The 72,089-nt window shown below is 46.1% G+C and overlaps 1 protein-coding gene across 1 annotated transcript; it reads right to left on the bottom strand.

Annotated features, from left to right (window-relative positions):
- Positions 1-29,078: 29,078 nt before the first annotated feature.
- On the bottom strand, positions 29,079-63,505 carry LOC146177079 (uncharacterized). Its single transcript, XM_084581458.1, has 6 exons — positions 63,455-63,505; positions 63,302-63,344; positions 57,093-57,190; positions 43,510-43,599; positions 29,956-30,006; positions 29,079-29,144 (listed from the first exon to the last, which is right to left on the bottom strand). Exons 1-6 carry the CDS (start codon positions 63,503-63,505, stop codon positions 29,079-29,081), a joined length of 399 nt encoding a protein of 132 aa, XP_084437584.1.
- Positions 63,506-72,089: the final 8,584 nt, after the last annotated feature.

Below are 72,089 nucleotides of genomic sequence, written 5' to 3'. Positions count from 1 at the left end.
TTGGCAGTGGTGCGAGAAGGAGCCCTCGTGCTAGGCAAGGCATTGAATCATCCTTCACCCTGTCGCCATGTTCCGCCGTGTTCTTGCTCGTCGCCACGTAACATTTTGGTTAGGGTGCGGGATACATGATCCCCATCTCCACCTTGGAGCCTCGACGCCATTCGTACGCCGGGACTGTCGGCCGCGAGCCCGTGGATATATCCGTGCAGCTTCGCCCCAGCCCTTCCTGCCTAGACCATGACCAGTCGCAACTACCACCGCCCAAGCCACCAGACGCGACTTCGATCCATCAGTGCCATCGATGCTTTAGTGGCGGATGGCTGAAGAGCTCCAGGGGAGCCTGATCACACAAGCATCATCGTGGTCATCGCCTACGTGGTGGCAAGCAATTCATTCTCTTCTATCTTTCCTTTTACATCCTAACCGTGACGTCACCATCGCTTCAGTGAACCGATCAGGACGATCGCTCGGTGAGCCAGGGAAATGTTGCAAAGATCGGCAGTGGCGCGAGAGGAGCCCTCGCGCCAGGCCAGTCTTTAAATCATCCTTCACTCTGTAGCCCTGTTGTGCCGTCTTGTGGCTTGTTGCCAGGTAACGATTTATACATATAGCAACCGCGTGCGCGTCGGGGAATCCTGTTGTGGCGCCACACCCTAATAATTACGGTGGAGCTTTACCTGATAGTTTTAGGGAGCAGGAAGGTGGTGAAGGGTGGTTGTTCTTGGCCCTACGAGGCTAGGACTGGTAGGTCAACGGCGCTTGCGGCGGGGACTAGCCTGCCACCGAAATTTTATCTGTTGTAGGCTGTCATTGCACCCGTAACCACTTAGGTGATAGACGGCGGCTGTTGCGGCGCGCATCTTTCTCTCCCTCTTCTTTTTCTTTCTTCTCTACTTTCTCTCCTGTCCGCACGAGGCAGGGAGGTGGCTCAGCTACAGAGCCAGTAGCGGGACTGTGCATTTTCTTTTCCTTCTGCCCATAGCCGCAACAACCTGATAGTTTTGTTTGGTGGTCATGTTATGTGATGTTGTCATAGACATGTTTGTGCCCCGATTTGGCTTACAGAGGGTATTGATAATGACACGGCGTCCGGTTGACCTGATAGTCACTTGTGAATGACAGCATACCTGTCATGCGCGTCACCTTGACCACCATATGGACTCGTCTTGGCAAACCTTACCTTACGTGAGGGTGGCCACTGCAATGCTACAGAAATTGATCATATACTCGGCCGTCATTTTAAATATGCGGCGGATACGAAATGCACAATTTTAAGAAGTACCTACCGATCTTAAAAATTCGTAATAAGCTATATTCATTCAAAATTTTGATAACCTCTTTAAATGCAAAAATTCACATATTCTTTCTTCAGGTGGCATCAGAAACCAATTCAAGTAATTGAAGAATATTCCGAGGCATTGTTTGTCCTGTATAAAAATTTTACATCCCTATTAGATTAAGCCGCTTAAGCAAAGCCGAGCCTCAGAACACCAGACACCGAGCACTTAGTCTCCAGGTTCTCGCGCGTGAATGCTTTTGTGGACGCAACCCACGTAGGTCGCAATGTCATGAGTCCCTCTCTTGCCAGCCTTTTTTGTTGCCAAATGTAAAGAAAATATATAAAGGGTGAGAAAATCAGTTATCGTCATTATAATATGACAAAAATTCAGATGGAAAGCCAGAGGCTGCGAAAATCTGAGATTGTTCCCGCATTGTGGAGACAGAATACTTACGTGTTGCTTTTGTGCAACAGGCATGTTATTCGAAATTTTGCAGTACAGTCGAAACTTTTTATAACGAAATAGTACGGAGCACGAAAATATGTTCGTTATATCCATATTTGTTACAAAACTGCGCTCCAAAATTCTTGTAAATAAGTTTTCTAATAAAAAAAAAACAAAATGTACACCAAAGTGGGCGACACATTGGTGCGAAAACGCACAATTTTTAAAATAAAATCTTGGCATAAAATGAAATGTTCGTCTTTGCTCCGTGTTGGAGAGCAAAAATAAATATTAAGAAGGGATGTGACCTCCGCGCAGAGTTTGTGAGACAGAACCTACGGACTTGGGGAGTTTAGCCTGCGTGCAAGGGTCAGTCGCAGTGGCAGTGGCACGGCAAGTGCTCATGCCATGACAAAGCAATGGTTTTGGCATGCCAGTCGCATACCTGTCAGCCGTTGCATGGACGGACTCGAGCGGCGGCGACGTGGTAGTTTTTGTTGCCGCCGCTAAATTATGTGGCACATGAACGCGAGGCTAATTCGACTGATTGAAAACTTGCGTTTCTGAAAGTTGTTTCCGCCTTCTTTACGCAATTTTGCTGTCAATTGCAAAAGAACTGCTTCGTTATCACCGACCCAGCGTCAAATTTAGAAATTCTTTTTTTTGTTTGTAGAACGAACTCCCATATAAATAACGGCAGACCAATCAAACTTTGATATTAGTTCGTTAAATCGAATAATTCAGCGATAATACCAAGGTGGCTGTGTTCATTATAGCGAGGTGGCCGAGTAGTTTGGGCGCCCGTCTCGACTGCGGGAGGTGGCCAGTTCGAAACCCACCGCCGGACACCCACCGGTAAAATGGGTACAAGCGTCCCCCGGCCAGGCGCCCGGCTCTCTCAGGGGTGTGCGTTTGGAAGAGGCTCTGCTAACCCTGCTGTGCTCCTTAGAGGGCTTAAAGTTTCGAACAACTAATGACCTGCAAAGGTCTGGTTCTCACAGGTCGGGTAGGACTCCTTCATATACGTCGAATGACGTATATGAAGGAGAAATTTGAGCTAGAAGCATTGTTTTTACAGTCCTTGAGGAATCATTGTTTTCACAGTCCTTGAGAAATCATTGCCTAAATTAATGAGCGCAATTCGATATTTTGCTTTCGAAAATTGTCAGCTTTTCAAATTGCACGTGAATACTCTATTGTGCACCATCCGGGTTATTGAAATCTCATGCGTGCCACAAGTGATCTATAGTATAAAGCAAAACAGAGATATATGCCTTATGTCATAATTCATTCGGGAATAAAGACGGGAAAATATGAAAAAATAAGCATGTGGTTATCAGAACTGTGAATATTTGTATGACAAACAGCAAGGCAAGTAAATAATTTAGCAGAATCTTTAGAATGGTTTCAGTTAGAAGCACACCTCCCGGCTAATGATTCGTAAATTATGCTATAATTTGAAGAACACAAAGTGATTTTGTTTAGAATTCCAGTTATTCAGGGACCTTGTATAAAGATTAGTTTCAATTCGAATGCTTCGTATTAGGAACTGGAGAGATATCCCAATAACACCAACGTTTATTTGGGCATATTTTATCGTTTTGGTTTAATTTCCGTTGGGAGATATGAAGGGGCAAGTCTGTGTAACGTTTAGGTGTATATCTATGCTTAATTGGGACCATATGGTAACTTCTTTCCATCCCACGATTTTTACTACACTTTGTCTTTTCTCTGTAAAGAAAGGCCTACTGTTTGTTTTTTGCGAAGGTCATTTGTACCAATCTAGAGGTCAAGGTCACTCAAACCATGGAAAATAAATCCGCAGTTTGAGCCAAAGTATTAGAACTTACGCTCTGAGAACTTGTTCGTTAGAATGCGGGACTCACTGGCGACGCTACCCGCCTACGTGCTTAACAGGAATATTTATTTATTTATTTGAAATACCCTAAAGGCCCAATAGGGCATTACATAGGGGGGGAATCGGAAGCAAATCAGGGTAGAACAAAAACAGGATGACAGATGATATTATGGTGGTATGTAAATGGAAGTATATAACTAGTCATAGTAATCTCTAAACAAAACTAGAAAAAAATAGTCGGGCAAGCAATATTTCAACATATTAAGAGAACTGTAAAAAGATAAAAATATGCAGCGATTTCAGCAAAAGGGAAAAACATGCACATCGCGCATGACAGACACTACAAAGCTGACCATGAATACAGAAACTAAAACCAGAAAAAAGATAGTAAATGAAACATTTGAGATCTCACAGATTACACCGAAAGAATCAAGGAAAGGAAGCTCTATACAGGGAACGACCAAACCGCGCAAATTGACTACGATGCCTCTGAAGAAGCTAGCAATGCTGCTTGAAACTCTGATAAATCAGTCAAAACAGCGATATTTGACGCCAACTGATTCCATTCATTTATTGCTAAAGAGAGTGGTGAATATTGGTATTTTTTGTTGGTGCGAAAAGTGGGAGGATTTTGTTTGCATTGTCAAGCCGGGATGAGACGTGAGGAGCAGGAAGAAGATGGGATCGAGCAAATTCCGAATTGCTATAGTATAATGTGTGAAGAAATGATAATCGCGCAAACTTCCTTCTGAAAGCGAGCGATGGTAGGTTTAAAACTTCTTCAATTAATGATACGCTCTGAAATCTTGAGTAAGATGATATAATGAATTTTGCTGCTTTAATCTGGACGGATTCAAGAAGATTAGAAAGGGAGTCCTGGTGATGATGCCATATGACGGAAACATATTCTACGGTTGGCCTTATCAGTGTAGTGTAAGCTTGATGCCTTGTTAGAATTTGCGAGGTGTAAACGGCGCCTTAGCATGCCACGTTTTCTAAAAGCTTTGCCGATGATGAGGTCTATATGAGCATTTCAAGGAGATTAAAATGCAAATGAACATCCAGATATTTTAAACAATAAACAGATTCAACAGCTTTGCCGTTGATTGTGTACACGCTAAGTAACGGTCCTGGAAAAGACTAAAATCTTATATGTTTAGTTTTTTCTTCAATAATTTCCATTTGCCAAGTACGGCACCATTCAGTTAGGCTGTTTAGATCGGATTGGAGCGTATGTGCATCTTCCGCGTTAGATATTGTTTTATAGATTACGCAGTCGTCTGCAAAAAGGCGAATTGATGAGTTGATGTTACTTGCTATGTCATTTATATAAACTAAAAAGAGCAAAGGCCCGAGAACTGTCCCTTGTGGGACACCTGATTTTACACGTGCAGGGTTAGAGATGCAATCATTTATCTTAACTGATTGGAAACGATTAGTCAAGAATTAAGCGATCCACCTGGCCGTGTTATCATCAAGCTGCAGAGTTTTAGTTTTTAACAGTAAACGTTTGTGAGGAACACGATCAAATACTTTTGAAAAATCGACAAAAATTACGTCTGTGTCAAGGGACATATGTAGCGCATGATGTAGGTCAGTAACTAATTCAAATAACTGCGTTTGACATGATCTTTTGTACCGGAAACCATGCTGGTTTTCTAGAAGCAGATTATTTAAGTTTAAATGGTTCATAATGTGAGAAAACAAGATGTGTTCTAATAGTTTGGAGCATAGAGATGTCAGGGAAATGGGTCTGTAGTTAGTAAGATCAGAACAAGCTCCCGCCTTATGTATAGGAATCATGTCAGCAATCTTCCAGTCATCCGGGACGCATCCTGAGTCAAGTAACTGCTGAAATAGCAGCGACAAAAGGAATACTGATTTATGGCACGTTAGTTTGATAAGTTTGGAGGTGATGCCATCGGGGCCAGGACTGGTGGAAAGCGGAAGTCTGTCAATCGCCTTCGCTACACCGCTTTCAGATATTATAATTGGGGCAACTTAAACTGTGTACACGAAGGAGTGAGTACATGGGAACTGGTAAGTGGCATCTCGTCTGTGAACACTTGACGAAAGAGTTCACTAAACGTTTCAACGATAAATGGAGAAGAATAGGCACAACCATTCTCGTCCGTTAAGATAGGCGCAGTCTGGTCGGGTTTGGGATTAAATGAGCGCCAGAATGTTTTAAGGGTTGGTTTTAAGCATTTGGAAAGAGTCCGGCTAAAATAGTTTTCCTTAGCTTCCAAGATTGCAGCTGTAGTTATATTCGAAAGGTTATGGTATCTTTACTGGCAAGGTTATAGAGCAAAAGATCTGTACTAAATCAAAACATATAATCCTATATTTCACAAAACATTATTGGTGAGGCACCTTGTGTAGGGCGACACACGCTTCAAAAACCAAGGACTGCATTTTAACAGTATTATAAAACGCGTTTAAATTAATCTCTTCAATGAGTATGTTGTTTTGATTGTATTTATTTGTAAAATAATTTTCCCTTTCGTACGTCCACAAAAAAGCTTATCATTCAGAGTGGTGTACATGTCATGTTCGAATTTCTTTTTGGTTTCTTCTACACCTCGTCCCTTTGAGGTGCTGATTAACTCGGCGGGCGACGTTTAATCACGGAGATTAAAGTCGAAGCACTCGGAGCAACAGACGCAACTAACCTTTATATAACGGTAAAACCAAACAGTACAGAAGAACAGAAGGCTAATAACAAAGCCTGGTTTGAACCTAAGCACAGCTCCAGAGCTGGCACGCTACACAACACTAAGGATCACTGCTCTCTCACATCATGACTTCTCTGAAGCAAGTACCCGCCTACGTTCACTGTCCGCAAGGCTAACCGAGAACAAAACCTGGTGCGCAACGCGCACTTGAATAAAGATTAACTATCCCCGAAATTACAGAAAGACGAGAGCTGCTGAGAGCGAGCGCGAACCCTGCATCCCACTCGACGCTGTGCTGGTTTTCCTGCCAGTCAGCTATAATGTGCACAAACTTTCCAGACCCGGCGGTACGCACGCTCCCTCCGTTTTGATCCCGATAAACGAGGAGGGTCCGGACCCTACTAACTACAGCGGACACGGTAGACCGTTGCCGTCTCGTGCATTCTGAAGGTTTTCCGTATCATCTGTCGTACTCAGTCGATGAGAGCTAGGAGGTGCGACGCCGTGCTTCCCATGTGAACACTTTCAAGTTTCTATTTGCGTCTGCTTCAACGGCTGCGCCAAAAATATTTTAAAGTAGCCACCGCGGCATTAAAGCTCTGTAGCTTGTTAAACCGGAGAATTGTTCTCAGATAACATCAGCATCAAGCAACAAAATCACTGAGATCAATGGTGCTATGTCAGTGCGTGGTAAAAAAGCCCAGGTGTTCGAAATTTCCGGCGCCCTCCAATGCGGTCTCTATCATAGACTGAGTCACTTTCTGATGCTACATCCCATAAACCAAATCAAACCAACCTAAAACCAATAGAAAACGTAACTTGCACAACACATCGACAATAAAGCACAACACGAATGTTAACTCCTGAAATCCTATTGGGGACCACGTTACAGTAAATTTCGACAATTTCCTTACTGTTTCGTGTGAGCACGGCACTCAGACGTTCCATAACGCCCCCTTAATCTGTTCCCGCACCGAAATAGGCGACTTAATGGTTCCGGCACCCCTGCTCCTGATCTCGATAAAGGCACACTACCATAAGCCATTTTCCAATTCTTAAAATCTTTCCCTCTAACGGCAACACTATTTTACTTGTCCATATATCCCACCCAATGAGCGGAAGTTGAAAGGAACGTTGTTTGCAAACAGTTAAGTTTAGCAACTTAAAGAGCGATTCATAAACGTAAATTGGAATTGTACGTGATACCACCCTGCCGTTAAATATTATTTCCTTGAAATAACAGTAGATGTCAAAAATATTGCAGGGATCGACCCTGTAAGCTAGCCTCCAGATATATGGAGGTATTACTCCTGTTTTAGAAAGCGCAAGCCACCACCTCATGTTTTCTACACTTCTATGTATCAAATAACCGGGTAAAATAATTACCCCTCAACCAAACGCCGCTGTTGTTAGGTTGAGAATAACTTGTCAGGGTATTGCTGCCAAACACCCGCGGCGGTGGAGCAGTGGTTGGAGCACTCGACATCTATTCAATTTCAATTCAATTCAATTTATTTGCCATCCTGGTTCAAATGATGGCGGCAGCCCGCGGTAAAAGCTGCCGTTTGACAGCTTGACTGAGCCACGGGCCCCCACTTTGGCAGCACCACAGTAGTCAGGCATATATAAAAAGCACATGTCATGTGAATTTAAACACAAGGTAAGGGAACATTGAAATAATAAATACAGCTAATAATAAATACCCAAAGATGCGAGATCGCATCCTTGCCGTGACGGCCGCTTTTCGATAGACGTGAAAACAAAGGCGCCCGTACGCTGTGCAGTACCAGTGCACATTAGGGACCGCAGACGGTCGAAATTTCCAGAGTCCTCCTTAACGCGATCTCTCATAACCTGTCCCACATTAGGAAGTTAAGCGCCATCAACCAAACCAAACTATTATTGGAAGTTTTTATTCTCATTAAATATTGTTACATGACATAGTTGTGCGCACGTGAAAACATAATTTGTGATTATTTTACCATTCACAGATTTGTACTTACAAAAGCATGAGTTTTAACATATTAGCGACTTGTGCAGGCGGGCGTTGCAGCAAATTGGACTTCATGTACGTGATCCTGTTATAAAATTGCGAGATATTGCAAAAAATAGGTTATTTTATGATCTCATTCATTTGCATGTCTCGTATTTTCACTCTTTCGTACTTCGCTGATAATACCCAGAGAGAATTCTCAAAATAATTTCGTCCGGTGTGTTGACTGTACTTATATTTAGGGTAAACACTCCAACTATGGTTGCTTTTGCTTTTCTGATTTTCAGACGCCTTAATCAGCTTGTGAACATTTGACGACTGCTTTATCCATTTTAATAGCCGGGTTTTGCATCGCTCTTTGAGTTGCACTCCTTATTATGACCATTTTCTTATAGAAACAAGTGGTCGCTTTGAGAAGTCGCATGCGTGCTCTGGTGCTGTGCCGAAAGATGTCGGCTGGAGTTCAGGCAAAATGTGTTTCAATCTGCTCTTTATCAGTTAATGTCGCCTTTCTTTTAATGTTGCGATTTTACTTCAACGCTCTGACCATTTTTTAGAGCTCAGAAGCTCCTTGGTCTTTACAGACCAAGGCCGCGGATTTATAGCGGGAAATATGAAAAGACGACTCCGCCCAGTGCATATGCCAGTGTACCATGTGCACTAAACCGATGTATTGAATATCGTTTGAAATTCATACCAGAATTTATTAGCCGGTCTTTCCCGTTTTTCACTCCGTTTCCTTGTTTAATTATCAACCCAGCTTGCCAATATTCTTCCATTTTCTGGTCTTGTCAATTAGATCCTCGCTGTGGGCACCACTATTGGCTCTCTGTCAAACTGTCCCTTTCCCTGTGTTCGTATAAAATATGTTCAATCTCCTCCTTTCCAAAATCAATACAGAGGGACCTCCATCAGGATGCGGTTACTTTGGGCTAGGTTGTAGTACTTGCTACCTTTTGCTTAGCGCAGGTGTTTGTTAAATCTCCTAAAAGAGACGGCAATTAATTTGTAGGCTTTTCTTCTCTTGAAATTGTTCTTGAAAGTACACGTCAATCTAGTGAAGAGTATATAATATAAGTAACAGGTACGATTGCGATGGATGATTAAATAGGCAAAAACATGGTAATTAGTTATTTGAAAAGAAGTTGACTTCACTGCTTCACTTTCAGCGAACAAAGCTTAAATTTAATCCTCAGATAAAACACTGGTGTGCATACATCTCGAACTCACTGCTCACTCGACATTGCCTCTGTGAAATCCGAGGCCTTTGTACTTCTTTAGAAATTATAGATAGATAGACGCATTTTTGAGTGGAAGGGCAAGGCTGGAGAGTTGGCCATATGGCCTGCTACTTTGCACCAGGTAAGAAAACGAAGACGAAAGAGTGCCTTGATCGAAGGCTGGAGAGTTGGCCATATGGCCTGCTACTTTGCACCAGGTAAGAAAACGAAGACGAAAGAGTGCCTTGATCGGTAACAATGTGATGAGAAGAGGTTTGAAATTAATATACTGGTATACTAATTTGTCTCAAATGCTTGATTCCAGTACCGTGCTATAGAAAGTGCAAAAAGCCCTCATTGCCTACACAGCTTTCCACTTGTTCGACCTTGCGCCCAGTAATAAATCCTTCGAAGGAGGCCTGCTGTCTAAACACATCAAGGAACTCTTGGAAGAAGGCAGCAGAGGAGGTAACAACACAAAACATAAGAAGCACACACAATTACAAGGACAACGCTGCACTGAGAACTACACTGACCAAAACCAGCACATCTCCTCCCTTCAAGGAAGTAGCTAGCAATATGATTTCATGAGCATGCACTACGCACACTACTAAAGTATGTTCCACAGTATCCATAATTCCACATGTTGAACACTCCTGGAAGTCCTCCTGTCCATCATCATCATCTTCATCAGCTACTTTACACCCACTAGACGGCGAAGGGCTCTCCCTTATTTCTTCAATAACCCCGGTCGTGCGCTACCTGTATCCAGTTTACCCCTGCAAACTTCCTAACCTCACACGCCCATCTAACTTTCTGCCATCCTCTCCTATGTTTTCCTTCCCTTGGAATCCGATCTGTTACTCTTACCGGCCATCGGTTATTGTTTCTTGGCACTACGTCATTGTCATTACCTCGAGTTATTCCTCTGACAACTCTGCACACTTTTTGTCTTTTAATATTGCACCCACTATCTTTCATTTCATAGTTATCTGCATTATTATCAACTTAAGTGGATCTTTTTTTGCCTCCACGCTTCATCCCGTAGATCAGGGCCGGAACATGCACGTTATATACTTTCCTTATGAGCGATACCGGAAAGCTGCTAATAATAACCCCCGAGCACATGCGAAAGGCAATCCATCCTAATCTTATTCTCCTCGTTATTTGCATTTCATGGTCCGTATCTGCGGGTATTACACGTCCTATGTAGACCTGTTCACCTGCCACTTCCAGTGCAGCGCTATCTATTGTAAACTTCTGTTCTTTCTTTCGCGGGGCTTTTAATTTTTAGGAGTACCTTCTTGCTTTGCCTGTCTAGGTCATCAATAATTGTTTGCGATTCATTCCCTCAGTGACTTATCATGGCAGTGTCATCAGCCAGTTGCAGATACTCAGGTAATCTCCATCAACCCTTGTACCTAACTGCACTCTTTCAAACCCTCTGAAAAGATCTTCAAAGGAAGCTCTGAATAGTACTGGGGTAATCGTATCTGTCTAACACCTTTTTTTATGAAAATTTTGTTACTTTCTTTATGCAGAACTATGGCTGCAGTGCAGCCACTATAGGAAGACTTTCACATACGGCTAATCTACACCCCGATTTCGCAAGGTCTGTAAGGCGACCGAGGTTTCGACTGAGTCAAATGATTTTTCCTAATCAATAAGCGTTATGTATAGTGAATTGTTATATTCCGAGAATTTTTCTATCACATGGTTGATAGTATGGATAGTATAGTTGTCCTGCTCAATTATGTGCAAGTATTTTCTTCATAGAAGACCTGCAACGAAAGCTCTAGGCTCTTACATAGTCATGTTTGAAATTTCAAAAACTTTGCGGGACGTTATGAAACAATAAGGCGGAAACTTACGCACGAATGCAGGCGGAAAGATCGTGTCTTGTATTAACATCATTTATTATTATTTCGGTGGCCAGCACGATGGAGACACTAGACAGTAATGAACCCGGTCTTACACCTTGTACGCACGCATGAAGAAATTGAGATTTCTAATCCCGCGGCTAGCAAAAGTTTATGTACAGTATCCATCACACTTAGAGTGAACATGGCATCGTGTTTCCGCGCTGGTGTTTTTCGTCATTGCACATAACCCGGTGCCAAATCAATGCAGCATGGCGCACCTGCTTTGGAACTTCGTAGTGGTACTTCGTGTAGTCTGCTTATTGGCGCGAATTTACAACTGGTTTGGATACAATAATGCTCCGCACGCGCTCTGCCCTTCTCCTGCTAAATATAAATGACCCTGTGTGTGAACAAGGTTACGCAAGGAGAGTTGGTATGCGGAAGACATTACCGCTATATTCATCTCACCGTTCAATGCAAAGTTCAAGTATCCTTGCAAATCTTTAATCTATCTTATATGCGCAGACCACCCCGGGGGACCAAATCATAGATGCGCTGTGACGGGGCTGATTTTAAGCAAAAACATTTGAAGCATAAATACTTTCTACCTCGATCAGGTAAAAACTTGGATGAGCATTGGATCTCTTTGTGAATCCTACGGGGAGAAATGAAGATAAAAATATACGGTTGTGACATTGCCATTCAACATACCTCTTTGAACAATTATAGGGCGCATATAGAATTCCAAACAAAATATTAAGCTTTGGTTATCATACTCTAGTGTCTCTCCTAAATATATTCAAGATTACCTACGTTACTCCAATTCTAAAATACAGACAGCTTATTTCACTTGTTGCCTTTTTTTTTTTTTTAACACACCTGGTGGTGCATATGTGGACTCCGAAGTGGCGCCCCCGTTACAAAGAAGCCGTCTTTATTTATCCAGGTCGCGTTTTCGGTTCGTAAAAAGCTACTTTACGCAAGAGCCATCTGAATAGAAACATCGTAGCTAGCTTTTTTTCAAGATAGCCTTGCTACATCAAGCCAATATTTAGATAGTTGGCTAATTATTCTTTATATTTATTGTATTTTGAATAATGAAATAAATTCCTCACATTTGGATAGGCGTCTCTAAACAGCTGTTGGTTTGACAGGGCTAGAGCGCACCACATTTGATAAACCCTTGGTGATATTTGGCCGCGACACTCGGTATATGTCAGTGGGCGTTGAACAACTGATGTGTGAAGATTACTGTACTGCCCCCTCATAGCAGATGTACCTTTTGGATGTTAAACCACATATCTAATCTGAACTTCAACGCTACTGCCTATGTGCAGCAGGGCCGGTAAGCATCTCATATGTCACAGAACAGCGAAAACATTTGAGGTATAATACATGTAGCCTACATTTTAAAGGTCGCATCTACTATTCTACAATAAAGGTAAGGAAATGTGCGGCACCGTTAGGCTACTCAAGCCGCTATTTGGTTATGTATTACATCTACTACGGAAACCCATTCTTTCTGTCGCCCCACCGGGGTGCTGAAGACCTAAGACACCCGCCTACTGTGCTGGAGTACCCGGGTTCGAACCCGATCATCGACATCGGCGTTTCAAAGGAGGCGAAACGGAGTGGCGTCCGTGTGCTTTGCGATGTCAGTGCACGTTAAAGAACCCCGGGTGGTCGAAATGTCCGGAGGCCTCCTCTACAGCGTCTCTCATAGCCCGAGTTTCTTTGAGACTTTAAATCTTAAAAACCAACCAACCATTCTTTCTATGAAGCGCAGTAAGTTATCGGCAAATCTGTTGCGGACTTCACTTTCTTCGTTCCCTCCTGGCTTGGCAGAGTTTCAAGTATAGAAAGACCACGATATCGCTGCATTTCTAAGAAGTTAATTTCTTGCGAAGTAGTTTTACATCCAACAGGTTGCTTCCAAAGAACCCAAAAATTTAGCTTTTCATTCGACTGAGTCCCTGCCCGATAATTCCAACACGAATAAATCTTCATTCCCTTAAACCTTTATGTGCTGGTGTGATCGCGCTGACGCATGGTTACTTCTCAGTGGCATTGACGCGCCTTTTTCTAGCTTCCACTGAAACGTAGTAAACATTATTGTGCACAATATCCTAAATTTTGTTCAGTATATAATGCTCCCGTCAAATGGCAGAACATTGCCGCATCTTCAAAAATCAATTGCACGTTAACCGTTTACCGACCCAACAAAGTAGGAAAAATTGATATATTTGCCTCAACTTTGGGAAAAAATCTGCCAGCTCCTCTCATCCAAAAAGAGAAAAAAACACTGCCAAGAACTTAGTGCGACACACAGAAAATATCAGGCTTATGACAGGGGTGCAACACAAAATGCAAACAAAATGGCGTCGGCAAATCAAATTTTTTTAATTGCCGAAGCCGATCTTGTAAAATCTGCTATTGTTTTCTTTACCATCGCCCAAATCTGCGCCTTGTGTTTTCCAAAAAGGAAGCCCCTAAATAGTAAATCACGCATCTATTGCAGAGGATATGTTTTCATGGTCAAAAAGCGCCAATAAACATGGAAACAAGCAGGTGTCACGTCCCTTTAAACGAATGCCTCCGGCGACGATCAACACTGAAATATTATATATAATATAATATAATATGCCATTCCTCATGTAATACCCCATTCCTGCGGCATTTGAGGTATTGATAATAAAAAAAATAGCAACCCCGCACCACTTATAGGCGACGTCGGGGCAAATAAAATACAGTGCTGAGATTCAGTGCTGAGATTTTTCTCTATACCTCAATTTAATGTGCTCAAACCCCCCAATAAAATACTGATAATTGCCTAAATTATACCCTCGAAAGATCGTGCAGAATGCAGACCGGCATATTCTAAACTCGAATCGTGCGTCAGATAATTCATAACGCGATCTAATGAGCTACAAGGCACACGATGCGATATAAGCTCAGAATATGTATTTACCTCTGAAAAGAGCAACAAAGGGTATTTATAGTTTAATATTTTTACCAGACGAATGCCGGGACACAGATTCTGCGCGAAGTGGGACTAACCACAACAAGAGAAGAGGACTTTTCTAAATTGCTCCCCGACAACAAGAGTGGGAGCCTGCTCCGGTTCCTTAACGAAAATAATTTACATGAATTTCTATATGTCCTATGGCAAGCTTGCGGAAAAAAAAAGAATGCCGGGCTGGTAGTGCGTCCTTTCGGAACCGTGTTTTCCGTATTTCCTCTTATGATTCGCTTTTAGCTACGTAGGTTCGTTATCATTGTATAACTTATTGTAATGCACCCAGCTATTCGGATGTGGACAACAGCTCTGTATTAAATACAGCGCACCACTGACATTAAAAAGTACAAAAAGGAAGGATAGCACTTCATATATTTTCCGATTAAATCACTCATTCTGTGCCAGTTTCTCTTTCCACTTTACACTCGGAGGTAATGCAGCAAAATGTCTGTGCTATGAAACGTGTTTACAAAAATATTTTAAGTGTGTTAACATGGGCGCGTAAATGGTGAACACAATATGAACGCATTATCTTATCTTACTCTTTGCAGTTACTGCGTTCTGGTACGACCTGCGAGTACACAATTCAAGTGTTGAAGAAAGACCTACAGAGGATTGCCAAGGGATGTATGATGAGTTGATCAAATCATATGGTCAAACGTCGCAGACACTTTACAAGAGCAACTGTCAGCATATATTGGACCCGCCTGATGGACGCCATCTTCGTCTCTCGTCTCTGGTATCACAGTCACTGAATGCAATACCAATGAGCTAATTTCATGAGCATTGCACTTCAATGAGTGCTTTCTTTTTCTTCCCTGGGCAATAAAAGAGAAATGTATTTTGTCTACGACGTTTTTACCCAAAATAGAATTTCTGTTAGATCGGCATAAAATAGGTGTGTTTTGTTGAAGACGGTTCGAGTATATTAAAGCTCTACGTAACCATTTGTTCGTGTTCAAATCCCGATTCTTACACTCATTTTCAGTATGATGTGATGTCATTAAATATCCATGCCACCTCTTTGAACAAGTACTGCCATCTGCGCTCCAAAAAATGGCCTTCTATAAATTTAGTGCCCTCCCCTTGGTAGTTCCTTTATGAAACTGCTATAGTTTCCGTATAAAACAAAAATGGTTTAATAATTTGCAAATATAGCCATACTACTTTTAAACCCTTTAATTACCTTTGCATATATTACAAACAAAACGAGAGGATTGAGCTTGCGACCATGGAAAGAAAAAAAAAGAAGAAAATGCGAAGTTGGAGTGCAGTGCACTATGTCTTGGAAATGCATTCCAATACTGACACTGAACAATATAATTCAGCGCAACTAGAAACACGAAAACGAAGACCACAGCGCTAAGTAAAACAAATAAGCTGTGGTTTAGCTTCGGTGAAACATGGTGAGAAGCGGTAGTTTAACATGGCTACGCCTGGCAAAGCACTGCTGACCCCCTGACTTCATGACTCTGACTGCAAGGTGTATCCGCACTCCACCCCCCCCCCCTTTTTTATACATGATGATGATGATGATAACAACTTTAGTTTTCCACCAGATAAGGAGGCCCCCAATTCCCGCCCCGGCACACAGGCCTAATGGATGGGAACAGAGACCTCCGCGATCAGAAGCAGGCAAAGAGGTCTTGGCTCTTCGCGGCTTCTTCCGGCAGACGGATGGCTTGTAGATGTGGAGCAGGGACCTCGCTCCTCAGCAGGGCTTCCCAGGCTTCTCTACAATTTATATTTGTTTTAGCCCCTGGGGAGCTAGTACATTCACAGATTATATGCTCAAGGGTCCCTCTCTCCCCACAGTGCTTGCATTTATCGTTTCTCCTATCGTCCATTTGGACATAATATGCCCAGACCGGGTTTACAAAGTTCCCAGCTTGCAGGCGCCGCCATGCGACTGCCTCCCTATTGTTTAGACTTTTATCCGGTGGTGGCACCAGTCTCCTGCTTAACCTGTAATTTTGAAGAATCTCTGTATAATTTTGTAGACGCACGTCCATGTTCCGGCAATCGGACGGCTCCAGAGTAACCCGGAAGTAGAGAGCTCGGGCTAACGCGTGGGCCGCTTCGTTGCCAGGTACGGACGTGTGTGCAGGGGTCCAAATTAGGCGAATTTTCCTGTTTGGTCGTCTACTGGCCAGAATCCTTGCCGCTTCCGGCGAGACCCTACCCTTTCCAAAATTCCAAATAGCCGTTTTGCTATCGCTGATTGTGAAATTGGCTTGAGTTCTTACGCAAGCGAGCGCTATTGCAACTTCTTCAGCCGTTTCGGCGTTGCGGCTTCTAATGGTGGCGGCTGATACCCGGGCACCTCGGCCGTCGACCACCGAGGCGACCGCCGCCCCCATTGTGCCACTTGCCGCATCCACGTACGCAACCGACTTGTTGTCCATCGAATCGAAGCGTCTGATTAGTTCTTCTGCTCTCTTCTTCCTCCTCTCTGTGTTGAATATGGGATGCATGTTACGAGGAAGGGGGGAATGATTAGATTTTCTCGGCAGTCCTGTGGGATACTTGATTTCTCTCGTAGTCCCCTATCTGTCTGCAGGCCTACCATTTCGAGTATAATTCTGCCCGTAGTCGTTCGACTTAATCTTTCCAGCTGCGAAACTCTGACAGCCTCTGCTATTTCGTCCCAGCTATTGTGTTTTTATACATGGCTGGTGGAGTGACGTCACGGCCCAGAGCACCCTCATTGTGATCGCGTGCTTCTTTCGTACAGCAGTCGAAGCTGCTTCCAATGCTCTGCTCGGTTCCCTCGTCACTCATACGGCTGGCAGCGTAGCTTCACGGATACAGTACCTCCACGGAGTCATGCTCAATTGCTGTGCACGTGACCTTTGACCTTGACAGCTGAAATTTTACTACTCCTCCGGAGCTAAACTTCAAAGTTCATTGTGACACACGACTATCTCCTCCTGGCTTACCCTTCGTAGTGAAGCTACCGCTTTAAAAAAACAATTGCAGGGATGCAGACGATGCGAACATTGGCGGGCTACTACAACATCTACCCCGGCGACTTCTTGAGTGAACGAGCTGTATAAGCTAACGCTTGACGCGGCGTTTGCAATAGGATCGTTGACTTCCGAAGCGCACATAGCGCCCAGCATTTATCGTAGTCATCAACTCTCTAATTCAGAGAGCAAATATTGTCATCTAGCTCGATTTCCGGAAAATAAAAGTCAAGCAAGCAGATTTTTCTCAAGCCGCGCCCATGATGGTACACTGCAACCGCCGTAAATTCAGCGCGAGAGCTCTGCACCTGCTCAGAAGGGTGCAATAATGTGGCAGTGGAAGCAGAACACAAGGCTTCACGGCCCCCATATTCCCAGTTTCAATTTTTTCTGCCATAGATGGTGCTTCCTGTCAGGAACAGCCGCACAGCCGCGCGTTGCTCTGGGAGCTTATAGTTATGAAGATGCCAGCTTCTAATCCTGTCCCTGACTGAGCAAGATAGAAAATTGCATACGTCACCTTCGTAGGGTCTCTTAATTCTTTATTACAACTTATTAACTACTGTATTAGCATTCCAGGATAACTTCGGATTGGGCACAAGCCAAAGTGATCCACTTACTTAAACACAATGGATATAAACAATATTAATTAATACTATTTGCACCAAGAGGAAGAAATATAGTGGGTGGAAAGGAGAAGACAAAGAAAATGAGAAGAAAGGCGTAGAGAAACGTGCGAGGCAGAACCGAAAGGTGAAAAACCACGCACCACTCACCGGTCAGCCAATTTTACGCGGAAAGGGGGAAGAAGGGACGGAAGGGTCACACACACAAACAGAAACACTCGCATATCAGTCCAAGCATTTGGCCAGCGCACCGTTCTACTTCCGTAACTCAGCACGGTCAGTGGGAAGAGGTGTCCGCTCGGTCTGCTGGGATAGAGAGAACGTCCACTAGTGCTGCCAGAGGAACAGGATGTTCGCTTGTTGCATCTGATGGCGGAATGAAGGTCATCCCAATCGAGCGAGCCGTCGAGGGCTGAGCAGAGGACCCCAAGGTGGGCCACTCGACGGCGGTGCTCAAGTGTCCGTAACCCTAGTTGTTTTAGCCTAGATGCATAGTTTGACTGGAGATCGCGCCGCTGGCCAAGCCGAGCTCACAACATAATCGTGGCACTTCACTGTATGGTTCTTAGTTGCTCTATGAGGTTTCCTTGATAAGGACGCCATATGAAGGCACAAACCTCCAGACGAGGGAGGACGACGGCAGTGTATAAAAATCGGAAGGCATCTGGACCACACTGATTCGCCACTCGTGACACAAAGCCAAGCTATCGCCTCGGAGCTATCGTTTGGCTATCGCCTCGACCTTGGAGATGTTAAGCGAAACGTTTAATTTTCGGGTGAAGATGACGCCGACGATGGTAATTCTGACTGGACAATTTGAATTACAATCCTGGACGAATAGTAGGCATGCATAAAGGTACGCTTGTTGACGTGGAAACGCATCATACCGCACTTAGTGTGACCCATCGGGTGATTTTTTGAAGTTTGGCCTGGAGCCGGCAGAGCAACGAGGAGTGGCAATGCTATAAATGATGGACGTTTCATCTGCATTTTAGGCCCAAACTTCTCACTCTCTTCTTGTACGCGCATCAGAAGTCTCTTGAGTTCAACTTCACTTTCTGTCATTAAAGTGGTATCATCCGCATATCTAAGGTTGTTGATATGTTTTCCAGCAATCTTCACTCCAGAAGAAGACTCGCCCATTCTGGCCTTACTCATGACGCACTCAGCATATAGGTTAAATAGGCAAGGCGACAGTATGCAGCGTTGTCTCACTCCTTTCTCAGTCGGAAACCAATCAGTAAGGCCATGCCCCGTTCTGACTTTGGCCTCTTGCCCTTCATACAGGTTCTTGAGGAGACAGATGAGGTGAACTGAAACTCGCATCTCTTAGAGCGCTTGCCACAATCTACTGTGATCTACGCAGTCAAACGCTTTTGCACAATCAATAAAGCAGAAGTAGGTGGGTTTCTGGAACTCTGTTGCTTTTTCCATGATCCAGCGAAAGTTGGCAATCTGGTCTCCAGTTCCTCTGCCCTTGCGAAACCCAGCGTGCACGTCTGGAAGCTCCCGATCCACATACTGCTGCAGCATAACTTGGAGGATTTTCAACACCTTGCTAGCATGCGAAATAAGCGCGATCGTGCGGTAGTTGGAACAATCTTTGGCACTGCCTTACTTTGGAATGGGGATGTAAACTGACCTCCTCTAATCCTGTGGCCACTGTAGGGTTATCCAAATTTTCTGACATAATGTATACAGAACGTTAACAGCGTCTTCATGGTTGAGGTTTTGAAGCAAATCAGCTGGAATGCCATCAATTCCGCTAACTTTGTTCTTAGTAAGGCTAGCTAAGGCCCATTCAACTTCACTCTTCAGGATGCCCGGCTAGAGATCAGTAATCACAACCGTCTTATGTTGGGTTTGCACATTCGGGTCCTTCTTGTACAGCTCTTCTGTGTATTCCTGCCACCTCTTCTTTATCTCTGAGGCTTCAGTGAGGTCCTTGCCTCGTTTGTCCTTTATCACGCCCAGCTTAGCACAGAAGCTTCCTTTGATATCTTTGATTGTCTTATACAGAGCTCTTGTGTACCTTAATTGGCTGTTGTCCTCAACTGCTTGACACTGTATGTTCAGGAAGGCATTCTTATCTCTCCTTGCTTTTCTGAAAATCCGCATTGAGAACCTTGTATTCTTCTCTTTCCCTCATAACTTTTGCCATCCTCCTTTCCTCAGCTATTTGCAAAACCTCTTCAGATAACCAGTTTGCTTTCTTGCATTTCTTTTGCTTTGGAATTACCTTAGTAGCAACTTCTTGTATTATATCACGAACATCAGTCCACCTCTCTTCAGGCTCTTGGTCTTCTAGATATAATTCTTGAAATCGATTCTTCACTTCCACAGCATATTCTGATGGAATTTGATCTAGATCATACCTGAAAGGCCTTCTAGTTTTCTTCGTTTTCCTCAATTGAAGCTTAAATTTGGCACCAAGAAGCTGATGATCTGTGCCACAATCGACCCCAGGCTTTGTTTTTACTACTTGTATAGCGCTTGTCCATCTTTGCCGGCAAAGAATATAATCAATCTGATTCTTGTACAGACCGTCCGGTGCAGTCCATGTGTACAGGCGCCTCTTGTGCTGTTGAAAAAGTGTATTCGTTATGGTCAGGCTGTTTTCTTGACAAAACTCTAATAGCCTCTGCCCAGCTTCATTTGGCTCACCAAGACCGAACTTGCCTGTAATTCCGGATATTTCTTCACTCCCCACCTTAGCAGTTCAGTCTCCTACGAGAAAAAAGACATCTGATGGTGGAGTGCGGTCTAAAAGGCATTGCAGGTGAGCATAAAATTTCTCAACGTCACCTTCAGCAGTACTGGTTTGGCGCATAGACTTGGATAACTGTTATGTTGGAAGGGTGACCTTGGATCCGAAGTGAAATCATTCGGTCGTTTTTGGGGTTGTACCCTAGCACTGTTTTCCCTGTTCTTCTGTTTACTATCAGAGCGACCCCATTCCTTCTCCTGGATTCGTGCTCACAATAAAAGACATAATGGTCACCGGAATTAAATTCTTCCATTCCGGTCGACTTGAGCAGCTGATACCCAAGATATTGATACGTGGCAAGGTAAGGCCAAGCGATTAGTCGAAGATGACTCCGCACACAGCACACAGAAACACAGCAGCGTTAACCGGGCACCAACCGACACTGCTCGCAGTTCCTCTTCACTAAAACGCACGAGCTTCTTCTTCCGACCTTATGCAGATGCCAGTGCATGCACCGCCTAATGTAGCACTACCCCGCCGGCTGAAAAGCACCGCCCCGGTGAGTACTAGCGTCCAAACCAGGGTCCGTGTAGTAGGGCTTGAGGCTTGCAACATGGGCCGTCTCGGTGCGTGGTGTGGAGGTATACGTTGCGGGGTGCAAGGGCTCAATTTCATATGTCACTGGTCACTTGTCGTAGAATGCGGTAGGGTCCTGTATAACAGGGCAAACGTTTTCCGAGAGGCCAACGCGGTGAGGTGGGGTCCAAAGCAGCACGAGAGAGCCGCAAAAATACTGTGTGGTGCAATGACAGGAATCATAGCGACGTTTCTGTGAGTGCTGGGAGGCTGCGAGTCGGTTGCGAGCAACAACGCGGGCAGCATCAGCTCGGGCTATGGCGTCACGAGCATATGAGCTGGCAGTGGCGGCCGAAGGGAGCAGGCTGTCAAAAGGAAGCAGAGGTTCACGGCCGTATAGAAGATAGAAAGGGGAGCAGCCGGTAGTGTCGTGACGTGACGAATTGTATGCGAATGTCACAAATGGCAGCGTTATGTCCCAGTCGCGGTGGTCATCACAAACGTACATAGACAGCATGTCAGTTAATTTCCGGTTAAGGCGTTCAGTAAGCCCGTTCGTCTGTGGATGGTAGGCAGTCGTGAAAGAATGGCGAACGTTGCACAATCGTAGGATCTCGTCGACTATACGGGCAAGAAAACAACGGCCACGGTCGGTGAGCAGTTGGCGGGGAGCTCCGTGGATGAGCATAACGTCGTTGAGGAGGAAAGCAGTGACATAAGTTGCAGAACTGGTTGGTATTGCTCATGTGACCGCGTAGCGTGTGGTGCAATCAGTGGCCACCGCAATCCATTTGTTCCCCGATGCGGACAGTGGAAAAGGCCCTAGAAGATCCAGACCCACTCGAGAAAATGGGTCTATGGGGAGTTCGATCGGCTGCAGTAGTCCAGCTGGTAAAACTGATGGCTTTTTCCGGCGTTGACAGTGGTCACAAGCAGCCACGTAGCGGCGGACTGCGCGGTATAGGCCTGGCCAAAAGAACCGACAGCGCACGCTGTCGTATGTGCGAGAAACGCCTAGATGACTTGCTGTGGGAACGTCGTGAAGCTGTTCAAGGACGGTTGTGCGTAGGTGCCGAGGGACTACTAGTAGAAGATCGGGGCCATCAGGTCGCATATTGTGCCGGTATAAGGTGCCGTCGTGAGCACAAACAAACGAAGGGAAGGATCATGGCGATCGGCGCTGAGGCGATTTTTAGTTTCGCGAAGCTGAGGGTCCTGGCGTTGCTCCCGGCGAATGTTAGAAAAGTCAGAAATGGAGAGCACGCAAGCGTCATTGTCAATTCGAGTTGGCTTGGCGGGTTGACTGGATGACGGGACAGGCAATCGGCATCTCGATACAACTGGCCAGACTTAAAAGTACTGAAAAATTGTACTCCTGAAAGCGCAAGGCCCAACGTCCAAGGCGACCAGTAGGGTCTTTGAGTGTGGAAAGCCAGCACAATGCGTGGTGGTCAGTGACTACTGTGAATAGCCGCCCATAGAAGTAAGGGCAGAACTTCGTAATGGCCCAAACTAGGGCTAAGCACTCACGTTCAGTGATGGAATAATTCTGTTCAGTAGCAGAGAGGAGTAGGCTGGCATAGGCGATGACGAGAGGGGAACCGAGCTGACATTGTGCGAGAACGGCACCAATTCCATGACCACTTGCGTCGGTGCGTACTTCTATGGGCGCTGACGGATTGAAGTGAGCCAACACTGGCGTAACGGTGAGGTGGGCAATAGGAGCGACGAAGGCGGCCGATTGTTCGTGGCCCCAGGAAAAGGAGACCCCTTTTTTCAGAAGCTGCGTGAGTGGATGGGCGATTTCCGCGAAGTTTGGTACAAATCGCCGGAAATATGAGCAAAATCCGAGGAAGCTACGCACGTCGCTGCTAGATTTCGGTATAGGAAAATCCCTCGCAGCGCGAATTTTGTCGGGGTCCGGCTGGATGCCATGGGTGTTGACCAAGTGTCCTAGGACCTTGAGTTCCCGGCGACCAAGGCTGCACTTCGTGGAGTTCAACTGAAGGCCAGCTCGTCGGCAGACGCCAAGAATAGCCGAAAGGTGATGGCGGTGGCCCTCAAAGGTTGACAAAAATACGATGACGTCATCGAGGTAGCACAGACATGTGGTCCATTTAAACCCGCGTAGTAAAGAGTCCATCATGCGCTCGAAGGTCGCAGGGGCATTATATAATCCGAAAGGCATCACCTTGAATTGATAGAGGCCATCTGGGGAGACAAAAGCCGTCTTTTCAGGATCTCTTTCGTCAACAGAGATCTGCCAATATACAGAACGGAGATCGATGGAGGAGACGTAGTTGGCACCATGCAGGCAGTCGAGGGCGTCATCGATCCTTGGAAGAGGGTACATGTCTTTTTTGGTTATCTTGTTTAGGTGTCGATAATCTGCGCAAAACCTCCAGCTGTTGTCTTTCTTTTTAACGAGTACTACGGAGACACCCAGGAGCTGCTCGAAGGCTCAATAATGTTGCTGGCCAACATTTTCTCCACTTCTTCCTGAATGACCCGGCGTTCGAAAAGAGCAACTCTGTAAGGCCGTCTGTGAATAGGGCGGGCGTCTCAAGTATCGATGCGATGTGTGACGACGGACGTTTGGCCCAAGGATCCGTGACCGAAATCAAAAATGTCGCTGTATGACCGCAAAAGGCCGGCAAGGGCGCTTGCATATTCGGGACGCAGGTCAGAGGCAACCATGGCTGAGATGCGGTCCTCCGGACTATGTGACGGGACAGGTTGCGCAGGTACCTCGGCGTGACGGTCGTACAGCACTGCAGAAATAGTAAAGCTGGACAAAGGTGACAGCTCGGCCAAGGAAAATGCCGTCCGGGAGAACTTGCGAAGACATGTTGAAGTTGAGTACGGGAATGCAGGTGAGGTTATTCTCGACGTGTACAATGTTATGAGGTAGGACGATGTTGCGCTGTAGAGTGACGTCGGTGATGGGGTTGACAACGTAGTCGCCGTCAGAAAAGGAGGGAAAAGGCAACATGGGCACGTATACTGCCGCCTCGGGAGGTAGGCGCGTAAATGTACTGGAGCGGGGGCGCGGCTGGGATTGGTCAGCACTAGGGTCGTGAACACAATGGGGCAGGGCTAGGACCAAAAGTCCGGAGGCGCAGTCAATGAGCGCGGAATGGGCTGTTAAAAAGTCTAGGCCTAAAATCACGTCTTGAGGACAAGTGGTAAGGACGGCGAAGAGCACAGGGACGGGATGGCCGGCGATGCTGACACGCGTAGTGCACATTCCGATAATGGTAGCCGTGTTTCCATCGGCAACACGAACTGTAGAGGTGTTAGCGGGCGTAAGACCTTTTTGAGGCGCTGGCGGAACGAAGAACTAAGGACTGAAATATGGGCTCCAGTGTCATAAGGGCAGAAACGGAGACTCCGTCCACAAGAATGTCAATGAGGTTACGCTTGGGTGTGGGGTTCGGTTCCGAGTTTACAGATCGGGTCGGTAATGCAGCGTCACTCCCGGGCGCTGCACTCGCTAGTTTCCCGAGTAGGTGCCGGCGTATGGTGGGGAGGAGCTGCGAGAAGGGACCGGTGAGCGGTATCGACGAGCCAGTGGGGATGGAAATCGGCTGGTGCGACGGGCAGTGGGGACGGTTTCGTTGCGAGGCTGATCTGTTTGAGGACGATAATGTCCAGGTCCATCATAGGTGGGGCGGGGCTCCTCTGGTTGGGCATGGAAGCGTCGAGGTCCATTGTAGTATTGACGGTCGGCGTTGTAATAAGAGCGAGGGGCGAAAAAAGTACGGCTATGGCAATAACGAGATTTTTGACCGGCGCGACAGCAAATGAAGCAAATTGGCCTGTGGTCTGCGGTGCGCCACTCTGCAGGATTGCGGCTAAGGTAGCGACGTGGGGAAGCCTGGCTCGCGGTAGCAGCAGCCACTACAAGAACAGGGTGTGTTTGTGACGGTGGCGGCACGGGGCTGGAGGAGATTCCGACGTTGGCGAGTTCTTGGCGAACAACGGCCTGTGTCATGGCCATAGTGTCGGGCGGCGGAGACGTGAGTGGTGCAGGAGCCAAGGCCTCGAGTTCTCTCCGGATGATCCGAGTGATGTTCGCTGGATGAGAAGGCTGTTCCAAAGGCGGCAGGTTAGCGCAGGATGATGTAGCCGCCGTGTTTGGAAGGCGGTCAAAGTGATGCACGATTCGGCGTTGTTTATCCTGCTCGAATTTTCGACAGAATTGAAGTACCGAGTCTACGGTAGCGCAATCCGTACAGAAGAGGATGTTGAACGCATCATCCGCTACACCCTTGAAGATATGCCCTATCTTGTAACCTTCTGGCATGGAGCTGTTCACCTTCCGGCACAACGAAAGGACGTCTTGAATATAGGCAAGCTAGGACTCTGTGGGGGATTTGGCGCGAGTGGAAAGTTCCATTTTTGCTGAGCGAGCCCGCCCAATCGGCTTTCCCAACAAGTCCTGTATCTTTTGTTTACAGATTTCCCAGGTCACTAGCTCTTGCCCGTGATTTTGGAACGACGCCCGAGCTCTTCCCGCCAAATAGAAGATTATGTTCGCCAGCATAATGGTCGCGTCCCAGTGGTTGTTTCTGCTGCATCGCTCGTACTCATCTAGCCAGTCGTGGACGTCCGGCTTGTTTTTGCCATTAAAGATGGGAGGGTGGCGGATCTTCATGAGTACCACTGGCTGAGCCGTGTTGCTGCGATGGTAGGGGATGCCTCGGAGGTCATAGTGATCGTTGCTGACTTCGTTGTGAGCCCAGATAGGTGGTGGCCACTGCGCAAATCCAGCTTTTATCTACTATTTTGCTCTTATATTCTGTTCTGAGCGCACGGGGATCTTGAGTCCCCTCCCACAAAATGATACGTGGCAAGGTAAGGCCAAGAGATTAGTCCAAGATGTCTCCGCACACAGCACACAGAAACACAGCAGCGTTAACCGGGCACCAACCGACACTGCTCGCACGTCGTCTTCACCAAAACTCACGAGCTTCTTCTTCCGTCCTTATGCAGATGCCAGTGCATGCACCGCCTAATGTAGCAATATTAATGTTCAATCGCTCCATTTCACGCTTGACGACATCCAGTTTACCTTGCGTCATAGATCTCACATTGCATGTTGCTATGTGATATATCTCCTTGCAACATCGGACTTTCCGGTGTCTTCCCGACACATCCACAACTGAGCGTCCTTTTGGCTTCAGCCCAGCCGCTTCATTCGTCCTGGAGCAACTAGGAATCGCCCTTTGTTCATCCCCAGTAACATGTGGGACGCCTTCCAACCTGGGGGGCTCATCTTCAGGCGCCATATCATTTATGATATTGTAACTGGCCGTAGGGTTTTCTATTAGTAAGGACTATGAGTAAGGAATCAGGTCCGGCTGCGATGCCTTGAAGAAAGCTTGAAGCCACCTGGTTCAACGCAGGTACATCAAGATTTTATAATGTTCCTTAGAACATGTGCCTTCCTTAGGCTGTAGCACATGCAGTGAAATCGGCATAAAGGACGAGATAAATCGTGACTTTTTCACAGCATAAGAACTTTTTTTCTCGTAGGGTTCAACATCAAGCATTGACGCCTCATATAAACAAAGTGTGTTCGAGGATTGCGACAATTTGGACAAATTGTGGCCCTCTAAAGTTATCTGATATCGCACACTACAAGCGCGATTTCTTTTCTCGGGCCAAGGAAATCTTGATAAGGTGATAATCAGCCATTGGAAAACGAAGCAAACTTTAGAGGAAGACAATCTCCGCTGTAATGGAAAGAATCGAAAGCAGCCTTTATTCTGTATCTAGTCGCATATACCTCCGTTATAATGCAGTCATAGGATACCACAGTATGTCAATGATCAGGCAACATAGTTACAATAAACACCCACACTTGCCGATGCCTTACAAGTGGCTCTTGCAGGGCACAGTGGATATCCTGTTCGGTTCGCAACCAAACAGCTGTGGATTCAAATTCTGTGTGACACCCAATATTGTTGACGAATTTATCTATACTGTTAATTATTAAAAATGTGGCAAGATATTTTTCCGTCACATATAATCATTGAACATCATGCGTTCAGTGCCGGAAATTAGGTTTTACGCGAGCCTTGTGAGATTTGAAACCAGCGGGCCAATTCAAAGGTGGTACGCTGCTCTCATATTTGTTGGCCCACTGCAGATCAATGTTTTAAAATTAATTTCAATGGTGTTCGGTTTATGTGATCCAACGAGCGAACGATGCCTGTGAGTTTAAATTTGATGTAGATTGACAAGGTGTTGAACATACAGCGATATCTAGCGGCTACTTAGTCTTTCAACACATTACAACGTAGAACTCAGTCTATCTCAAATACGCACATGAGAGCAAATGACAAAGCAGCGATTATGATTGAAGTATGCTTGAATGCCTCGGGTGATAAGACTAATCTTTGTTCCCACGAACCTTTCGAATCCGAAGATTGAATTGCAAGGCAGAAAACTTCAATTATACATGATTTAGCGCGCATTCGCAACATTCATGCGATTATCGATGCATACAGACATCTGAGCTTCAATGAAAATAAATCACGCAAGCACAATTACCAGTCTGTTCTCCGTTAGCCAACTTATTGACTGAGAGCGGAAGCGTTGACGTGTGTGACAGTTCAGCGCGCGTGTACGATGGAACATGAGAGTGGAGGGTGCTACAGCTCTCTTCCCTAAAGTTCGTTGGAAGGCCGAAGAAGCACACAGTTTTCAGTCTTCGTCCGATTCCTCTGTGAGCTGCCTACAGCCTACACCTATAATTCAGTGGCTAATGGCGCAGAAACATTCACACCTTTCTCACCAAAACTATAATGACACGTAGAATTATCGTAGTGCAATGTGTAGCCTATTTCTACTTCAGTTAAGGTGCAGAGGGATTTTTTCGACTCAAAACGAAAGTCGTACAGCAACCCTGAGCTGAAAATTAAATCTCAACGATTAAGCGACAACTCGCTCAATTGTTCAAGGGTGACTGAGAGGTCTGCATACTGCAGAACTTACTGCTCTCTGGTCATGTTACATAGATCAATAAATTATGCGAAGGCAGAGGCATTGGTAGCATGTTTACGTCTCCTGAATCTGCAATAATCATCAGGTGAATTTGAGAACGCAATTTGGGCAAAAATGCTCACGTTCGCGACAAGGATGCGTGTTGTACGTACCGCGATATCCTTTCTACATTTTTCTGTCGAGAGTCTGTTCGAAAAACGTGCTTCCAAAATTAAGGTCAGACCAACCCCAATCTTGGGTATTTAAAAATAAATACCCCGCAACAGAAAGAACTTAAACTCATGAAACCAGCAAAATACAATACATGCGTTTAAAGGTATGTTTTACGACTTTTGTTTGTTACTGTAATATAACCAATATAATCATTACTGTAAGCACATTACAAACCACTTTTATTTAAGACAAGAAACATTGAAATACACATAATTTAATTCTCAGGAGTATCTCGCCTGGTTTCTGTGGGTTTAAATTGAGGTTGCATGTAGGTCTGCAGTTTCGTTTATCCTCGTTTAAAAAAAGTTTGAACTGAGGCCCGTTATACCTATAGTTGGGTTTTCGCGAACAAGTGTTCTGCATTTCGGGTAAATGAAAGGTGTATGTGTACAGATGCCGCGGCTTTTCGATCAATACACAGTATACAGGTAGTTTCTATGTTTCTCTGATTCCAGCGGCATGCACACAAACCCACGTAATCCGGGGTAACACGAAATGCGTGCTTCAAAATGAGTCCAAGTTCTGAGACATGTCTTTTCTCGTGCCTCCGATCACCACTGGCGTATGCGATTTCAAGTGTGCGCTTCGATAAGTTGGTGTGGAAGAGAAGGGTGCCGAGGAATTTCGGGTCTCAGAAGAAGAGCCGTTGATAGAGCACCTTGTCGATGTAGAGGTCAATACGCCAAGTTGCGTACACCTGTCAGAGAAATGAATAGATAAAGCAAGGAATGAGCCATTGAAAACTGAGCAGTACAGCCACGCACCTTCTGAGTACGACGGAGGATTAGCGCGTTCTTGTTCACCAAAATAACAAATAATGATACCAAGCATGTCTAGTATTGATAGCGCACCAACATTGATTTAACACTTTATCTCCAGCTGGTGAAGGACAGGATATATTTTTTGATAACGGGAGATCTACTTTGCATCAAATTATGTCATTCGACTTCAAATTTTAGTTACGTTGCCCAAGCTGACGTGTAGTCCGAGGGTAGCTGTTCTGCTGAAGAAGAGGTTTTATAAGAATCATTGTGCCAGATGAAAACGCGAAATTCTATGCAAGCAATGTTTGTAATGGGGAATGAGATATTTGGTCAAACAACATTTTGGAACCTATGCTTTCGTGATTCCATTATACACAAGTATGACTCATGTTTTGCTGCGTTGGGTATAAGAAAAATGCCATCTAGCTCTGCCTAACCGTACGTGACACACTGTTACCATCCCCACACACGCATACATATCCACATTATGGAAACGTTACACTCACCCATCTGCCATCAACCTCCAAATACCTACACCATCCTGAAAACATATAGTCTGCACTGCAATAAATTACGCGCCAACATCACCCTCGACGAGAGTCGATATCCTCCCAGAAGGAGGTGAAAGAACAACCCCTATCAACCCGCCTGCCATTTTTCCCGGTTGGAGATGGTATTTACGCAGTAAAAGAAGAAAAGGCCTTGAAGGTGGCTTAAATGTAACCAAGCTCTGAGCACACTTACGTCCACACTCAGAATGGTAATCTCCAAGAAGATGTAGGACAAGTGGTAGAACTGTGGAAAGAAGAGATGCAGAAGAGGTACGACATAAGGAAAGGAGGAGGGAGAAAAACAATGCGACTGCGTCCGGTTAAACCTGGTTCTCCAAGGTTAAGCCTGGTCAAGCATCTCTACACGGTCATACTGGCGTTTCATTCTCTACATGAGCTGCTAGCTATTCGTAGTTCTCTACCCAGAGCGGTTCCACCTTCTCTTTGCTGCGGCTTCATGGCGAGCTATATCGGCTGGGCGACCATACTTGCACCGATACTTACGCAGAAGCGTCGACGCACTCTGATCGGCTCGCACCTCAGTCATGGCGAGACAAGCGTCGGCGAACCACTTAACACCTCTATACTAACAAGATATCACTGAGGAGAGTCTCCGTGTCCATTACCGCGAGAATGGATTTTTGACACCGTTTAGTGGTAGGGACGAGAAGCACGAACAAGCAGACAGTGGCGTGGACAGGTGCGCTCGCGCCGGGCCCGTTCAAGCGGCTCAAGAACAATAGCGCATGCAGTTGACCTTGAGACTTACAGTGGGAAGTTCAGACCTATGGTCTGAAAGGAATACGCTGGTGCCCCATACGGAGAACCGTGGCGGCGGCAATACTCGCTGCATATTGTATAGTTGTTCCTGGGCCTTTGAGAGCACATATAATTTAATGATTTGTTCGATTTCCTTTTAGACTGCTTAGTTTCATAGCATCTATGACGTGTCACAATTTGTACCATCTTCTTTATAGTTTATTAACGACGAATAGAAGAGACAGGAATAATTAAACAACGTTAATAAAAAGTCATCGCAAGATAGAAACCCATGTGGTCTTCATAGGGCCAACAATGGGGAGATAGCGCTCTTTTTAATTGCAGAGTATCAACGAAGCATGTGCTTTCAAGTATAGGTAAGCTTCTGCTATTTCCTTTGTGTGCATAAATGCGTCCTCCACTAAAGATTGTCTTGCAACAATGTGCAACATATTGCGCTTTATCCATCAATGATTGTAGGAGCCATATAGGGTTTCTTGGCGGCAAACTAGAAATGAAGACTACTGGTCTAATTAGTATTTGGCAGCAGAAATTAAATACACAGATGTAAAACCAAAAATTATTTATGAAACCCCGGCATTCGTTTAGCTGACAAGATATCTGTACACCGCCAATCGGGATTCAGTTAGTCGGAGCCTACTAGAGAGTAAGAAAGCGAGCGCTTGGGATGACTCTTGTGTAGTAAATAATAAAAGTGACTATATTCCTTTAGGAATCGGCCAAACCCCGAGTTACTATGAACGTACCTCGAGAGTGCATTGACGCACCTAACGTTCAAATACTCAGGCAGAAGTAAAAAGGCACACAAAGTTGCTACTTGGCAATTTCGCGCTCTTGCTACAACGAGCAGGCATAGACCACAGCCATCTGACACCCCATTGTTGCATTCTTATTCATTCACAGTGGCGAATTTTCTAAACCCGACTTATATGCGTATACAGCATCCGTGCTGACGAAAACCACAACACAATATAGAGGTTTAACCTTGAACACGTTGGTACGCATTGTATAGCACCTTCTAGATGTTTTAGACTGATATTTCATTGACGCAGAAATAATGTTTCTAAACGTGAAGACGCATATAGGACCTAAGGACTGGGTCCAGAAGGCCCTGCTTTAGTCTCTGGTACGGGGCGTCGCCCAAGCGTCCAGCGATAATGTCCGCCACCTCTTGAGCCACGGAGGCAGGTTGGAAAGTAAATGACGAAACCGAGATGCCTCTGAGCTGATGTGGTGCAGATTGAAGATAGCTTCCACTTGAGCGAACCAGATCTGCGGACACTTGGGTCAGAATTTTGGTAGGCGGAGCTGGAGAGCTACGACGTCCCGTTGGCGCAAGGTAGCGTCAGATGGAAGGTCACCTGAGGGCGGCAGGTTGCTGGGGTCTGTCATTTCTTATGTCGGGGTCACCATTGTTGCGAATTTGCAGGGTCGCAGCGGAGCACCAAAGCAAGATCTCCAGCGTGGCAGGCTTGTCATTTTGAACAGCCCGGGCCGTGCTTGCAATCCGAGCACGTGCTGTACATATTTATTTTCCTGTGACGCGGGCTGGTAACGCTGATCTCAGCGCCTCCGCTTTATAGCGTCGGCGGGCGCTATAGTACTTTTCGTTCTGTGGCGCACTCTGGTATGTGCAACAGGATATTTGCAGAGGACACCACAGAAACCACGAAGACAAAATACGGACAACTGCTATTTAATCTGACAAAGACGTGCTTCTACACAATTCACTTACTGAATCAGATCATTACTAATGACCACAAAAAGCAATTTCATGCACTGCTACCACATGTACAAGGTCCTCCCCTTTTATATGAGCATGCTAGAAGGAGGTGGTCGCTCTTTTCAAACCGCTGCTGTGTCCGACACGGCCACATATCGTAGCAACGTTGCGCAGGTATAGAACGATCTAAAGGTAGTGCTTCACTTATACAGTAACTTTACTTCTAAGTGCAATCACGTCGAACGCACCGGTGTTACTAAGAGAGCGGGTGTCCATTCGCGTGTTCACCTATGCGTGAAAACTCACTTCAGAATGTGGAGTAGAACGTCCCTAGCAGACAGATGGAACAGTTGTATAAAGGGCGCCGCTTTGGAATATTTATACCAGCTCGGTCAGTTTGCAATACGCGAAATTCTTGCAGTACATGAGTGTTTTTCTATTTCGCCTTCATTGAAACATGGTCGTGGAGAAAGGCCGGGAATCATGTGGTCAGCAGTCAAAGCCATGATCGGCCCGCCGCGACTGCACAGTGGTTAGTGCACTCCATTATTTAACACAAGGATGCGCAGTACCAGCCATGGGAGCCGTTTTTAGTAGAGATGAAGTACAAAAACGCCCGCGTACAGTGCGGTGTCAGTTCATATTCTCAGGCATTTTCGGACGTAGACCAAGCCGAACTGAAATACGAGTCAGTTCGGTGGTTTCAGAGGCGTATACTGTTATTCAATTTGTGCGCCACCCTTCTGTCATATTCGTCGTAGATAAATAACTACAGCATTGCACATCTACCCCCTGCTGCTGGCTTTCTTCTACGCACCTTTCTCCAGTCCCGTTCAGTGTGAGGACTCCTGGACAGTCCACGCTGTACCATCCACGCGTAAGGCTGCCGTGTAGAACAAGAACGCGTTAAGGTTGCAGGAATACATAATCAGGGGCAAATCAACCGCAAAAATGAAAACCGCTGAACATGCGCCGTGTCCACGAACGAATACATTTTTGGCCAATATATCAAGCAGCTATTTAGCACTCGAATCACTTACCATCGTGGTGTTGCCGTCCCTTCTTTTGAAGAACTGCGGATAGAAAAGAGTGGACAGTAGATTGTCGCCGTCATGGAACTACCACAGAATGAGAAAGCATATTTTATTGGATAAGAGTTATCCGTATCGAAAACAAGAAATTGAGAAAACGTTTCCAACGTATGATACGAGAGTACCGCGAAAAATTAGAGTCTATACCTCTATGCTAGTTGTGGCTCATGCGCACAAAGCAGACTACGCAACAAAGGTACAGGTGAGCAAAGTATTTCAAACCCATGATGTTCCGACGCTGTTAAATAAGAATGAGAATATATTTACTGTGTTTAGAATCGAGCCCCAAGATGTAATGTTCTGTTTGCGTTTAGTGAATGCTTATGGAATCAAGCATCCGTCGATCAGATCCCTCCTTGTATTGTTTTGTAGTTTGCTTTGGCTTGGCAACGTATTAGAACGTCAGCATTAAAATATGCCTGTGTTGCAATTTCAAACCTTACTGCTTACAGCTTGTATTAGTAGGTGCAGGGTAGTGCCGACTTAAGCGTTTAGTGAACGTCTCTCTGTTTAGCGATGTGAGACTAGTTGGCCGACTGAGCACAGAACGAATATAGGAAACGCAATGCTGAGTTCGTCAACGGAATCAAACTGGAAACAAAAATTATTTTGTTGAGCTTATTTGGAGAAAACTGATTATATTTTACCGATCGTGCCTAAGGCGAAAATCTCACTATCTTCATTACACGAACGTCCCTCTGTCGGCGCTGTGAGTACTCTAGGGGGACCGGAAAGGACGTCTTAACACAGTCGGCCGGCGCAGTGAGGTGAAGATTAGAGCAGTACAGTAGTGATAAATGATGATATCATACAGTTTAATATTCAGTCTTATGACGTAATAACACGCCATGAAATGAAGATGAATTATGTGATCTCATTTAACATGAGAAGCAAAAAATAAATGTGGAGCATGGTTTATGCAGCGTTATGTAAGCTATATGTAACTTCATATTAATTGGGTATCGCCATGACTAAATCATACGAGATTCACGATGACCTGCAAGTCAGTGATGACGCCTCACCGGAGTCGCATCAGCGCTCTTCAATATTTTTTTTTTCGAAACGTTTGCCACAAGGCATACGTTGAGAAAGGGGAAATGTGATGCAGAAGATAGAAAGTTAAAAGAAGGAGTGAAGTCCAGTTGCACTTAGGTATTCGCATAGGTTGGCAGTGTAGCGATTGTCCAAAAAACGCGATTTGATTTCTCAGATTTGTGGAGTTTTAAAAATAGTGGCGGCGCTCGCGGCTATTTAAGGCAACTGTGTCTAAGTTGAAAATTTCAGGTTATTGATAAATGCACAACAGCTGGGCAGATGAAATGATCTGAAGAGTTGCAGTAGCAAACGTTTTTAGACATAGCAGCCGCCGAGGCAATTAAAGGAGCAAAAAGAAAGAGAAATGTGATTTTCAAATGACGGCACTAGTAAAATTATTTGACTGCTTCTTGATGACGAGAAAATTTACAGGCACCCGAAAGGTACTTATTAAAATGCGCCCTTTTTTTTATGCTGAGTTTCCCAGTTTCCCAGGTGGTTTATTTTCAAAATATGACATCGCATCGAAGACGCCAAACTAGTAGGTGTCACGAGATTCACGATAAGTTGCAAAGGTTATTAGGCGACCCTGGAGTTACATAGCTACAAAATATCCAGGGAATAGTATAATCAGCGGCAACAAGCGCTAATACTTTCGCATTTCCCCACTGAAGCACTTTTGAGCGCCTTCTTGGGTTTTTAACTGTTTACACAGTGTTATTTTAAATCCTGCTAAAACTTTGTCGACAAGGTCTATGCAGATGAATTGCGCAGAACAGCAGGCGTTATGTAAGTCACAAAGCTCAGTGACGAAATAATTAATTAGCTAAACCAAATTACCAACTTATATGCTTTTCATTTCAAGGGCCAGAATTTTATCATGAAATAGAAGACTGCCAATATGGAAGAAGGTTTTGAAATTCTCTTTATTTGCGACACCTTAAGCATTCAGTCAATAACTTCGCATATTTTAGTTCGTGAAATCGGCTTCTTGAAATGCACGCTTTAAAGTGACATCGCTGGGCGCCCATAGACCCCTTCAAAAATGTTAAGTCTGCTTCAACTCAATGCTGCTCGCGCGACAAATGGCGGACCAGACATTTTTGGTACTTATTATTGCAGCCGTGATTCGAGTGATTACGGCAGCAGAGTATGCCCACACGGTTCCCCAATAGGATTACATGTATCTGTGGGGCATTACCATGCTAGTTCGGCACCTTATCCTTGTTTGTTGTTTACTAGCAATTAACGCCAAATTTTGGAGAGGCGCGCATTCTGGGAACGCTAACTTAGAGAATTTCACGTTAGCTGCTTGTAGTACAGCATGAAATAGACAAATGGCTTCCTTATTCACTTTGTTAAAAAAGAGAGCGACGATAAATTCTGTAATGCGGTAAGCCAAATTTAGGAGCTACGAATTGCGTATTTTAAACGCTAATAGTTTGAGCTGCATTGTTGATAAACGTAAATACTGGACTGAGCCGATAGTTGCCGGCCTTCCTTAATATAATGTAGGCCGTACTAAAAAATGGTGTGAAAAACTCCTGCAAGAAAAACTCGAGCGTTTATCTTTATCTCACGACTTTAAAACTACGGTTTGTAAACGTTTAAAACGTATTTGCGATAAGTACCGCAGGAAGACTTCGGTGCACAAAGTGGAAGTAATAGCTTTCTGTCATGATTAACTTGGAGCTACCATCGCAACAAAATGGTTTATTTACCCTGCTAACCCTAGTTAAATGACGTGAAAGCGGCGTCTTGCTTGGTATTGTTTTGGTTTGGTTTAGGTTTAGACTAGGGCAGATAGTTTTGCAGCGAATAATTATCGGAACTGTAGAGTCGGCGACGCAGTCAACGACAAGAGAGAACACATGAAGTTGTGTCTATGTCAAAGTCGAGATCAAAGGTCAAGTTTCAAGGGATGATAACATGGTTACGCGGTATGGCCACAATGTGCCCTCTGGTTGATTGAAGGTCAACTGGTGTGCCAGGTTGATTTTGGCTGTTACATGGCGTAGTGAAGCTGTCGCTTCATTATCATAAAAAAGCACCTTTGGGTTGCATAGAGAACACCGTACGTGGGAGCAGATCACGCCAGCGAGAAATATCCAAAGAACCGTTTATGCAGGAAGCAGTGCGCTACTCGCCAATTTCTGCCGTACTATATCTCAAACTGTCGCCACTGAAAAGCAAGGGTTTCGTCAAAAAAAAACAGCGTCTTTTAAAACATCTCTAAAGAAAATCTTATTAGTAGGAGTATTAGTCATTATTAGTTGTTTTAGTCATTACTAAGCCTATTTAGTCATTTGTAATCAATTGTTACAAGTCATCGTGAAAGCTATTTTTCATTACAAGTCATCTGTATTTGTTTCAAGACACAAGTGGTAACTACAAGTCATTAGTCGGTCACCTTATTCACGACTGCTCATTACAAAGCATTTTTAGTTCTGCAACTGGTTAAGGAAAGAAAAGATACAGTATCTGTCACTCGCGGAATTTGCAGACTTATCTCGAGGGCAAATCTTGCCTATGCGGTATTTTCACCATAAGGGCTTTCGCCTTAAAACTGGCGAAGGCATACAATGAAACTAGGATTACTTTCAAATTGTGTGCCACCATTTTGATACATCTTTTCATGTAAAAGTGGATTTAAACGTAAAATGAAAAAAAAAACTCATGTAGTCGCGAGATGTATAATGTTATCACACTAGACTAATGACAGGCGAGGAGCAGAAATATATCTAAGGGCAAGTGTAAATGATGACGGCAACACCTAACCGCACTACCTTATTTTGCGTAATCCCACTGACCACAACTATAGGAATAAAGCGCTTTTATTCCTTACGTGCAACGGCAAATCATAGTAGCCCCTGGCGACCTGGAAAGGAAGAAAGTTAGAAGCGACGTGAGAAAATAGGAAAAAGAAGAATACGAGGGAGATAAGTTAAAAAGACATCAACAAAAAAGGGAAAAGGAAAAGGCCAGAAAAAAAAAGGAAGGAAATATAAACATGTTTGCGAAGCAATTAAAGCTCACTACCGTTTTCCTCTATTTAATCGAACATAGGCCGCCTATTCTAAGCTGATCACCAAAACTTGCAAAGCAAGTCGACACATGTCTCAATTTCTGCGGATGAGGCAACAAGCCGCTGCAGCACCTGTGCTGGCGAACTACCACCCGCTCCCAGGCCCTGACCAGACTTGCCCCAGTGTACCTCAAAATTCATTGTTTAAGGGGTGCTCTTGCAACAGAAAGCAACAATAACAAGTACCGCTACGCGAATCATATCAAAATGTCAGCGCCGAATAAGCCGATTTCAAAGGCGGGACAACAGCTTGAATTAAGACCAAGAAGACGTCAAAACAAGATGAGCGGACAACATCAGTAGTACACTATCCGTGACCGCTCCATCACATTTCCTCCTCTCCGTCAGTGTCTGCACCATGAGGAAGAACAGCAAGGAACGGGAAGGCCCCTGCAAGTTGGATAGCAAGTGGGCTGGCACAAAGGAACTGCCAGGATAAATCATGGAAGCAGGACAAAGAAATCATGACTCCCCTTTTGATAAAATTCTTCAGGATATTGAAAACATAAAGTGACTAACCAGGTAACCACTAGCAATTTTTTCACGAATACGACAAACTTCTCAGCTGGTAACCCACGCTCTAGGACCACGGACAAACAAACAATGGGCACCGCGGACAGCAGCATTGAGCTCTAACGACCATTAACATGTGGTAAGGAACCCCAAACGAAAAATATGGCGGAAACCACTTCAGACAGGGACCACTCATCTAATTCTTTAACAAGAAAAAACTCGATGTCAACTGCACATTCTACATAAAAGAGCTTGAGGAGGAAAGCTGAAATGATGTTTCCCATCTTCCAGTCGCTATTCATTTAACAACTAGAATCTATTGCTCCTCTTCACATCCCGCCCCCTGCGCAGGGTATTCACACCCCCGTTTAGTATTCTCCCCTTCTACCCAACAAGGCTCCGTGCATTGTGGCAATTGAGGTGTGGTAGTTGAGCTACAGAGGCAATAAATATCGATTAAAAAAAACTAGAGGGTAACATAACAAAAACTTCAACGTGCAGTTCCATATTCAAAACCTACAGTAACCACCTGACTTGACTACCTTGCAAGACATCAACATAATCGCAATATTACCAGATTATAGGGCGTTCCATTCTACAGTTGACGAACGCTCAAGGCAGCTTTCTGCTAGTGCAACTCACATTCAGAAAAATACGATTGCGATATAACACAACATAGGCGTAACAACAGCGCCTCATACACTCATTAACAGCATTCCGCAAGATAATGAGAAGAAGCTTTCTCCTCAATGTATATAGCTTGCCTAAGGACAAAGGGACGGAAGTTACAGGTCTTCCTCATAAGGTCATTAGAGCAGCAGGGAAATGCAAATTTTCAATCGCCGACGTCTTTAATGCACAATATACCACATGAGGCAAAAAAAAAATATGAAATACCAAAAGAACCAAGTTTTCTGTATTTCAGCACACAATATTCGCCTCTCTTTTCTGAATGACGCGAGAAGTACCATCAGAATAGGACATAGTGTTAGGGTCGATACATTTCCAGACCTCACGCTAAAACTATAGGTGATATTCGGCGGTCCAATAGCAGTATCCCACTTAGCAGTGATCACTATATATATCTCAACAACTGTCCAAGTCTAAGCCAGAAACCATTTATTACCACCACCAAAATTAGATTGCAACACATTTCGCACAATTTAGAATCAAACCACTGCCATCTTCATCTATAACCTGGAAAAAAGGATCTCCGACCTTGCATCGATGGAGCACATGCTGATCAACGAGAGCTAGGTCTCAAGAGCAATATACTACGGACAATAAATCACTACACATGTGGGAATTGCATGTCGGCCTTCTTAAACGCTTGAGAACTCAGCGCCTCAAAATAATACTCCGCGTGAAAACTGCTCATTTAGAAAGAGACATACATCAATATTCTCTTTCTCGGAAAAAGCAACAGTGGGGCAAAATTGGCGGTAGCACGACTGGACACTTGGGCGGCAAAAAGACGGGGCTCCTACTTAAGCATTTTCTAGACCCCTGTATCACTAAATCGATCGAAAAAGATCAATTTATTCGACTTATACACTAGTATCTAGGTGCACAGGACACAACAATGGGCTCCAACAGCGACACGTAAATATCACAGAAAATGGAGCGCTGCCAGGCTACACTGTGTCGGACAATTTGCATTATTCTACAGGGGTCTCGAGACGCGGAGGCACGTACTGAGCCAGCTGCGCTCAGGCACATCACCAGGAGCGGACGGAATAACCAATGACATTCTCCAAAATATGTACCATAAATTGAGCCGCGCTGTAACTCAATTACTGAATCGCCATTGGCAATCAGGCACTCTTCCACAAAGCTGGAAACATGCCAAAATTACTTTCTTTCCTAAACATGGCAAAAAGCAAGCGGTAGAAAATGTCAGGCCCATCTCCCTGACCTCTTCCCCTGACTAGACATCAGAACAACGTTGAGAACAATGCACTTATCCTGGACATAATTAATGGTTGCAGGGCAAAGTTATCTACCCAGATTTTTATGATACGCCGTAAAGGGACATTATCGACAGGAACCCAAACAAACATGCCAGAACTTTCCTGGTCCTTGACTTAAGCAAGGCCTTTGACATCTAACAAAAACAGATTACAGAAACATCTAGCTTATTTTAACGCGGGCACCAGAACGTACAATAATCCCGATCCTTTCAGTTTAAATGCACAGCCATGGTAACAATAGGAAATATAACATCATCTTCATTAACAATAGGCACACAAGGTACCGCACAAGGCTCGGTCCTTTTATCATTCCTCTACAATGAGGCACTCATCCGCGTCGCGGGTAGACAATAGTTGAAATTCGAAATTCGCTCCTCACATGATGATATTTTCCTCTAGACCAATAGGTTAACGATGCCGAAACCAACGAAGCTCTTCAGTGCCAGCTGGAAAGGTAGAAAGTTACGCCTCACAAGCAGGACTCATACGCTCATAGCCTCAATATCAACTCCTTGTCATTCGAGGTATAAGTGAGAGGCAGGCCAGCGATTGAAAATGTCATTCACATTATTATCAATGTTAATAGACAACGCATACCAGAAGTCTAAACACTGATGGTATTAGGTCTCTTCATTCAGAATGGCAAAAAGGCTGAGACCATAAACAGGATTTCTGCCACTACCCATTTGTCAATTATCACCCTTCATTTATTTATTCCTCAAACGTCTCCTGTGAGACATTACATGCGGGAATAATCCAATTGCCAACAGAAGGAGGATGGGGGAGAACGACCTGTGCAAACTAGTGCCGGGCTCTGTCCGCTTCACCTTCTCAGTGCCCCACCTTAAACGCTATGCTGCAAAGACCTGGTAGTTCTCTCCCACATGTTCCCAAGCCAATCTTTTCCCGATTTTCATCCTGTGTTTAAGAGAGCTACCCTCCACTACATACTCTGGTGACGCAAAGGAGGATCCCCTCTTCCGCCTCCATAATTAGGTGAAATGCCGCTTCCAGATTACAGTGAGATCCTGCTGCGCAGCTTGGACTAGGCATGATTCAGCCGCCACCTTTAAGCGCACCAAGAAGGTCGCCTGTAAGCTTGAGCTGCTGGCCATCTAGAAAGGGCAATATAGACCTGTCCTATAAAACTATCCGGCTAAATAAAAAATCTCTCTCTCTCTCTCTCTCTCTCTATCTATCTATCTATCTCGAATTTCAGCAGGCCAAACAATATTTCAGAACGATAACAGGGACAACAGGCAGATTACACCTGTCTGCATGAACCTGCTCCCAAGCCCTTGTCGTCCCCATCGATGACCTCCTTGTCCTTCTTTTTTGTCGGACATTGGAAAGCATTCTGTGCTAGAGTCCGTTGAAATTTAAGTGGCACTTTAATATCGAACTGGAAACTTAGCCTTCCGAAATGCCCCCACGCTGCAGCGATCCAACTAGCTGCAGCTAATTGCGATGTGCGCTTCACTCGGCCTGTTGAAAGTTAGCTCATGCATTCGACTCATCCACTCAATGCTGGACTTGCTCCGCGGATTCATAAAGGCGTGTCGAGCCGTCAAGAGGATGTAGCTGACCCGTCATGCCGTCAGGTATCCTCGCAATCTCGGCACCAAATTGTGGGCACATGGCCCTTGCCTGCAGCCACGGTGTTGTCTTTAATGATACACTGACAAAGTTCTCGAATCTAACTCGACCTAAGGGCTTGATATCTTTTTTTTAATATATGGCATTTTGATTGCTTTCGTGCTCTTTTTAAACTCAACAAAAAAGGAGAATGCTAAGAGTGGCGCCTGCCAAAGAGCTAATGCCAAGAGCCGCAATTTCTCTGACGCCTTTTCCCTCATTTATTCATATGCCTTCAAGGCCTCAGAGGACATTATATGGAGGTAATGTTATGACATGAATAATGATAAACGCATATAATAATAGAAAACAATGGCTTCCTCCCATATACTCATGCAATTTTGTGACGCGTTCGTACAATAATATTAATGCGCAGTCGATTTGGTAATTGAAATTTTATATTTCTGATAGTACTGCTAGGCTCCACTGATCAAATATTTATTCGAATACACATCGCTCCATATCATCTATCAATGATTATAGGCACACATATCAAAATTCTTGTGATGTCGCCAGACATATCTCGCAGCCTCGTAGTTATATAGTTTGTTATGTGCCTGTCGTGCTGAATGTTTTGAATCTGCCGTGAACCTGAGGCTCTGCGAAAGTCACTGAAACCCATGGTCGCCCAATGGACTCATATTTACATGCATAATATTGACGCCTCTTGCGATTCTGCCACATTGTCGACAGGTTGTTCTCACATGAAGAGCAATAATGTGTACGGCTGTTAATCCTGATAGACCTAATTATAAGCTGTGGCAGCAAGAAATAATAAACGCTGCCGCACCACCGACAGCACTTCTCACAGAAGCCAATTCCTTTTTGGTGAAAGTTATCTACAGGCGTTTACACTCATAATGTCTTATTTTTAGCTGGGAAGATTTGCTGCATGGTCAGGATATTGCGCAGTTTCCATCTGAAAAAGTAATTCCTCCTGGTACGCATCCACTGTTGCTCTCTAAAGCTCCTACTTTCTCCGCCATCAGGTGGCACGAGGTACTAATGCTTTCATTACCGTTTGCACACAGTCCAGTTCCGCATGCTTTGGCCACGCATAGTAGTAATAGTAGTAACGTGTGTACTACCGCATCATTCCCTATCATTTTATTCTGCCACCGACAAATAATCATGACGAAATTCAAAGGCTCTTGACATGCGACGTCTGAACACTCTCTGACCGGACATATGATGAAACAAAAAATTAAAAAAGAAAACAATGAAAGAAGAGTGGGCTCAGCGTGCAGATTTGACTGACCAGGCAAACAGTAAGCGCTTTAGGTTGGTTTTAGTTTTGGGATTTAACGTCCCAAAGCGACTAAGGCTATGAGTGGCGCCAACTAAACGCTTTACCTAAACTCTGCCATGACGAAGGGGTGTCGATGGAAGAACATAACACAAGAGGAACGACGTTCCATTGCATCGTCTGGTACGTTTAATATGACGCACGCCCCAGAGACTTGCACCAGTGAGGTAAGTGCGCATGCACTTTTATGACCTTTCTCCTCCTTTTTAAATGAACGCATTCGCTGAATACTCCCGAACTTCAACTTTATGCTGCGGCAACTTCGATATCATTGAAAGGTAAACTTTTGGGGCTACATCGAATGACTACTGCACTGAGTTTCTATTGTTCTAGTGGCCATGGTGTACAGAACATAAAACAACGCTGGCTTCTCGGTTGAATCGTTAGGAATACAATTTCGGGCTAATATGGCTTATTAAAAAAGAAGTGTTATTTTATCTGTATCTCTGAAATATATGGTAGCAGTGATTAACAGACTTTTGACTGCGGTGCTACCAGTAGCTGTTTTACGGTCATTATATTCCCAAACCACCTTAAGCGGTGAGGGGCCGCCACTACTAGTAACACTCAACTGGCACCAGAAAGACTGTTTGGCCATAGGCTGCTCACCCTGTATGCAAGGTATCCAATTTCCGAGGACGTGATGATGATCCTTAACTTGCAGAGGAACACGCCCACCTCCATAGGCGTCGCTCGTCTCTGAATGGGTGAGAAAATTTGCCTTGATCAAAAAAACAGTTTAGGAGAAGGACACCTTTCGTGTTCTGCTCTATTGCAGGACGTGCGTTTTATATATTTGCCTTGCACAGCTGCGTTTTTTATTTTCTAAGACGTATTCTGGACTTTTCAGACTCATGTTTTTAATCGTAATCTTTTCAAGATTTAGAAATAACCGTACGGACATTGGTGTTCACTTCAATGTTCTGCTTTTTACAATTATTTTTGCAACCATACCTTTGTTCGTATGAAATTCATGCACAATAACCCCCTGGGTATTGACCAAATCTCGAGATCAGTGTTTAGATATATAAATATAAACACTTCGTCCATGTTCCTTTCCTTATAAAGCCTGTATGGTAACCTACTCTGATTAAGAAGATGGAAGTTTTTAATGAGAAATAAGTGGTTTAAAAAGGCATATTGTGGCATTTCACTTTGAATGAGCTGTATGATCTCTCTGATATCTGGTTATGGTACTAATTGACCTAATGTTGTGCATTAGATACGATGTGCAGTAGAAGTACGGTCTTAGGTTCCTCATGCCGTGCACACATAAATCAATATGCACTGAAGCCGCGATACCATCAGACTCGGTGAAGCTTTGCACCGATATTAAGGAATAGTGCAGAACGTCGAAAGGAGCGAGACAAATGCATTTGTTTGTCGTTGTGGTGAAGTGGAGTACCAAACTCGATGCTCGTAATTTTGTATCCGTTATGTCCTCAGTGTGCGCACCCGAACTCAAGCCAGATAGATCAGCAAAAAAAATCAATTTCAAAATCTACCGCCTGCTTTTTAGAAATATAGATATATCCTGAAGAGTTTTATTGTTATTCTTATAGTAGATTGCAAGATATAATGCCTGCCACTTTTTGTCAGCCCCTCATTTGGCTCTTTTGAGGGTAAAGAGGATGACGGCATCTCTTTTCCATCGAATCCGACTGTTCTAACTCAGCAGCAAGCGCTCTTGTCAGACGACAATAAAATGAATGTCCTAAAAGAATGACAATCTTGAAGATATAAGGCTATAATTTATTTCTCCCTGTTTTATTATTAGTCGCTTTTGCAACGATCAAGCCAGCTAGCCAACTTGCACTGTTTGCTGCACGTCCGTAATAGAGGTAGAGATTGAAAAAAACTGAACTTTGGCATCCGCAGGGCAAATACTTCATGCAAAGTGCTTCCTAACGGCCATTCAAGGCTTTCGCTCGCTTAGACTAATTCTCAAACACTTGCTGAACTCTGCGTGTTAAAGCCAAGCTATTTGGAGGCATTTGAATGGAACGCTGTTACGCAGGCACCAGCCGCGGTTGCTCAGTGGTTAAGACGTTCGGCTACAGACCAGAAATGTCCGCGTTCAAACCCGACCGCGGTGGTCCCGCTTCGATGCAATCAAAACGCAAAAACGTCCGGGCACATTCTGGAGCCCTCATTCCGGAGCCCTACCCTACGGTTGGTTGGTTGGTTCACAGGAAGGGAAAGGCGCAGTATCTGTCACACTTGCTCTGTGGACACCTGAACCGCGCCGCAAGGGAAGGGAGGAAGGTGGGAGTTAAAGTGGAAAGAGAGAAAGAGGAGCCGTAGTGGAGGGCTACGGAGTAATTTCGACCACCAGGCGATCTTTAACGTGCGCTGACATCGCACAGCACACGGACGCCTCTTCGTTTTGCCTCCATAGAAACGCAGCCGCCGAGGTCGGGTTCGAACCCTGGTACTCCGGCGCAGTAGTCGGGCGTCTTACCACTGCACCACCCCGGCGGGGCAATGGCAGTTCGTCTCGTTGGTTGGTTGGTTCATGGGAAGGGAAAGGCGCAGTATCTGTCACACTTGCTCTGTGGACACCTGAACCGCGCCGTAAGGGAAGGGATGAAGGCTGGAGTGAAAGTGGATAGAGAGAAAGGGGGGCCGTAGTGGAGGGCTACGGAGTAATTTCGACCACCTGGGGATCTTTAACGTGCACTGACATCGCACAGCACACGGACGCCACTTCGTTTCGCCTCCATCGAAACGCAGCCGCCGAGGCCGGGATTCGATCCCGGGAACTCCGGCACAGTAGTAGGGCGTCTTACCACTGCACCACCCCGGCGAGTTTCGGAATTTAAAACTCTCAGTATTCCGGCACAGTAGACGAGACTCAGCCACTGCGAAATCGTGACGGGGTCGGAAAGGTCATTTCAAATTTTAGGTGTCCACAGGAAAAAATGTCCTTTTAATTGTCATTTTTAGCGGACACTGTGAGAAAAGGATAGAAGGTGGGAATCAAGATGGAAAAAGAGGTCCAGCTTTGGTTATGGAGGGCAGTTGATCCTTTTCTATGGCATCACTGCACCCGCCCTCACTTCGATGTTTAACGACAGGTGTAGCAAGGCGCGTTTTTCTCTCTCCCTCTTGTTCTTTTGATTTCTCTATTTTCTCAACTGTACGCACTAGGCAGCTGAGCTGGCTCAGCCAACGCCTCCTATAACTTCCAGGCCTGCGCCCAAAAATATGACGTCACATCCTGCCGGCGGTCACTTCGCCATGCCCCTCTCCGCTGCCGCGCCGTGCAGTCGGTGCCTGGAGTGCTTCGCCGCCGGTAGCAATGTGAACGCCGCTGTTGCGCTCGACCAAATCGCTCGCCATAGACGTTCGTGCGCGTTTTCCATGTGTGTTTATCGACGGCTGCAATGCCTAACAAGTGTTGAGTGCAGGGTTGTTCCGGCAACTATAATGTTGAGAAGAAAGTTCGTGTTTTCTTTTCCGAAGGAGAAAGACACCTTCGAGAAGTGGTTGCGCGCTATTCCGAGGAAGAACTTCGTGCCAACTTCATATACCAAGGTAAGAATGCTTTCAATGATTCTTTAGTTTTTTCTTAAACTATTTCGTTTCACCAAGAATGTCATGCGTGTGAATGGTCCGATGAAGCGTTGGCATGTGTGCTGAGAGAAAGTATTAATTTTGTTAGCCGTAATGTCCGCTGTATGAAGTACGGCTACAACCTTCTCTGTTGCCGCTGCCTCGGTTGAGTCATTTGTAAAGTTTATGTAAATATATTCCCTTCGCGTTACATTATTTATTGCGTGGTCAGTGTGTAAGCTCTAAGAGGTGCAGGAGTTTTTGATGCAAAATTCCTCAGTGCAGAGGGTAACCTTAAGGGGAAAAAAATTTCAGAGGGCTTAAGGCTGCTTACGTGCTATTAACGCGAAAGCATCGGTATGTCATGAGCGTTCGACCGGAACGCTGGTTGCGCAAAAGACGCGTTTGTGCACATCGACTCCACAAAATCAGAGGGCAGGTAAAGCTGCGGACGCGAAAGCATCAGTGTGTCATCGTGAGCGTTCCACCCCTACGCTGCTTGCGCTCTGAAGACGCTTCTCCGAACGCACATTCCACAAACGCGTTTTGTGTCCAACGAACTATGTGACAGATACTGCGCCATTTCCTTTCCCATATCCACAGTTATTATCAAGAAAGGTAAGGGCGCAGTACCTCTCACGTCTCGACATATCGGTGAACATTTCAACCGGCATTTTTAGGAAAGGATGGGTGCACTAACTCTCTCCCTCAATCGCGCCTTTCATGCAGCGCCCGATTATTTCCGACGTGATCGTGCGGACTACAACGCCGGCGGCTTTTCGGGCGAACGAGTTGTATACACTTTCGCGTAAAACTTTAAATATGCGGCACGTTGAAAAAAGCACGCCGTTGGAAAGTTTTAGATTTTACTACCGATGTATTGCCGTTGTTTGAGCAAATGTTGCCATGTTTACTTTCAATAAGGAACCAGTAAATTGCTTATTTTTTACACAAAGGTCACATTTGTGGTAGTAAACTTGCCAATTTTTTATATGAGTGAAAAAGGGAACCTAAGAATGTAATGGTAGAAATTCATAAATTGCTGGGTTAATTTATTTGCTTGGGCATTTGCCATTTACGAGAGCAATTTTCTTGCACTGATACTATGTCCCTCCCACGCATATTTTGCATTCCTGTAGGTCTGTGCTGTTCACTTCGACCCTTCGTGCTTGGAACGAACAACGTCGTATACTGACTGGAAGACAGGAAAAGTGATAGTGTCATTGCCTGTGCCACGCCTGCGACCTGTTCATTTGAAATTGCATTGTACTACACTGTATTGACAGTGAGCGAAATTAACTGTAAATAAACATTGCTTTGGTCAACCTGTTATCCACGTTTGGTTGTTTCATAGCAAAAGTGTATCGTAGTCTGCAGCATCAATTTAGCCCTTCGAGAGCTGTGATGAACATTTTTTTCCACCTGCAACCATCTCCTCAACCCCCGTGCCTATCTTTCCTGCCTGAAAAAGCATATGTCAATCTCTCAAAAGCTGCAACAACATTAATGGTACGTGGTCAATGATCCAAAATAAAGTGATAATGGTGCTTGATATGATTCAAAATCATTTAAGATTTACAGTTCACAAATAGCGTTACATTAGCAGTGCTTCACAGACGGCACTAAATCACGTACCAGTTCCACGAAACAAAAACAAGGTGACCATGAAAAAAAAAAATAACCAGCATCCCCCATTCATGACCGATCGCATTATTGGGCTGCACTTGTCAACAAAATAAAACTACTCAAGAATGCGCACAGGCGCATACATGATGCATTCATATGACGCAGTAATAGGCCACATGCAAAATTACTCCACCCGCTTGCTTCGCGATGTTCGTCGCGGTAAATAGAAACCAGCTGACATTCATAAATGCATGGGACATTCTTTCGTCGCTTACGAAACTCGCACCTTCAAACATCGCGCCTGCCACAAAAACAATGGGAGCTACAAGCGCAGCGCGACGCAGCCCGCACTACGGTGGTGGTGGTGGTTACTATGATGAGGGGGGATGGGGTACTGGTCACGACGTATGCCAGCCTGAGCTAGCGGCGACACTCTTGGTGCCCAGGGGAATGGGGTAGGGGAAGATTGGGAGGACGCGCGAGCAATAGTCCGCAGAGTCAGGGGCCGAAGAATGGAAGCACTGCGAAGAGGTCCGCAGAACACACAGGGCTATCGTGGGTACCCTGCGGATAACACAAAACACAAGCGCAACCGCTACCGGCAAGTCGGAGCCCAGTGCAGGGTCGGCTTAGGTGCGAGCAGCGTGCTGCTCGGCAAGCGTCCTTTTCCGGTTAGAGAACAAGACGCCGGGGTGACTGCAGAGGATCTGCAGTGCGCTGTCACATCGGAGAGTCCGAGTGGCAGTTGGGATGACCGCTGGGAAACCGCTACCGTGGCAGCGGCGCGGCGGGTAGGGGCCCGCATCTCGGAAGATGGCACTCCTAGGCCCGTGAGCGAGAAGCACACGGGTCACTGTCTCTGGGGGTATCCTGGAGGCAGTGGAAGGGACCGCAGTGGTACCTCAGCCGGAGCTGAGGCGTGGCAGGGGACGCTGGAAGAACCGTCGGGAAGGGCGGCGCGTCGAGGCCCGAGAGCACGGGGTTCCCGGGAGTTCTGCCGAAGCAGCAGGGAGGGCCGCAGAAGCGGCAGGTGACGCTGGATGCGTCGAGGCTCGCGAACCTTGCGGTCCGCGGGAAACTGGCATGGGCCAGCAGGACTGCGCCCCCGAAGGAGCTGCAGGGAGCCTTGGCGGAGAGCCACGAGTCCGTACCAGCACTGGGGCTCGCCTCGGGCGAGGGCGATGTCGGTGCGCCACAGGCGAAGACCAAGGTCAAAAGAGGGCCGCACTGATAACTCCTCAAGGGAGGAGGGTGTGCTGGCAGGGCGAGACCTGGCAACACCCGCAGCACGGGACACACTCGCACGCCCAAGGGTCGGGGGTTGGGCTGGGAGACGGATCCGGGGTCCGCTTGGACTGGCGGGCTGGATGAGACCAGCGGGGATGATTCAAGAAGGACCAGGGAGGTGCGACGGTAATAACCGGAGCACCGGAGGAATGAAGGTCGCGACGGGGCGAGAGGGCGAGCCAGCGCCGGAGGCAGGCGAAGGCGAGCGAGCGCTCGGTGAGAGCGGGCGCGCGCCGCACACACCCGCCCCCACCGAGAGCTGAAAGGCAACTGACGCGAGAGGAGACGCGCCTAGTCTGGAGGCAACGGAACGTGCGTCCGCTCCCTTTAGAGGCGAGCGAAGGAATTCACTACGCCGGCGACGCTACGGCCACAAACGGTAGGAGTGCTATCAGCCTCCGCGTCGTGACGTAGCCAACGTCACGTCACGTGACACGCAGGCCTGGAAGTTTTAGGAGGCGTTGGCTCAGCTGTGTCAGCGCACGTTAAAGATCCCCAGGTGGTCGAAATTACTCCGCAGCCCTCCACTACGGTTCCTCTTTCTCGCTTTCCACTTTCACTCCCACCTTCCTCCCTTCCCTTACAGCGCGGTTGCGGTGTTCACAGAAAACACGTGAGACCGTTACCGCGCCTTTCCCTTCCTGTAAATCAATCAGCTGGCTCAGCTACAGAGCCAGTACCAATCTTTCATACCTAATCATTGTTGACAGAAGGTTGTCAGCAGAGGTGTCATGCTTTAAACATCGAGAACTAAATTAATAAACCTTGTCTCCATCAGGAATCGAATCTCCATTCTAAGGATCCCAACCCCGCCTTTTACCAACTGCGCCACGCTTCGGACGGTGAAACGCTCTTCATAGTTCCCCTTGTCTACCGTGAGGATGATAGCGGGATTCCGCGAGTGACAGATGCTGCACCTTCTCTTTCCAGTAAACGAATTATAGAGCGCCGGTGAACTTTGATGCGTTGAATAATATTCTCGTTGTGTTCGACAAGGGGCGCACGATATACCATCACGACAAGCCGAGACGTCACCAGGCGAGTCATGCATATACGAGGCAAGAAGCAAGGGGCCCGTGTGCTGTGCGATGTCAGTGCACGTTAAAGAACCCCAGATGGTCGAAATTTCAGGAGTCCTTCATTACGGCGTCTCTCACAGCCTGAGTTGCTTTTGGACGTTAAACCACACAAACAAAGTAAAACCAGCAATCCCACCATGCTAGGAGCCAGGCGCCTGGGCAGGAGATCAACCACCGTGCTCATACTGTTTGAAAAATCAGAGGTTGCGAGGTGGGTAAAACTTACTTACATGGCCAAGATGTGTATTATATAGAAAGAAATACGAGCTTTGCAACTCATGCGGGCGCCTAGGGCACCGCGAAGATGTCTTCCTAGATCCCAACATCGCTAAGTGCACAGGATGCCAAGCAGAACGCCCAAATTAGGGACAAGCTTGCGCAATAAAATGTCAGCTGTGCGGTAAAGACCATCCACTTGGTAACAAGAAGTGCAGAGAGCCCTACAGAACTCCCTACCTGACCAAAAATGTCAATGGGAGCAGGAAAACGCCGAACTGCAGCAGCAATATCCCGACACCACACCTGAGAGTAGCCGCAGAGAATATTCGAAATTCAGAAGAGACCACCATTACCAACGCGGATATTCTCAAGACAGGGGCGGGGGCTTCCGGGCGCAGAGGGGGCACTTCCTGAAGTTGGAGGAAGCCGCCAATCGACGTCGGCGTTCGAGCTACCGCAGCAGAAGGAACCGATCCGCATCCAAGTCCGGGTCGGGGACCAAATCTGGAGCCACTGCCAATTCCAGGGGCCCAAGGAAACCGTGGGCCCACAGAAAGACAGTAAAACCGTAAGTTTCAGCAGTGGGGTCAAGGCTAAAAATGAGGAAAACAAAGAAAAAGATAAAGAAATAGAGAAATTATAAAAGGAAGTCGAGGAACTGAGAGATTATTAAGAAACTCACTCAGGACCTCCACCAATTCAAATCACAGCCAAATTCCGGGTCTCTCTGGCCTCCACAGACTCCCCCCACAAAAGAAGTAGCCAAACCGACACCTCCACCTGCCGGTTTGGCTACTTCTTTTGTGGGGGGAGTCTGTGGAGGCCAGAGAGACCCGGAATTTGGCTGTGATTTGAATTGGTGGAGGTCCTGCGTGAGTTTGTAGCCAAACCGACACCTCCACCTGTTCCGCGGCGGCTGCGTTTCGATAGAGGCGAAACGAAGTGGCGTCCGTGTGCTGTGCGATGTCAGCGCACGTTAAAGATCCCCAGGTGGTCGAAATTATTCCGTAGCCCTCCACTACGGCTCCTCTTCCTCTCTTTCCACTTTCATTCCCACCTTCCTCCCTTCCCTTACGGCGCGGTTCGGGTGTCCACAGAGCAAGTGTGACAGTTACTGCGCCTTTCCCTTCCTGTGAACCAATTTAATTTAACCTCCACCTGCGACGCTAAAGGTGCTAACACCACCCGCGGTGTCACACATGGAGGAGGAGGCAATGATCACTAAACAGATCAGACCACCTCCCACACAGAAATGGAGAGGCGGAGAAACGGATCCGCTGGCGGCAATAGAACGTAGAATAGACGCCAAATACGGGGCGAGACTTGAACGGCTCGAGACAGACATGACCAACATCATAGGCGCCCTAAACCGAATTCAGAAACCATCTAAACACACGAATGCGGATCTTGCTGCTATGCAAGAAAGGCCAACAGTGAGAGAAGGGATACTGGACCAATTCTAACATGGGCAAAACGCAACCAAAGATTAATTCGAAGGTATAGAAGCGGAACCCGCGAGGGTTCCCGCGAAAGCCAGCGTTAGTGCAGCAACACCTAGAGCAAACAGTTTAAAAACCCCTAGCCGTAGCTCTACAGGAAACTGTCAAAGGAGTGATTGAATTATCAGGATATCAAGTGTTTGCTAGCGCCCGGGGAGAAAATTCCCGGGTCACTACATTCGTCAATAAAAAGGTAGTGGTGATCAAACATGAAATTAGTTCTCGCGACATTGAAACGGTTTTGATTGAAATCATCACGGGCAGGAACAAGGAACCCAGTATTTTCGTCCTAAACATATACAGCTCTCCTCAGCAGCGCAAAGTCAGGTTCTAGACATTATTCCGCAAAGCAAGGAAGGCAGCCGGAGCCAACCACCTGATATTTGTAGGAGACTTCAACGCCAGCCCCCAAGAGTGGGAATATAAGAGGCAAGATCTTATGGGAAGATTTTCACGAATTTAACCTCACCCTGCAGACAGACTCTGGCTGCCCGACCAGGGTTGGAAACAGTGTGAGCAAAGACACAACCCCAGACTTAACATTTACCAGAAACATAGAGGAGCTTAGGTCGAAGAACACAGAGCTCAACTTTGGAAGCGATCACTACGTCCTTGAAATAACGCTTAAACGGGGAGTCAAAGTAAGACGAGAAAAGATCATCAGCGCAATCGAATGGGAGAAATTCAGAAAAATTAGGGAATCCGCAAACATAGAAAAAAATATTCAAAACATCGGCGATTGGGCAGGAACCCTCAAGCGCCACGTTAAATCCGCTACCATTACTCTAGAGGGGGACGATGCACCAAAACCAGTTGACAGCAATCTCCTACACATGTGGGAAGCAAAAAAAAAGTGTGGAAAGGCGCCTCCGGTGTCAGAGATGGAACCGAAACATATGGCGAAATATAGCCAGGCACAATAATGAAATTGATGATTATGCAATTAAACTCTGCGAGCACAACTGGTGGAACAGGTGCGATGAAATGGAGGGCTACATGAGCATTTCCAAGACGTGAGCCTGCTACGATATCTTCTTCATCCCGACAGTTCAAAAACACAATTGAACACAACAACAGCAAAGGCAAGACACGCGTTCGATTGGACAGACGCGGAACTAAAAACTAATACATCTCTCCCTCTTACGCAATACGGAAGACCTTCGAACGAGGCCCTCAACGCGCCCATCTCAGAACTGGAGGCTAGAGCCGAAATCCTGAGCTTAAAGACGCGATCAGCCCCCTGCCCTGATGGGATAAAAATGCTAATAAACCTAGACGACGCCTCCATAACGGCACTCACCAACTGCATGCCAGAAGTATGGAGTAGCGGTCATCTTCCCCAGCAGTGGAAAACTGCAAACGATGTGCTAATTCCAAAACCTGGCAAACCACTGAAATTGGGAACCCTAAGACCTATTTCTCTAACATCGTGCATTCGAAAGCTTATGGAACGCGTAATCCAAACAAGGCTAATAAATGACATGGCGAAAAACGACCGGTGGCCGCACGAAATGATCGGGTTCTAACCGCGCCTGTGCACGCAGGACGTGATGATCCAATTACAACACGACATCATTGACTCGAAATTCAGAGACGCAAAGGTAATTCCAGCCCTAGATCTAACAAAAGTATTTGACAATGTAAAACACCAGGTAATTCTCGCGGGACTGCAGGAATTAAGATTCGACGAGAGGACATATAATTACGTAATGGTTTTCTTGACAAAGAGGACGTTGAAACTAAAGTTTCAGGACCTAGAATCCCCCACTGTCCACCTGGAAAGTAAAGGAATGCCGCAAGGCTCGGTGCTCTCCCCCTTCCTCTTTAACGTTGTGATAAGAGGCCTTCCCGCCGCTCTTAAGGTGATAAAATATCTAAAGTTTAGCATGTACGCAGACGACGTTAATCTCTGGATAAACAATGGCAGCGACGGCAGCATAAAGGAACGCCTGCAGGCGGCGGCGCACACCATTGTGTCCTACGCGACCGGAAGGGGTCTGGCGTGCTCCCCGCAAAAAGCCAAACTTTTCATATATAACCCAAAATCAATGAGGTGCAAGAGCGACTTTAACATAGAAATTAAAGTCGATTAAAAAACTCACTATTTTCGCAACGCAAGTAACAGGGATATTTAGGAGGATTGCACTCAAATACAGAGGCCTCAAAAAGAGAAGCCTCTTGAGACTGATGCAGGCGTACTGTACATAATTAGCCGCATATGCTATGCCACACCGTTCCTCAACACCAGGACCACTGAAAAAGATGATAGACGTGCTCATCAGACGTTGCGTCAGGAGGGCGCTGGGTCTACACATCTCCTCCTCTACGGAACGCCTGCTAGAAATGGGAGTGCATAATAGCTGGACGGAACTTGCTGAAGCAGTGACAATCACTCAACATTGGAAATTAAGTACGTCAAGCACGGGTCGAACTATTTTAGGGTGGGTCGAAAGACAGATAGGGGCACAGCCGACAAGGTTGCCTACCACCACAATGTCGCGAGAACGTCATTGTTCTCTTCCCCGCAACATGCACCCAGAATACAACAAGGAGAGACAAGAAAAGAGAGCAGAAGCACTGGTTAAAACAGCAAAAGAATTCAGAGTAAAATACGTTGCCTACGTAGACGCTGCAAAGAGGCCGATCGGGGGCGGCAATCGCCGCAGTATTCGATGGTAGTGGCGCTCCATTCGTCTCCGCCACCATTCCAGACACGGGTGAAGAGGTCGCAATAGCACTCGCTTAAGTCGGAACGAAGGCTAGATTGATCTTTAGCCACAGTAAAACTGCTATCTGGAATTTCGGAAAAGGCAAGGGCTCGCACGAGCCACCCGAATTCTAACAGCTTCAGCTAAAATCGATCGCAAAATCACCCTAATTTGGGTCCCATCACACATGTCCGTCCCCGGCAACGAGGCAGCCCATGGTTTCGCCCGAGCGCTGTACTTCCGGGTAAACGCGGAGCTATCCGACTGCCAGGTGGACGAACGTTTGCAAACCTATAAAAAAAGCATCGAAAATTATAGATTCGGAAGACGTCTGATGCCACCACGGGATCCTAACTTATATAATAAGGAGGACATAACCTGGCGGCGATTACAAGCTGGAAATTTCCCAAATTCTTGGTTGGTTGCACAACTTTTATTTCCATCGGAAATGGGCGTCCTTTTCCCCGCCCCCGCGGCACGCGTGCCGGGGAAGACGGGGTGTCGTACGCCCGCGGATTAGAAGCTGGCAGGTAGAATTTGGCTTGTTGCGGCCTCCTCCGCCAGATGGAAGCTGCGGTGCTGGATCGTAGGGTCCGCGCTTCGCAGCAGTGTATCCCCAGGCTACTCTACTCCTAATAAACCCTGTCTAGTTGTTTCACACCCTGATAAATGAGAGAAACACTGATAAATGCAAAGCCTGTGAAGAGAGGGGGACCTTCGACCATACACTTTGGGAATGCCCTAAGTCTTCGGGCGCTAGGGACAACATTAAATGTAGAGAAGCCTGGGTGGCCCTGCTGCTACAGTCCTCTAGATTATGAGCACTGTACTGCTGCGAAGCAACGTCCCTGCTGACCAGCAAAGAGCCGTCTGCCTGGAGGCTGAGGCCGCGAATAACCAATGTATATTCGCCAGTCCTTAGTCGCGGAGGTCCCAGTCCCATTCCTCAGGCCTGCGTGCCAGGAGTGGGGAGTAGAGGGCCTCCTAAATCGGTGGAAAATAAAGTTTTAATCAATTAATCAAACAATGCATATACGCGAAGCTGACACCGCCGGGCGTGCGATCCAGGCGTCAGTGCGGTACCTTTCATTTGCCGCTTACTCGAACGCTGCACCACACAAGCAGACCCAGATGTCTAGGAGGCGTTAGTACAGCAGGCATCAGCTGCGTTTCGATTGAGGCGAAACGAAGTGGCGTCCGTATGCTGTGCGATGTCAGCGCACGTTAAAGATCCCCAGGTGGTCGAAATTACTCCGTAGCCCTCCACTACGGCTCCCCTTACTCTCTCTTTCCACTTTCACTCCCGCGTTCATCCCTTTCCTTACGGCGCGGTTCAGGTGTCCACATAGCAAGTGTGACAGATACAGCGCCATTCCCTTCCTGTGAACCAACTATTATTATTATTATTAGGATTGAAAAGGCGAAGTATCTGTCACAATTCTTCGCGGACACATGCGTCGCGCAGTTAAATGTAGGGAGGGAGGTGTGAGTGAACGATAGGGAGATAGAGGTGCCGTAGTGAAGGGCTACAATCCACCGCGCTATAATTGCTTTCGTCTCACCGCACTTTAGTGCTTCAAAACGCCCTATAAAATTGTTTTTCTCTTCTTCTTCCTACAGTCGCAATAAAAGAGCTCAGTTATATTTTCGTCCAGCTTGAGTATTTTGAGTGCACTGAATCTCATAACACACATGTTTTGTTTTTTCCTTTGAACGAACCGCGACGGTCGTGATCGAGCTCAAACCCGGGTACTCCAGATAACTAGCCGAGTGTCTTAGTCACCATTGAGTCATCATGTGGAGGGGAACAAAAATGGTAAGTTGAATGTTTAGAAACGGAAAACCTCATTATCTCTTGCACTTCTTTGCGGACAGCTGAGTTGCACCGTGACGAAAAATAGCACGATGAAAGAGAAAGAAGAAAATTGGAAAGAGCTGCCAAGTTGAGAGCCTTGGACCGCCTGAAGATCTTCAACGTGATTTTCATAACCCTGCGCTTACCCTTTCACATCCGCCTGCAAGTCAAGTTGGAGACTGAGGTAGAGATTCAATTTTAAGGCATCTTCGCACACACCGTGCGAACAGACATGTATTTTGGTATCAGTATTTTACATGCACTGACGTTGAAATCCGGAAAATGCAATATCTATATGATTATCTCGGTATCATATACCACATTCGCGCCGATAGAAACAGAGAAAGAAAGCACATCCACTTGCCGTTATGACGCTCACGAAGAACAGCATGGAGATGATGAAGCCGAGCGAGTGAAGGGCCACGTAGAAGCCGTGCAGCGCCGCGAACTGGATGTGGGCGGCTGTCAAGATTAACACGGAAACAGGAAAAGAAGCGGTGCTGTTTAGTCCCAGTCAGTGTCGCTGGGCTAAACATTGTTTGGGCTACAAAATGTTACTACATTCGGGAACGTCCCTATTTAGATTCGCATGGATGAAATGCTTTAAAACGTATATTTAAGCATGTAGAACCCAACGAGAAGAAAAAATGTTGCAATTGGTAGGCATGGAAGTACGGCATCTTCAAACATGCAACAAACATTGTTTCATTTCTTGGTAGGTAAGATAATCACAAACTATTTTGCAAAAAATCAGAAGATATTCCTTTGCTGGTGCTTCCATGACAGCAAATGATGGAATCTTTGACTTACGAATAATACTTTTATGTTCCGAAGCTGTTCGTGATGTCCGTAGATGTACAATTGAAGACTGGCCCCTCTAAGAAGGAGGCTTCCAAATTGCAACAATACAGTGAGTTCCATGCAAACAAACTCATGAAAAGCTTGAATCTAGGCATAACGAACTGATTACAGCGTTCAATGAAGTGAAGGTGACCCAAACTTCATTGGAACAGCAAGTTGCAGTTTTTACGGTCGTCCTAGTGCAGTTGATGAAAGTATTCATACATATGAGGCGCTGCAGGTTGAATGTGTTCCTCATCGGGTTGTGACACTTCATCAGAAAATAAACGATCTTGACGACCGTATTTCCCTAGAGAACATCTTACAGTTTATGCCGAAAGTTCTAACGAAACGGGGGCCGAATACGAATGACAAGATCAGCTCCGTTCTGAATAGTATGTTTTACTTTGGTTTGGACAAGATTGACGGAAGCATATCCCACGCTATATACCAGATCGCTTTCCCCATGTCAAGTGCCAACCTATTATTCTTAGCTTTCTGCTTTTAGACTGAGGGTAGCTATTCTTACCTCAAACGGCCGTTTAAATTCTTCCAAGGGAAGCATAAGAGCTCTTTTGCAAAGCCACAAAAAATGCGAGGAAACAATTGTGCTCGGCACACAAAGAGGTAAGAAATTTCAAGTACGGAAAAAAAAAACTTTATATCAGCAGTCAAAGTTAAATTTTCACAAAGGCCACAGACATAGCGGATGCGAATTGCGCCCAATGATTGACAGGCGTCTGGCCGGGTCTGCATCCAGGACTAGCCACACAGACAAAAATACCTATCTGCTCTGCACAAGCATGTGCTTCGAAAATCATCCTTCAGAATTATATTTTCTGTTTGCAAACATTCGGAGTTCTGTAAGGAAACGCTTTGAATTATTTTCCATTATTCGTTCGTGCGCTCCCGATATGGTGGATTTGACTGAGACTCTGCTTTCAACTACTATCGGAAATAGAGAATTACTTTGATGGGAAAAAAATTACCGACGATTACGTTACTTCCTAATGCGAAATTTGAGCGCAGCAAATAAGCTGTTTCACCTTTTCGATAGATTGAGGCAAAGAAATCGAGCAACACATGTATGCGCTGTCACCGAATTTTTTTTTATTTTTCAAACGTATTCCTTTAACAAAGACTCCCTTCTCGGCGGCGGCGATGAGCTTCTGCTTCAGCCTCGCTTACACCTGGTTGCTCTCGACGGTGGCGATGAGCCTCCGCTTCGGCGGTGCGAACGGCAGGGTCTTCTCGACGGCGGCGATGAGCTTCTGCTTCAGCCTCGCTTACTGCTCTGGATTCTGGCGGCGACGGCGCTAGGCTTCTGCTCTGGCAGCTCGTTTAGCAGCAGCAGCAGCAGCAGCAGCAGCAGCAGCAGCAGCAGCAGCAGCAGCAGCAGCAGCAGCAGCAGCAGCAGCAGCAGCAGACGGAGGACTTCCACCGGTCGTCTCGCTCATGGCTCAGAAAGAACTGGCAGATAATTTCGCAGTGGCGAACGGCAGCGGCAATTTCGGCTCGGGCGGCGCACATGTACAGATCCGCCGCCACCGATCTGGCTCTCTGATTGTCACCGCACAGGGGTTGCATTGGAGGAGGAGCGAAGAAAGGAATTAAGTTCGAGCCGGCGCTTTGACAACCGGAGCCTCGCAGGAAGAGGGGGGAGGGGGGCGGCGTGTACACCCAGCGGCAAACGATGGGGGCAGAAGCGCGCGCAGCAAGCGGACAACGCGATAAAGGGAAGAGATAGCAGCGACTGACTGATGCTGCTGACGCCGATAGTGAGTCAACCCCAGCTGCGGAATTGGTTTTAGGGACAACGCCGCCGATCCGACGCAAACAATATGATACCCTGGCTTCCGCAGCGCCAAGAACCAGGTCTAGCCGTGGGAAGGTGGTCACGTATTCGTCGACGTGCCGGGGCCTACGTGAGATAACCGGCGCGTCGGCAACTGAAGAGCACCCTATCCGCCACACAGGAACAGGGGAGGGGGGGGGGGGACCCTCCCCTCCTCTTTCTGCATGGCGGCGACGGTGTTCTATGCAGTCACGTTATCTTGACTCTCTAGCGGCGTAAGCGGCATCCAGCGGTATCAGTCGGTCGCTGCTAGAGCTGGGGGGATGAAAGGGGGGCGGAGCTGGTTACGAGGCCGACGACGACGCCGACGCGAAACCCAGGAACGGACGCCAAAGAGCTGCGCTCTAAACCACACTTAGGCCATCCACCGGCATGACCGGACTGCAAAACATCGATGTGCTGCACAATTGCCGTTGTCGATTACCTCGCACGAATTACCTCTCTCAAATGCTGTGTGTCCGCATAAAAGTGCACTATTCTATGTGCGGTGCCGATCAGCGAATGCGGCACCTTGTTTTTTGTAAGGACGTATACAATATTTTAAATATTTTCGTTACAGTTCCCTTTACTGCCTTTATTTCTCTTAGGTGACTAATACTCCTAAAGAACATCAGTACGGCCCCTTTCCGATTATCACAGATACTCGGGAGCCAGCCTGTATCTTTAACATATTTATGCAGTTTACCCGTAACAGTACCGAAACAAAAAACGCGGACAAAAAAACAGAAGGGAACATTATAAGCGCTTGAGATGTTCCTTCTGTTGGTGTCCTCGTCTCTCATTGTGCGCCCTGTCTGTCTGCGCCATTTGTTGCGCTACCGTGCATACAACTATGAAACGAAAGCCCAGAAAAAGACCTTACGAAGCTTGTTTCCAGACCTATAGGGCTTGGCTCCTATACGCATGACATCTTAGAGCTAATTCTTACCACTTCTCTCGATCGTATGCCACATCGTATGCCGCACATACCTGAGTTGTGTGATTACCGCCTTATTCACTTCGAAAGTAGCAGCGTATACTATAAAGTTAGCAGCATCAAAACAATTCGAGACTATTCACCAGGATACTGCACAGCAAATAACAATGAACTTGGACTCCTGAATCCGAACTCTCCTTCTAGCTAAATGCCTTCTTTGCAAACATCTAGAGCACAATATATATTCCAACCTAATTTCTTTTCTGGAAAGTAACTCTTCAGTTCTTGTCACCAAACGTTTCGGAAAATCCTTAGGTTGCACAACGCTGGCTTTTACTATCGTACCATCGTCTTTAAATAATTGTTTACAGACCGGCTGCATTTTTCTCAGCATTGGTAAAGCTTTTGATAGCGTGTTCCATCACTTGCTCCTTATTAAAATAAGAATATTTGAATATTGATCCAACTATTCTCAAATGGATAAAATCTCATTTGACTAACCGCACTAACTTTATATCAGCTAAACACTCTCAAGTAATCCCCACTCGCTGTAGCACCTCTTGTTCTACTTGTAGCACCTTGTTCGACTTTTACTTTACGCTCTTTGCTGACGCCTGTGTTGTTTTATCGCAGTAAATCGCCCTAACGATAGTTCAAGTCCTTTTGCTTGTCCTCCATAACATTTTGAAGTGGCGTCAACTATAGTGTATAGTTCTCGACTGCTTTAAATACAAAGTTATATCCATCTTCATCATCATCATCAACAGCCTGACTATACCCACTGCAGGCCGAAGGTCTCTCCCATATTTCTCCACTTAACCCGGTTCTGTGCTAGCTGCATCTACTTAACCCCTGCGAACTTCTTAATCTCATCCGCCCGCCTAACTTTCTGCTGCCCCCTGCTACGCTTTTTTTTTCCTTTGGAATTCTGTTTGTTACCCTCAGCGACCATCGGTTATCCTCTCTTCGCACTACATGTCCTGCCCATGTCCATTTCTACTTCTTAATTTCCACTAGAATGTCGGTAACTTGAGTTATTTCTTTGACCCACTCTGCACGCTTCCTATCTCTTAATGTTACCCCTACCATGTTTCGTTCCATAGCCCTCTGGGTTGTCCTCAACTTAAGCAGAACTCTCTTGATTAGCCTCCACGTTTCAGCCCCATAGGTGAGCATATGATATCCATCTTACAGTACTTTATCCCATCTAAACGTGCGACTAAAATATTAATGAAGCTAACTGCAGTACGTCTCACCTCACGAATATCTTGATGTTCACATCACTAAAGCCTTACAGTGACGCATGCAGATAGAACACGTCCTTACCAATGATAACCCAAACCTTGGCTACATATGCAGGAACTTCTCGTAGGCTTCATTCCATCTGAGGTTACTTTTATAGAATGCACATCTTGCATATAGTACGCAAAAAGCGTTTTAATTGATTCTGTAGGATCAGTTCAGAATGAGTGTTTTGGAATTATTATTCCATGGCTAGTCTTTCTTCGATATGATTTCTAATCAAAGGTTGGTTTCATTAATCTTTCAGTTCGTGGAAACAAACCACGCCTTAGTCTTTTCCGCATAATTTTCTTTCATAACCAGACATTTTTTCTCTTGAAATAATGATACGTTTCATCACGTGTTAATCCCCCGCATAAAGTTGCCATCCCTGTTTGTGAAACGAATGTGCTTTTTAACTCTATATTAGCTAAGACCAGCACTGAGCGGACTCGTCTTCTGCTTCATACCGCCTGCATAGAAGACACGTCATCGTTCCAGATACTCATCACCGAGCATATCAGCGAGCAGGCATTTGAAAGAGAACAGCGGATGGGTTGAAGGGAATTCTGAGTTCGCAAGCCAATCAAATGATTCGACATGCGGACTAGTCCCCTTGTCGAAACTGGCTTCTCTCGCGAAGTGAAGCTGCCCTCGACCTTTGTTTAGTTATTTTTCAGGCTGCGGTAGCCATTTCCTTCTTGTTATATCCTGGATCCTGCAAAGGCATTTCATCATAAACTTGGTTATGGCCTATATACTGTTTTTACTATGTATGCATGCATTTTGCCCTCTACTCTCATTGCCTCCAGAGTTTCCTAAGAACCCTGAATGTATTGTAATAAAAATAACCTGCAAGAACAAACGCAGCGCATTTTTCCTCACCTGTTTATAACAAAGCTTATGACGCAGCAATAAGCGCACCGTTCCCTGTTCAAGACGCTGTTGAAGGAGGCCTACACAAGCAGCATACACAGTTGGGCCCCGTTCATATTTCGTGAGCAAGGCTGACACAAACGAGAAGATTCGTACAAAATATTTTTGTTGCTATGTAGGTGAATAAAAAGGTAACACTGCTTGATAGCACTCAGAATGTTTTATCGAAAGTCTCAGTAAATATGAATATCCTATACTGCGTGAAAATGGGAAAAGACACAGAAACAACCAGGAAAGAAACAGCGCCCCCATGAAATGTCTCGAGTGCCATTTTTAGAAGTACCTTTGGCAATATACAGGTGTGTTTCAAGGCGAAACTACAAAAATATGCTTTTCAAACTTAACGCTTCATTACGTCGTTTCCTGCATACTTCTATGCCCGCCATAATTAGGACACACTTGCGCTCAGAGAAGAAATTTAACTTGTGGGTGGGTTGAGAGTACCTGACTCCCTATGAAAGATTGACAATGACGTAACCAGAAAAGCAATGTTGGTAAGGCGTAAAGGCACTAGCCAGAAAGTCGCACCAATTCATAGCTACAGATTATGTTCGACTGATTGCGGTTAAAAACGCGCATTTTCACAAAGTTCGCATAATTAAAATGCATTAATTATTGTTTATAACTACGTTTATGAAATAAGGACGGAAAGCCATCGCAATTTTGATAATAAAAATTAGTTCGTTGGTTCTACATAGGACAAAGAGGGGTACGCAAAGAAGCTTGGTTCTGTAGCAGAGCTTACCAAAATTGACGGTATGTGTCATGACGAATACGGCGTTATACGTCTGCAGAGAGAAATGGCCAGTTTGTGTCACCGTATCAATGCACTGCGTGTAATAGAACTCGCATGGAGTTATTTGAAGGGAAGGAAAGAGTAAAGGCTTCAGGTACTCACCGCGCACAAAACCGAAATTACGAAAATCTCAGAGCGGCTTTCAATGCACATGGCGGCGATCGGATGGGGCCGTTTTCCTGCGTAAAGCCCACAAACACAAGCAAAATTGAAAATATGACATCTTTGTCCTATGTATACATACGCAAACCTCGCGTGCTTCGTTTAGGCTTACTTGCGCTTCGTCGCAAGCCACATCGCTACCAACTATGCCTTCCTTTTTGAGCGTTGACATTGATAAACAATATCTATGTCAGCCGAATTTTAACTTGAAAGCACTAAAACCGTCGTTCTGAAGAAATTCAGGTGCCGCCGGTGTTGAGAAAGAAATTACGGGCATTGTTCGGTCAGTAAGAAGATTACATTTTACATGGCTGGGCACTGACTGCAGGCGGGTTGAGGAACATCACGAAGTACATGAAGTGGCTGCCAACTTGAGCTTCTTTGTTGAGATTTTAGATTGACACAGAGACATAATGCACTAAGACTTTGGGTCCTTATTGAGCAAACTATTTTTACTTTGCCACTTAGGCATATTCACATGCCGTGGCTGAAGCGGAATGAGTTTGTTACAAAAAAAGGCAGGTATTAAAATGCCCTTCTGTCTCACTTTTAGCTAATATTAGTTAAGCGCTTTTTCGTCGCGGGACTACCACATTATGGGGTAGCTTAAGGCGTCTTGCTATCAGATATGTGTGACCTAACAGAAGCACTAGTGCATAAATTAATAAGTGAATAGCGAAGTCCATGCACTCGAACGAGGATCTATAGAGGAGCAGTAGACGGAAGGCATTAACACTGTTTTTCCTACCAAAAAAGAGCGACCTTAAGCCTCCCTCCACTTGTTTTCGCACGTCACTTTTACATGAACCACACATCAGCGTTTGGAGCAATGTATTGAAATGTTCACAGTTTCCTTAATTTGACAACTGCGCCGTTACACACAGTGCCAGCGAGCCAAGCTACCGGGTGCTGACTTGAGAGCTGGCACACAAGCTTTCTCCCAGCCCCGTAGGGCCAGAACTGCCACCCTTCGAATGCGCAGTTGGAAGAAAGCGGTGCCCGCCTCATTTTGTCCTTGTGCTGGACGCTACTTTCCAGGGTACGCTTTTCGGACCCTGCAAAGCTAAATGTGCCAAGCCAAAGAGCCGACTGAAGTGCTATTTAATTTAAATATTAATAATAATAATAATAATAATAATAATAATAATAATAATAATAATAATAATAATAATAATAATAATTGTTCACAGGAAAGGTAAAACGCGCAGAATCTGTCACACTTGTTCCGTGGACACCTGCCCGCGCCGTAAGAGTAGAAAGTAAAAGTGGGAGGGAAAGCGGGAAGCGAGAGATGTCGTAGTGGTGGGCTCCGAAGTAATTTCGACCACCTGGGAATCTAACGTGCACTGACAGCACACAGCACACGCATGCCTCTCTTTTCGCCTCCATCAAAACGCAGCCCCCTGCGATCACGATCAAACCGCGCGGGGTGGTGCAGTGGTAAGACGCCCGACTGCTGTGCCAGAGTACCCGGGTTCGATCCCAACCGCAACGGCTGTGTTTCGATGGAGACCAAACGATGAGGCGGCCGTGTGCTGCGTGTGCTGTGCGATGTCAGTGCACGTTAAAGATCCCTAGGTGGTCGAAATTACTCCGTAGCCCTCCACTACGGCTCCTCTTAAACTCTTTCCACTTTCACCTTCCTCATTTTCCTTACGGCGCGGTCGAGGTGTCCACAGAAAGCAAGTGAGACAGTTACCGCCCCTTTCCCTTCCTATAAATCAATCAATCTCCGCGATGTCAGCGCACGTTAAAGATCCCCAGGTGGTCGAAATTACTCCGTCGCCCTCCCTTACGGCTCCTCTTTCTATCTATCCACCTTAACTCCCACTGCCTCCCTTCCCTACGGCTCGGTTCAGGTGTGTGGACAGAAACAAGTGTGACGGATACTGCGCCTTTCTCTTCCTGTGAACCTAGACTAACAATGCCTTAGCTCTCCAGGCTAAGTCAGTGCCACGTCACAAGTGGCGGCTAAGCCACCCACGTGGTGACCGCCGTCGCCGCTTTGACTACTTGTCCGAGTACGCTGCTACTTGTTCCTCGTGGCCTTCTGGCTGCTCAGGCGGTTTCTGATTATGTTTTTGGCTCTGTGCTGCCCTATTGTGTTCACACTGGTGTGCTACAAGTGGTATACAAACGTTCACTGCTATGCTTGGACAGTAGTGAATATGCCGAACAAGTACTGTATGCCTGGTTGTAGCGGCAACAAACCCGGTCCAAAAGTTCATCTGTTCAAACTCCCCCAAATTCGATGGAGGCGAAACGAAGTGGCGTCCGTGTGCTGTGCGATGTCAGCGCACGTTAAAGAACCCCAGGTGGTCGAAATTTCCGGAGTCCTCCACTACGGCGTCTCTCATAGCCTGAGTCGCTTTGGGACGTTAAACCCCACAAACAAACCAAACAAACAAACTCCCCCAAAATCCAGAGCTGAAGACCACATTGGCTGCGCGACATTCTCCGAGAGAAGTTCGTTCCTTCAGCCCATTCCAGGGTAAGATGTTATCGTTATTTCAAGCAATATATTACACACCTTATTCGGCCGTAAAACCGTCGGCATCATAGTAGCTGTACGTGTCGGCTGCGTTTGTCGGAAAGAAGGTAGGGGGACACTTAAGCGCTACAGTTAAGGGTATGACGCGCTAGTGTTTAACACACAAATGATGTTTTCCATTTTATTTATTTTTATCTTATAGCCAACCGGGCGATCACATCAGCGATAAGCTTGCATGCGGCTCCTTGAAATTTGATGCGTCTAAGTGTGTGTTCACAATTTGATGCTTTCCAGCGCATTCTAGGACAGGTAGGTCACCGCCGCTTGCGAGGGGGGCAAGCGGGGGGAGGGGGGGCTATCCTGCCAGAAAAATGTTTATCTCTTGTAGGCCTTCATCGCTTCGGTGGTGGACGACGGCCGTTGTTGCGGCGCGCGTCTTTTTCTCCCTCTTCCTTTTCTTTCTTCTCTATTTTCTCTTCAGTCCCCTCGAGGCAGCAGAGGTGGCTCTAAGAGCCAGTAGCAGGCCCGTGCATTTTAACGCGGTAGCGTTAAGGAGCTCGTGTCGCAGAAAAGCTAGGTCGTCGGCGTCCAGTGAGCGATAAATCCCGGCATGCACTTCATAAATAAACATGCACTTCATAAATAAAAAGCAAGTTCCAAGATGGGCTGGGTGGGAATCGAACCAGGGTCTCCGGAGTGTGAGACGGAGACGCTACCACTCAGCCACGAGTTTTTTTTTTTTCTTTATTTCCGAGGTATACATGAACAACAAATTGTCACGCTTAATAAAACACTTCAGCTGCCCTTGAGCTGACGCGTGTGAGGTTAAAATTTCTTCAATTTTACCAGGTCATCCAGAACTTCCGCCCACTGTGGTGGGTCGGGGAGCGCGCAGATACATTCCCGTAGATAAACAGCACTTTCAACAAAATTTTCACGTACACTGCGAATGTTAATATCTTCATGCCTTACTTGCATCCGTGTTTTCCACAAGCTGTGGAGGCCCAGAAGCATTATTAAATCATAGGGTACGTCTTCGTTCTCCACCGGTAAAAACCGGATGCCATTAGGGTTTAGTGGTAGCTCTTTTTTAATTATTCTTTGTAGTACGTCCCAATGAAATACTGCATCCCAGCAGTCTAAGAATATGTGTTCAATTGTCTCTGACTTCTGTTTTCACAAAATACTACAATGTCGTCCGCGTATGCAAGTAGCTTCACATGCGCCGATTGAAGCTTGAAACCCGAGATGCATTCATTATTGAGAATGGCCAAGCATAATGGCTCGAGATAGGCTGCAAAAAGCAGAGGAGAGAGTGGGCATCCTTGCCTCACCGAAGAACGCATTGCGAGACTGTCAGTGAGATCGCCATTCACTATAATACGCGTCGAGCAGTTTGCGTACGCCATTCTCACTCCCTCCACGATTACCTAGCCCAGGTTACAATGCTCTAGAATGGAGAAAAGGATGTCGTGTGATACGCGATCGAACGCTTTTTCCAAATCCAGCTGAATCATGGCAACCTGACTTCCAAGCGTGTCTACACATTCCAGTACGGTTCGTGCCACATGTATATTTGTGGCGATGCTGCGACCTCTTATGCCGCACGTTTGGTGCGGTCCGACTAATTTGGCTATTACACTCTGCAATCTCTTCGCTAAAACCTTCATGAAGATTTTGTAATCAACATTTGTCAGGCTTATTGGCCTATAGGACTTCACCAACAGGCGTTTCTCCGGATCATCAGTTTTTGGAATAAGTACGATGTGTGACGTAGTAAATGATAATGGCACTTGTTTGCGTTCGTAGGCTTCTCTTATCACTTCCAACATAAGGCTGCAAACATGGTTTTTGAATGCTTTGTAAAAGGAGGCGCTCAGCCCATCTGGTCCAGGGGCTTTCCCACATGGGAGGTTATCTATGGCCTTTTCTATCTTTTGCAATGTAATAGGCATTTCAAGGCTCTCTTTCACATGATCTTCGAGCATTGGCATTAGCCGTAAATATTCTTTTGGAAACCCTTCACTATGTTCGCGCGTATTACTCAGAAGCTCAGCAAAATGTTTCAGAATCGCACACTTTATATCTTTAGCATCGTTTGTAATCTGCCCTTCACGTCTTCTTTGCCTGATTTCCTTTTGGCAAGCATACCTTTTTTCATCTGATAGCGCTCGCTTTGTCGGCGCCTCGCCAGCCCACAGTTTATCGCTTCTTGCACGTATAACCGCGGCTCTGTACTTCTCAGCGTCGATTCTTTCTAAATGAGATTTCACATTTGCTTCGTGAACTTTCCTGGCGCACAGCTTTCCATGCACAACAGGCACTCAAGTTGTCCATGAAGCTCCTTTTCTGTTTCTTTCTGTTTGTACCTAATAACACTGCTCTTTTCTATTGCTTTTATCTTCACCTGCTCTTTAAATATTTCCCATTTATCTGCATGGCTTTCTTCATGCACCTTAAGCAACCATTCCAAATCGTTCGTGATTGCCTTAACAAACTCTTCGTCCTCCATAATTTTCTCGTTCAGTTTCCATAGATGCCAGTTGAAAACAGATTTCTTAACCTTCATTCCAAAAGTCGCACTAACAAGGCAATGATCACTAAACGAAATAGGTTTTACATTATAGTCGGTACAGATTGGAACGAGATCAATAGACACATACAGCCTGTCTAGTCTCGCATGACTATCGCGTTGAAAGTGCGTGTATTCCGGACGGGTTCCAGCAGAAAACACATTTCCAATGTCTTCCAAGCAATAGTCATGCACCAATACATTCAACAGTTCAGCGCTCTTGTCTTTCACTGGTCTAATCTTCACTCGATCAGTAGCAGCACACACACAGTTAAAATCGCCCAATACAAACAAAATTTTGTCACATTTCAAGTACGGCTCGACTGAATAAATGAAGCTTTGACGACCACTTTCAACATTGGGGGTGTACATAGAGACAGCACGCCAAAATAAATTTGAGAACAAAAAGTCAACAACCAAGAGTCGGCCACTTTCGCATGCAAATAGGCAGTGCACGCTTATACCCAAAGTATTGCGAATGAAAAGAAGGCATCCGCTTGATGCCCCCACAGAGTGACAAACACACACATCAAAGTTTGCATGGAAAACAGACACCATGCGGTCTGCATGGTCCTGAGATTCTATCTTCGACTCTTGAACGGCTAATAAGTCGATTTCATTACCCAGCAGCAGGCGATTCAACTGGCATTGCCGCCTTCGGGCTCCAAGCCCTCTAACATTCAAGGTTGCTACACGTAATGGGACATCTAGCTTAATTGCCATGCATCTAGAGAAAAAGGCGCCCGATCCATGTGATGCCTACCTCAATCGTCCATGTTGCTCTGCTTGTCCGAGGTTCCAAAGCGTACGTGCTCGTATCCGGCCTCCCAAAGAGATGTCTGAATGCGTACTGAGGCGTGCCTGACCACCGCACTGGCCACCTTCCATAAACACAGTCAAAGAGCCACAGCCGAAAACAGGCTATGACGGCTGACGCACCCCCTGCACTCACATGCATTAGGTCACGTCCAAACTACGGAGGCGGTTTCCCCGCCTGCCGCGTCTCGGACGAAACGTTCAGCCGAGGCCTCAACGTCGAACGTCGAACCCCCGGTGCTTTCGATGGCGGCTCGTCACTGCCACCACCAGGCTGCAGATCCTCACCGGCGCTCTCATCATGGGGCCGCTTCCCAACGGGTAGGCCGCTTACTCCTGCGTTGAAGTCCATAACTTCGGAGTTGGGAGACTCCGCGCTACCTTGGCTTTCGAGCACAGGTTCTCTGGCGTCCGCCACGCTGTTACTTGCGTCCAGTTGCGAACCATTCTCCACTGGTGCAGAATCCGCTGTCGCAACGGCCGTGGACGTCCTCCTCATTGTCAAAGGGGTCAACACCGGCCCATCATTCCTTGCCGGTTGCCCGGTTGTTTTGGCTGCCTCTTCCGCGTCCGCCTCATCCATCAGATGCTCGGAAAAAATCTTCGCTGTTCCCAGGTCCAGCGATGCTCGCGTAGCTGCGAGAACACTGCCCTTCTTCGTGGCCAAAACGACGGCATGCACCACAACGCGGAACCTTACTCTCGGCGAATGTGGCCGGTACTTCGACACCGGAGACATAACGGAGGCCTTCCAGGTACTACGACGAGCGCCAACTCACCGCCGACGTTCAGCTGGTGCGGCAAGTCGTCCAGTTTGACCCCCGCTTTCATCTTCAAGGTGACAATCCTGCTAGTTGAACGCTTATCCGATATGCCATGCACGCGCCAGCGTTCCCTGGCCACTTCGGAAACCTTTCCATACGGCGCGAAGGCCACACGCACATCTTCATCCGGAACGTTTTGAAGCAACCAGTGGAGCTTCAGCCTCACATCCTGGTTAGCGGGATCAATAACGAGGCAGCGATGTTGCTTCACACACAACTCACCCACACCAGCAATCTTCTTCACAGCATCCGCGTCTTTCATAGTGATGGCCCAGACGTGGCTCATGCGATACGCCCCTATGGCGATAACGTCAGGGAGCAGCGAACGCTGAGCCAACGCGTCTCGGAAATCCCACCCGGTACGGGCGGGCCCTGATATCCGCGTGCAAAAAAACTGTGTTTAACACAAAACGCCCTGTTGGAAGACTTGGCAGAACAACCTGGTAGCCATCATCCTGTTCCATAGCCCTGTTACCGCGGCCCGACATGGCCGCTGAAGCCGCTCCTGCGGAGCCCTGCATCTTGCGTCCGTTCACTGGCGTGGCCGGAAGCAGAATCCCCACTCAGCCACGAGTTTTTTTTTGTTTTTTTTCACTCAGCCACGAGTTCGATGCTTGAAAGCGGTACAAACACGCTTCTAGTGAATGCGGTGTTGCCTTAGAAACATGCCGTAGAACGTTATACTGCAGTGTATATCAGTAATTATGAGCATGTTACTTACAGAGATCGCAGTTACACGAGTAGCGAAGTACGTTTCCGCTACATTTCTTCTGCGCTCTGCGCACATGCAGAGCCATCTTGCGGCAAACACAGAAGCACCCCTCCTCGCAATGTGCGGCGCTGCCCCGACACGTGGCGCGCCACTCGCCCCTGACGTTTCGCCGTGCGCCCCCACAGGTTGTAGAATCAAGCGTCTTTCCCTTCTTTAGATCACTATCTTCGCTCACCCGCTTCTCCCCTTCGGGCCGCGCGGGTACCGGTGCGAGGATGCCCCAATACCCTTGCGTTTAGTAAGTTTTCTCGACGAGGTGCAATAATGCTATCGCGTTCAACTCTTAAAGGCGAAGCTTAAGCGTCCTTCACATTTTTCTTTTCCTTCTTCCTACAGCCACAACAACAACAACAACAGCGCCTTCTGTCGAGCACGCTGCTTGCGTTCGATGCAATGTCGGGGACTATACCGTTAAGCGTTTCACGCACACGGAGGATGTCTTTTCACTTTTAAATTGCTGAACACGGAGCTGACAATGGAAGAATCATGCGAATTTGGGCTGAAACATTCCTAGGTGCAGCGCTAGCATTCTTGTCAAAACCTTTTGCAGCCGGATGAATGACAAAGCTGTTGATGACAACAAATCTGAAAAGAAAATTAAAACCCTAAAAAGTCATTCAATTTCTTTGCTTTTCGTTGCATGGTTAATTTTGATTAGTTTATGAAAACAAGTAAACATATTTTTGTGGCGATTTCTGTACAGCATTTTTGAGCGAGCGATTAGCTCTTCCAGCAACTTTTTTTGCGCGCGTATCGGCTTCCAGGGCGCCCGCGAGTCTTTAAGCTCGACGTTACGACGGGAGCACTGTATAGTTTGTCTAAAGGGGTGTCGACCAACCTGAATACTCCGGCACAGTAGTCAGGCATCTTAACCCTTGCACCACCGCGGCAAGGCAATGTGGTATTTAAAGGCAAAAAATGGATCTCGCTCTCACTAGCGCTCAGCTAAAAATCAGCAATTATATTCACGTTGTGAAGTGCAATGCTTAATTGTAAACTATTAAAATTCATCCGCTTATTGGTTGGTATGATTTACGTGCTTTCAAATTTCAGCCAACATTATTTTAGCAACGTCAATGAAGCCGCGTAGATACCGCGAA

Source organism: Amblyomma maculatum, chromosome 10 (genome assembly GCF_055883805.1).
Source record: "Amblyomma maculatum isolate TAMU_Amacu chromosome 10, ASM5588380v1, whole genome shotgun sequence".
In the NCBI taxonomy this organism is placed as follows: Eukaryota; Metazoa; Arthropoda; class Arachnida; order Ixodida; family Ixodidae; genus Amblyomma; species Amblyomma maculatum.
Note: the sequence above shows the minus strand (reverse complement) of the source record. Positions and strands in the feature narration are given on the sequence as shown.

Coding starts and splice junctions, on each gene's coding strand:
- LOC146177079 (XM_084581458.1), bottom strand. CDS start 63,505: ATGTGCATTGAAAGCCGCTCTGAGATTTTCGTAATTTCGGTTTTGTGC. Junction 30,007..43,509: donor TTGGATACCTTGCATACAGG/GTGAGCAGCCTA, acceptor TTCTTTCCACAG/TTCTACCACTTGTCCTACAT. Junction 29,145..29,955: donor TTACCATTCTGAGTGTGGAC/GTAAGTGTGCTC, acceptor TTTCTCTGACAG/GTGTACGCAACTTGGCGTAT.